The 72089-nt window shown below is 38.7% G+C and overlaps 1 protein-coding gene and 1 long non-coding RNA gene across 2 annotated transcripts; both read left to right on the top strand.

Annotated features, from left to right (window-relative positions):
* The first annotated feature begins 15516 nt into the window (after positions 1-15516).
* Positions 15517-17293, top strand: LOC121807667. The gene is made up of 2 exons (XR_006051981.1): positions 15517-16957; positions 17048-17293. It is a non-coding gene; the product is annotated as an uncharacterized LOC121807667 (long non-coding RNA).
* A 7059-nt stretch (positions 17294-24352) lies between these two features.
* On the top strand, positions 24353-39868 carry LOC121808968. The gene is made up of 7 exons (XM_042209523.1): positions 24353-26010; positions 26055-26134; positions 26374-26454; positions 27406-27675; positions 38112-38338; positions 38912-39134; positions 39239-39868. Exons 1-7 carry the CDS (start codon positions 24357-24359, stop codon positions 39866-39868), a joined length of 3165 nt encoding a protein of 1054 aa, XP_042065457.1. The 5' UTR covers positions 24353-24356.
* The last annotated feature ends 32221 nt before the right edge of the window (positions 39869-72089 follow it).

Here is a 72089-nt window from a genome sequence, read left to right as displayed (position 1 = left end):
TCATTTCCATGTATCTGAATGTCAAGCACAAGGGATTCTAAAATCATAGGGTCTGTCAGATCAACAAAAAAGTTAGGGGAGCAGTTGAAGTATATTGGGCCATTACAAATATTAGTTTGGACCATGGCTAAGATAGAAGTTTGATATTTCTTAAGTCTTTTGTCTCTCAAAGCTAGGTAAATGGGTGTGTCGACTCCTATATGGACTAAAGGTTTGACAGCAATTTGGGCTAGACCAAAATGGGCATACCTATGGCCTTTTTCTATATATTTTTTTATAGAATCTTTATTGAGGAGAGGAAAGCTTTCTGACTTGCGCAAGATACTTCTAGTTTCTTCACGAGTCCTTATAGAAAAGGCAGTCCTAAAATCTATAAGACCTATTTTATAAAAATTTTCAACCTTTTCTTTAGGGATACTCCAATCTGAGTAATTAATGGGTGCATGAATCTCATTGCTTGAAACAATATTTTTATCATATTTCTTTTCAGTTTTGGGTCTTAACAGATTTACCAATTTACTAGCCATGGACAAACAGAGGGATAAGGGTTTAAAAAGGATCTATTTTAGTAGAAAGAAGCTGGTCGAAGGGGAACACTATACGTGGAACACCTAAATTCAAGGCTTACCAACTGATTTATAAGTTTACCAATCCTGAATTCCAACGCTTCTTTTACTAGATTCAGATCTAAAATAGTCCTCATCTATTCTGCTTTGAGTAACATGACAAGTAAACATAGAAAACCGGTTAATATACATTACCGCCATCGAAATGGCTCGAATACCAAATTGAATCAATCCCAGATTAATTATTCCGTTATTTGAATAAGAAATATGAATGAAGAGGTATGATGACAGGTAAATAACGTATTGAAAATCCACCGAGATCATCTTGCAGCTGGGCAAGTATATCAAAATGGTTTCCACAACATTGAAATCCAATGAAAAATCCACCGAGATCATCTTGCAGCTAGGCAAGTATATCAAAATGGTCTCCACTTGGATGGTGAACTGATTAAGCATGATAAACTAGACAATATGAAAGATAGTAAATAAAACAAAGTATGAGTTTTGAAAACTAACTTGTGGCTTAAAAACTTCAAGGGTTACAGAGGGAGGAGGAAGAGAGCAATGGTCTGAAAACTCTAAGACCGGTGTGCCCTTTCTCCTTAATTTACAAGCTATTTATAGAGCTACAAAGTTAACTATTACATAATATTATATTGCAAAAGATTACAATAAATGCTACGAGCTGATCATCTTGGGAAGTGGTGGACACCTTTGATGATAACTCTTGACTTTTAGTATACTCTTGGAAAATTGTGATAAAACTTTTGTCTTTTGTGGCAAATATTCTGACAATCTTTTGATTAGACAGCTAGTATGATTTGGATGATGTGAATCCATGTGTTCCTCTGTCCAATTAGGGAGGTCTTTCCTAAGACTTTGATAAAGAAGTTTACAAGTCTCCCTAAGATTAGGAAAGAAGTCTGAAATGTAATTCAGGCATCCTAAGAATCTTTGTAATTGATTTTTATCTTTTATTTCATCGGGGAATTTGTCTCTAAAAGAAATCGACCTGCTGATAGGTTTGAAAGTTCATTTGCTAATCTCATGTCCTAAAAATCTGATATTGGTTTGAAATAGTTTTAATTTGGGGGTGGATATAGCTAATCCATTTTTTTCTATGATTTTTAAGAGAGTGTCTAAATGTTTGATATGTTGATCAATATCTTGGGAAAAGATTAAAATATCGTCGATATAGACAATACTAAAATGACAAAGAGGATTCATGATATCATTCATGATTTTTTGAAATTCGGAGGGGGCATTTTTTAGCCCAAAAGGCATGACATTCCATTCATAATGTCCGAAAGGAACTGTGAAGGCTGTTTTATATCTATCCATTTCAGAGATCTGGATTTGCCAAAATCCAGACTTGAGGTCGAATTTGGAAAAAATCTTAGCATTAAAGAGTCTTCCTATTAAATCCTTTTTGTTGGGGATCGGATACCTAATCCATTGTAGAAGTTTATTAATAGGTTTATAATTTATGACTAGTCTAGGTGTTCCTCTTTCAAGTTCTGCTTGTTTAACTACATAAAAGGCAGAACAACTCCAAGGAGATTTTGAAGGCCTTATAAGTTTCTTATCTAATAATTCTTTAATCTCATTTTTACAAATTTCTAAGAGTTTTGGTTCATTTGGATTGGTCTTAATTTTGTCGGGATATTTTCTTCATTGAAACCCTTTTCATAAGGTAATTCAATGACGTGGTGCTTTCTATCCCAGAAGGCATTAGAGATTTCATTACAAACTCGTTTGACAAAGTTGTTTTCAATTTCCTTAATCTTTGAAATGATCTTAGGAGTTCTAAGTTGGTCTTCAATTCGTTGAAAAGGTAATTCTTCTTTTAGAAAACCAATTTGTTTTTGTTTTTGGGTAATATTATTAATTTGTCTGAATATGGAGTTATTCTGAAGATTAAGAATTTCTTGCTTCTTAATGGGAGAGAAGAGCTTAAAATTTATTTCTCTTCCCTGAACTTTGGTGGTAATACCACTATCATTGACATAGAAAGGATAAATTTGAGTTTGGAAAGGTGTTCCAAGAATCATATCATATGTGATATCTTCAACAATAGTAAAGATATTCTTGAAACAATACCCATTGTTACAAATATGAGCTTTGGAGAGTTTGTATTTGATTTTTAAAAGGTTATTATTAGCAATATAAAGTTTTTCTTTGGATTTGTCACAATATTTAGTAGGAACGATACCTTCTCTGATAATATTATGGTCTGCTCCTGAATCCACCAAGGCCATAATACTGGTTTTGAAGTCATTAACCGCAAGAGTGATATTAACATGCCATTTTTGGTATTCAATTTCTTGGATAACTTTTATAGAATTATTTCCTGGATCAAGATTCTTCCAATTATCAATTTCTTTATTACTTTCAATAATAGAGAGTCTTGTCTCTATTTCAAAGTCCTTTTCTTTTAATTCATAAAATTCTTTATTAATTTGTTTTTTTAAGGTTATTAATTTCACTTTGGAGGTATTTGGTCGTTATTTGTTTAGATATGCTTTGATAGGGATATTTATCCCAAAGTTTATTTAGACTAAATTGTTCATTGATATTTATCCTCTTAGAAGTAGAAGGTTCTTCAAGAATTAAATCTTTTAACTTATTAAGGTAATCATCCCTTATATCGGTATCTGGGATTTTTTGGATAAGATCAAAGATGACTTCTTTCTTTTCTTTAGAAATGACTTGGATACAATTTTTGCAAATATCTTTTCCATGTTCAATATTACTATGATAATCACTTTCGTCAGAGGTATTTAGCATCTCTTCTATTTCTTGATCTGACTCACTTTCTGAGTTAGAAGAGTTATCCTTTTCTCTTAAAAGATTATTGATTTGTTTACCTATTAGTCTAATGTTCTTCTTCTTTTTCTTCCAACATTAGTCTTCAGTGTGTCCTAATTTTTTACAATACCAACATTTTATATCACTTTTTCCTTTATCATTGGTTGGTTTATAAGTTCTTTTAGGTTTTGTTTTCTAAATTTATTTTTGTAAGGTTTATATTCAGACCTTTGTGATTCTTTTTTAATCTTCCTAGTCTTCCTTTTAATCTTAGAAGAAGGGGCTTCAATCTTTTCAATTCCAAACATTTCACAGAAACATCCTAATTCGCTCTTCTCTTTCTGTTTATCTTTTCTGTATTTGTTTTGTATTTTTATTTCCATGCATAGGGCTAAGCCTTCTTTCTTGATAAAAGCAAATAATTGCCCGAATGTAATATTTTCAAAAGGAATATTCTCAGAATCTATATCATCTTTGATTTTCTGTATTATTTTTTCACTAAAAAGTTTGGGTAATCCTGCAATGAACCTTTCTTTCCAGAAAGCTTGATTACAGTCATTTCTTTTGAGAACCTGGGTTATGAAGACATCCTCATACCACCTATAATCAGATAAGGAGCGGCATCTAAGATTGGTCAGGATCATTTGGTCAAAGATTGTATAATGAAAGTTTGTAGGTCATTTGGATTGAAATGGTTTACTTGTTGGCCAAGTAAACCCAAATTCAAATAGTTATGTTATAAAATAAACTTATTCGATATTACATTTCTACGATGTTGTAATGACCAAATGATCCTATTTTTGTGTCATTTAGTACCTAACAAAGATTGTATAATGAAATTTATAGGTCATTTGGATTGAAATGGTTTACTTGTTGGCCAAGTAAACCCAAATATAAAGACTTGTGTTTCAAAATAAGCTAATACATTATGACATTTCTATGATGTTGTAATGACCAAAAGATCCTATTTTTTATGTCATTTAGTACCTAACAAAGATTGTATAATGAAAGTTTGTAGGTCATTTGGATTGAAATGGTTTACTTGTTGGCCAACTAAACCCAAATTCAAAGAGTTATGTTATAAAATAAACTTATTCGATATTACATTTTTATGATGTTGTAACGACCAAAATGACCCTATTTTTATGTCATTTAGTACCTAACACATATTGTATAATGAAAGTTTGTAGTTCATTTGGATTGAAATGGTTTACTTGTTGGCCAAGTAAATCCAAATATAAAGAGTTATGTTTCAAAATAAGCTTATACGTTATGACATTTCTATGATGTCGTAATGACCAAAAGATCCTATTTTTTATGTCATTTAGTACCTAACAAAGATTGTATAATGAAATTTATAGGTCATTTGGATTGAAATGGTTTACTTGTTGGCCAAGTAAACCCAAATATAAAGACTTGTGTTTCAAAATAAGCTAATACATTATGACATTTCTATGATGTTGTAATGACCAAAAGATCCTATTTTTTATGTCATTTAGTACCTAACAAAGATTGTATAATGAAAGTTTGTAGGTCATTTGGATTGAAATGGTTTACTTGTTGGCCAAGTAAACCCAAATTCAAAGAGTTATGTTATAAAATAAACTTATTCGATATTACATTTTTATGATGTTGTAATGACCTAAATGACCCTATTTTTATGTCATTTAGTACCTAACACATATTGTATAATGAAAGTTTGTAGTTCATTTGGATTGAAATGGTTTACTTGTTGGCCAAGTAAATCCAAATATAAAGAGTTATGTTTCAAAATAAGCTTATACGTTATGACATTTCTATGATGTCGTAATGACCAAAAGATCCTATTTTTTATGTCATTTAGTACCTAACAAAGATTGTATAATGAAAGTTGGTAGATCATTTGGATTGAAATGGTTTACTGGTTTGCCAAGTAAACCCAAATATAAAGAGTTATGTTACAAAATAAACTTATACGATATTACATTTCTATGATGTTGTAATGACCAAATTATCATATTTTTATGTTATTTAGTACCTAACAAAGATTGTATAATGAAAGTTTGTAGTTCATTTGGATTGAAATGGATTACTTGTTGGCCAAGCAAACCCAAATATAAAAAGTTATGTTTCAAAATAAGCTTATAAGTTATGACATTTCGACGATGTTGTACTGATCAAAATGATCCTATTTTTATGTCTTGCAGTAACAAACAATGATTGTATAATGAAAGTTTGTAGGTCATTTGGATTGAAATGGTTTACTTGTTGGGCAAGTAAACAAAAATATAAAGAGTTATGTTATAAAATAAACTTATACGATATTACATTTCTATGATGTTGTAATGACCAAAAGATCCTATTTTTATGTCATTTAGTACCTAACAAAGATTGTATAATGAAATTTGTAGATCATTTGGATTGAAATGGTTTACTTGTTGGCCAAGTAAACCCAAATATAAAGACTTGTGTTACAAAATAAGCTAATACATTATGACATTTCTATGATGTTGTAATGACCAAAAGATCCTATTTTTATGTCATTTAGTACCTAACACATATTGTATAATGAAAGTTTGTAGGTCATTTGGATTGAAATGGATTACTTGTTGGCCAAGTAAACCCAAATTCAAAGAGTTATGTTATAAAATAAACTTATTCGATATTACATTTTTATGATGTTGTAATGACCAAAATGATCCTATTTTTATGTCATTTAGTACCTAACACATATTGTATAATGAAAGTTTGTAGTTCATTTGGATTGAAATGGTTTACTTGTTGGCCAAGTAAATCCAAATATAAAGAGTTATGTTTCAAAATAAGCTTATACGTTATGACATTTCTATGATGTCGTAATGACCAAAAGATCCTATTTTTTATGTCATTTAGTACCTAACAAAGATTGTATAATGAAAGTTGGTAGATCATTTGGATTGAAATGGTTTACTGGTTTGCCAAGTAAACCCAAATATAAAGAGTTATGTTACAAAATAAACTTATACGATATTACATTTCTATGATGTTGTAATGACCAAATTATCATATTTTTATGTTATTTAGTACCTAACACATATTGTATAATGAAAGTTTGTAGTTCATTTGGATTGAAATGGATTACTTGTTGGCCAAGCAAACCCAAATATAAAAAGTTATGTTTCAAAATAAGCTTATAAGTTATGACATTTCGATGATGTTCTACTGATCAAAATGATCCTATTTTTATGTCTTGCAGTAACAAACAATGATTGTATAATGAAAATTTGTAGGTCATTTGGATTGAAATGGTTTACTTAATGGGCAAGTAAACAAAAATATAAAGAGTTATGTTATAAAATAAACTTATACGATATTACATTTCTACGATGTTGTAATGACCAAATGATCCTATTTTTGTGTCATTTAGTACCTAACAAAGATTGTATAATGAAATTTGTAGGTCATTTGGATTGAAATGGTTTACTTGTTGGCCAAGTAAACCCAAATATAAAGACTTGTGTTTCAAAATAAGCTAATACATTATGACATTTCTATGATGTTGTAATCACCAAAAGATCCTATTTTTTTATGTCATTTAGTACCTAACAAAGATTGTATAATGAAAGTTTGTAGGTCATTTGGATTGAAATGGTTTACTTGTTGGCCAAGTAAACCCAAATTCAAAGAGTTATGTTATAAAATAAACTTATTCGATATTACATTTTTATGATGTTGTAATGACCAAAATGATCCTATTTTTATGTCATTTAGTACCTAACACATATTGTATAATGAAAGTTTGTAGTTCATTTGGATTGAAATGGTTTACTTGTTGGCCAAGTAAATCCAAATATAAAGAGTTATGTTTCAAAATAAGCTTATACGTTATGACATTTCTATGATGTCGTAATGACCAAAAGATCCTATTTTTTATGTCATTTAGTACCTAACAAAGATTGTATAATGAAAGTTGGTAGATCATTTGGATTGAAATGGTTTACTGGTTTGCCAAGTAAACCCAAATATAAAGAGTTATGTTACAAAATAAACTTATACGATATTACATTTCTATGATGTTGTAATGACCAAATTATCATATTTTTATGTTATTTAGTACCTAACAAAGATTGTATAATGAAAGTTTGTAGTTCATTTGGATTGAAATGGATTACTTGTTGGCCAAGCAAACCCAAATATAAAAAGTTATGTTTCAAAATAAGCTTATAAGTTATGACATTTCGACGATGTTGTACTGATCAAAATGATCCTATTTTTATGTCTTGCAGTAACAAACAATGATTGTATAATGAAAGTTTGTAGGTCATTTGGATTGAAATGGTTTACTTGTTGGGCAAGTAAACAAAAATATAAAGAGTTATGTTATAAAATAAACTTATACGATATTACATTTCTATGATGTTGTAATGACCAAAAGATCCTATTTTTATGTCATTTAGTACCTAACAAAGATTGTATAATGAAATTTGTAGATCATTTGGATTGAAATGGTTTACTTGTTGGCCAAGTAAACCCAAATATAAAGACTTGTGTTACAAAATAAGCTAATACATTATGACATTTCTATGATGTTGTAATGACCAAAAGATCCTATTTTTATGTCATTTAGTACCTAACACATATTGTATAATGAAAGTTTGTAGGTCATTTGGATTGAAATGGATTACTTGTTGGCCAAGTAAACCCAAATTCAAAGAGTTATGTTATAAAATAAACTTATTCGATATTACATTTTTATGATGTTGTAATGACCAAAATGATCCTATTTTTATGTCATTTAGTACCTAACACATATTGTATAATGAAAGTTTGTAGTTCATTTGGATTGAAATGGTTTACTTGTTGGCCAAGTAAATCCAAATATAAAGAGTTATGTTTCAAAATAAGCTTATACGTTATGACATTTCTATGATGTCGTAATGACCAAAAGATCCTATTTTTTATGTCATTTAGTACCTAACAAAGATTGTATAATGAAAGTTGGTAGATCATTTGGATTGAAATGGTTTACTGGTTTGCCAAGTAAACCCAAATATAAAGAGTTATGTTACAAAATAAACTTATACGATATTACATTTCTATGATGTTGTAATGACCAAATTATCATATTTTTATGTTATTTAGTACCTAACACATATTGTATAATGAAAGTTTGTAGTTCATTTGGATTGAAATGGATTACTTGTTGGCCAAGCAAACCCAAATATAAAAAGTTATGTTTCAAAATAAGCTTATAAGTTATGACATTTCGATGATGTTCTACTGATCAAAATGATCCTATTTTTATGTCTTGCAGTAACAAACAATGATTGTATAATGAAAATTTGTAGGTCATTTGGATTGAAATGGTTTACTTAATGGGCAAGTAAACAAAAATATAAAGAGTTATGTTATAAAATAAACTTATACGATATTACATTTCTACGATGTTGTAATGACCAAATGATCCTATTTTTGTGTCATTTAGTACCTAACAAAGATTGTATAATGAAATTTGTAGGTCATTTGGATTGAAATGGTTTACTTGTTGGCCAAGTAAACCCAAATATAAAGACTTGTGTTTCAAAATAAGCTAATACATTATGACATTTCTATGATGTTGTAATCACCAAAAGATCCTATTTTTTTATGTCATTTAGTACCTAACAAAGATTGTATAATGAAAGTTTGTAGGTCATTTGGATTGAAATGGTTTACTTGTTGGCCAAGTAAACCCAAATTCAAAGAGTTATGTTATAAAATAAACTTATTCGATATTACATTTTTATGATGTTGTAATGACCAAAATGATCCTATTTTTATGTCATTTAGTACCTAACACATATTGTATAATGAAAGTTTGTAGTTCATTTGGATTGAAATGGTTTACTTGTTGGCCAAGTAAATCCAAATATAAAGAGTTATGTTTCAAAATAAGCTTATACGTTATGACATTTCTATGATGTCGTAATGACCAAAAGATCCTATTTTTTATGTCATTTAGTACCTAACAAAGATTGTATAATGAAAGTTGGTAGATCATTTGAATTGAAATGGTTTACTGGTTTGCCAAGTAAACCCAAATATAAAGAGTTATGTTACAAAATAAACTTATACGATATTACATTTCTATGATGTTGTAATGACCAAATTATCATATTTTTATGTTATTTAGTACCTAACACATATTATATAATGAAAGTTTGTAGTTCATTTGGATTGAAATGGATTACTTGTTGGCCAAGCAAACCCAAATATAAAAAGTTATGTTTCAAAATAAGCTTATAAGTTATGACATTTCGATGATGTTCTATTGATCAAAATGATCCTATTTTTATGTCTTGCAGTAACAAACAATGATTGTATAATGAAAATTTGTAGGTCATTTGGATTGAAATGGTTTACTTAATGGGCAAGTAAACAAAAATATAAAGAGTTATGTTATAAAATAAACTTATACGATATTACATTTCTACGATGTTGTAATGACCAAATGATCCTATTTTTGTGTCATTTAGTACCTAACAAAGATTGTATAATGAAATTTGTAGGTCATTTGGATTGAAATGGTTTACTTGTTGGCCAAGTAAACCCAAATATAAAGACTTGTGTTTCAAAATAAGCTAATACATTATGACATTTCTATGATGTTGTAATGACCAAAAGATCCTATTTTTTTATGTCATTTAGTACCTAACAAAGATTGTATAATGAAAGTTTGTAGGTCATTTGGATTGAAATGGTTTACTTGTTGGCCAAGTAAACCCAAATTCAAAGAGTTATGTTATAAAATAAACTTATTCGATATTACATTTTTATGATGTTGTAATGACCAAAATGATCCTATTTTTATGTCATTTAGTACCTAACACATATTGTATAATGAAAGTTTGTAGTTCATTTGGATTGAAATGGTTTACTTGTTGGCCAAGTAAATCCAAATATAAAGAGTTATGTTTCAAAATAAGCTTATACGTTATGACATTTCTATGATGTCGTAATGACCAAAAGATCCTATTTTTTATGTCATTTAGTACCTAACAAAGATTGTATAATGAAAGTTGGTAGATCATTTGGATTTAAATGGTTTACTGGTTTGCCAAGTAAACCCAAATATAAAGAGTTATGTTACAAAATAAACTTATACGATATTACATTTCTATGATGTTGTAATGACCAAATTATCATATTTTTATGTTATTTAGTACCTAACACATATTGTATAATGAAAGTTTGTAGTTCATTTGGATTGAAATGGATTACTTGTTGGCCAAGCAAACCCAAATATAAAAAGTTATGTTTCAAAATAAGCTTATAAGTTATGACATTTCGATGATGTTCTATTGATCAAAATGATCCTATTTTTATGTCTTGCAGTAACAAACAATGATTGTATAATGAAACTTTGTAGGTCATTTGGATTGAAATGGTTTACTTAATGGGCAAGTAAACAAAAATATAAAGAGTTATGTTATAAAATAAACTTATACGATATTACATTTCTACGATGTTGTATTGACCAAATGATCCTATTTTTGTGTCATTTAGTACCTAACAAAGATTGTATAATGAAATTTGTAGGTCATTTGGATTGAAATGGTTTACTTGTTGGCCAAGTAAACCCAAATATAAAGACTTGTGTTTCAAAATAAGCTAATACATTATGACATTTCTATGATGTTGTAATGACCAAAAGATCCTATTTTTTTATGTCATTTAGTACCTAACAAAGATTGTATAATGAAAGTTTGTAGGTCATTTGGATTGAAATGGTTTACTTGTTGGCCAAGTAAACCCAAATTCAAAGAGTTATGTTATAAAATAAACTTATTCGATATTACATTTTTATGATGTTGTAATGACCAAAATGATCCTATTTTTATGTCATTTAGTACCTAACACATATTGTATAATGAAAGTTTGTAGTTCATTTGGATTGAAATGGTTTACTTGTTGGCCAAGTAAATCCAAATATAAAGAGTTATGTTTCAAAATAAGCTTATACGTTATGACATTTCTATGATGTCGTAATGACCAAAAGATCCTATTTTTTATGTCATTTAGTACCTAACAAAGATTGTATAATGAAAGTTGGTAGATCATTTGGATTTAAATGGTTTACTGGTTTGCCAAGTAAACCCAAATATAAAGAGTTATGTTACAAAATAAACTTATACGATATTACATTTCTATGATGTTGTAATGACCAAATTATCATATTTTTATGTTATTTAGTACCTAACACATATTGTATAATGAAAGTTTGTAGTTCATTTGGATTGAAATGGATTACTTGTTGGCCAAGCAAACCCAAATATAAAAAGTTATGTTTCAAAATAAGCTTATAAGTTATGACATTTCGATGATGTTCTATTGATCAAAATGATCCTATTTTTATGTCTTGCAGTAACAAACAATGATTGTATAATGAAAATTTGTAGGTCATTTGGATTGAAATGGTTTACTTAATGGGCAAGTAAACAAAAATATAAAGAGTTATGTTATAAAATAAACTTATACGATATTACATTTCTACGATGTTGTAATGACCAAATGATCCTATTTTTGTGTCATTTAGTACCTAACAAAGATTGTATAATGAAATTTGTAGGTCATTTGGATTGAAATGGTTTACTTGTTGGCCAAGTAAACCCAAATATAAAGACTTGTGTTTCAAAATAAGCTAATACATTATGACATTTCTATGATGTTGTAATGACCAAAAGATCCAATTTTTTTATGTCATTTAGTACCTAACAAAGATTGTATAATGAAAGTTTGTTTGTCATTTGGATTGAAATGGTTTACTTGTTGGCCAAGTAAACCCAAATTCAAAGAGTTATGTTATAAAATAAACTTATTCGATATTACATTTTTATGATGTTGTAATGACCAAAATGATCCTATTTTTATGTCATTTAGTACCTAACACATATTGTATAATGAAAGTTTGTAGTTCATTTGGATTGAAATGGTTTACTTGTTGGCCTAGTAAATCCAAATATAAAGAGTTATGTTTCAAAATAAGCTTATACGTTATGACATTTCTATGATGTTGTAATGACCAAAAGATCCTATTTTTTATGTCATTTAGTACCTAACAAAGATTGTAAAATGAAAGTTGGTAGATCATTTGGATTGAAATGGTTTACTTGTTGGCCAAGTAAACCCAAATATAAAGAGTTATGTTTCAAAATAAGCGCTAATACGTTATGACATTTCTATGATGTTGTAATGACCAAAAGATCCTTTTTTTATGTTATTTAGTACCTAACACATATTGTATAATGAAAGTTTGTAGTTCATTTGGATTGAAATGGATTACTTGTTGGCCAAGCAAACCCAAATATAAAAAGTTATGTTTCAAAATAAGCTTATAAGTTATGACATTTCGATGATGTTCTACTGATCAAAATGATCCTATTTTTATGTCTTGCAGTAACAAACAATGATTGTATAATGAAAATTTGTAGGTCATTTGGATTGAAATGGTTTACTTAATGGGCAAGTAAACAAAAATATAAAGAGTTATGTTATAAAATAAACTTATACGATATTACATTTCTACGATGTTGTAATGACCAAATGATCCTATTTTTGTGTCATTTAGTACCTAACAAAGATTGTATAATGAAATTTGTAGGTCATTTGGATTGAAATGGTTTACTTGTTGGCCAAGTAAACCCAAATATAAAGACTTGTGTTTCAAAATAAGCTAATACATTATGACATTTCTATGATGTTGTAATGACCAAAAGATCCTATTTTTTTATGTCATTTAGTACCTAACAAAGATTGTATAATGAAAGTTTGTAGGTCATTTGGATTGAAATGGTTTACTTGTTGGCCAAGTAAACCCAAATTCAAAGAGTTATGTTATAAAATAAACTTATTCGATATTACATTTTTATGATGTTGTAATGACCAAAATGATCCTATTTTTATGTCATTTAGTACCTAACACATATTGTATAATGAAAGTTTGTAGTTCATTTGGATTGAAATGGTTTACTTGTTGGCCTAGTAAATCCAAATATAAAGAGTTATGTTTCAAAATAAGCTTATACGTTATGACATTTCTATGATGTTGTAATGACCAAAATGATCCTATTTTTTATGTCATTTAGTACCTAACAAAGATTGTATAAATGAAAGTTGGTAGATCATTTGGATTTAAATGGTTTACTTGTTGGCCAAGTAAACCCAAATATAAAGAGTTATGTTTCAAAATAAGCTCTAATACGTATATTACATTTCTATGATGTTGTAATGACCAAATATCCTTTTTTTATGTTATTTAGTACCTAACACATATTGTATAATGAAAGTTTGTAGTTCATTTGGATTGAAATGGATTACTTGTTGGCCAAGCAAACCCAAATATAAAAGTTATGTTTCAAATAAGCTTATAAGTTATGACATTTCGATGATGTTCTACTGATCAAAATGATCCTATTTTTATGTCTTGCAGTAAACAAACAATGATTGTATAATGAAAATTTGTAGGTCATTTGGATTGAAATGGTTTACTTAATGGGCAAGTAAACAAAAATATAAAGAGTTATGTTATAAAATAAACTTATACGATATTACATTTCTACGATGTTGTAATGACCAAATGATCCTATTTTTGTGTCATTTAGTACCTAACAAAGATTGTATAATGAAATTGTAGGTCATTTGGATTGAAATGGTTACTGTTGGCCAAGTAAACCCAAATATAAAGACTGTGTTTCAAAATAAGCTAATACATTATGACATTTCTATGAGTTGTAATGACCAAAGATCCTAATTTTTTTATGTCATTTAGTACCTAACAAAGATTGTATAATGAAAGTTTGTATGTCATTTGGATTGAAATGGTTTACTTGTTGGCCAAGTAAACCCAAATTCAAAGAGTTATGTTATAAAATAAACTTATTCGATATTACATTTTTATGATGTTTGTAATGACCAAAATGATCCTATTTTTATGTCATTTAGTACCTAACACATATTGTATAATGAAAGTTTGTAGTTCATTTGGATTGAAATGGTTACTTGTTGGCCTAAGTAAATCCAAATATAAAGAGTTATGTTTCAAAATAAGCTTATACGGTTATGACATTTCTATGATGTTGTAATGACCAAAGATCCTATTTTTTATGTCCATTTAGTACCTAACAAAGATGTAAAATGAAAGTTGGTAGATCATTTGGATTGAAATGGTTTACTTGTTGGCCAAGTAAACCCAAATATAAAGAGTTATGTTTCAAAATAAGCGCTAATACGTTATGACATTTCTATGATGTTGTAATGACCAAAAGATCCTCTTTTTATGTTAGCTTAGTACCTAACACATATTGGTATAATGAAAGTTTGTAGTTCATTGGATTGAAAGGATTACTTGTTGGCCAAGCAAACCCCCAATTATCAAAGTTATGTTTCAAAATAAGCTTATAAGTTATGACATTTCGATGATGTTCTACTGATCAAAATGATCCTATTTTTATGTCTTGCAAGTAACCAACAATGATTGTATAATGAAAATTTGTAGGTCATTTGGATTGAAATGGTTTACTTAATGGGCAAGTAAACAAAAATATAAAGAGTTATTATAAAATAAACTTATACGATATTACATTTCTACGATGTTGTAATGACCAAATGATCCTATTTTGTGTCATTTAGTACCTAACAAAGATTGTATAATGAAATTTGTAGGTCATTTGGATTGAAATGGTTTACTTGTTGGCCAAGTAAACCCAAATATAAAGACTTGTGTTTCAAAATAAGCTAATACATTATGACATTTCTATGATGTTGTAATGACCAAAAGATCCATTTTTTATGTCATTTAGTACCTAACAAAGATTGTATAATGAAAGTTTGTAGGTCATTTGGATTGAAATGGTTTACTTGTTGGCCAAGTAAACCCAAATTCAAAGAGTTATGTTATAAAATAAACTTATTCGATATTACATTTTTATGATGTTGTAATGACCAAAATGATCCTATTTTTATGTCATTAGTACCTAACACATATTGTATAATGAAAAGTTTGTAGTTCATTGGATTGAAATGGTTTAATTGCTGCCAAGTAGTAAATCCAAATATTTAAAAGAGTATGTTTCAAAAATAAAGCTTTATACGTTATGACATTCTATGATGTGTTAATGACCAAAAAGATCTATTTTTGAGGTTTCTCATTCCTATTCTCCAAATTGAGAAACTGCACACCAGCTTCTTCTCTCTTCCTTCCTCGGCGAAATCGCCACTTCCGACGATCTCACGCCGGTTCTGCCGGCGTCATCCTCCTTTGCCCTTGGTTTTCCCTCTCTTATACTTCTATTTCCCTTTTCAATTTTGGAATCACTGATTTAGAAGTGAGGCAGCGGTGCCTTTCCTCTCCGGAGAAATCGCCGATTACTCTCCGGCGCTCACCGAATCGTCGATGCTCTCAAAGTGTCGAGCTCTCTCTCTGCAGCCGGTACCCTGATGTCGCCGTTGGCTGCTCACGGCGACTGCTCCAGCTCTCGGCATCACGGTCACTATCGCGCTCCCCTCCGTCAATGCCTCAGCTCGGCTGGAGTCCCTACATCGAGCTGGAACTCGGCCGCGGTTCCCTCAGCCGGCGCCTTTCCGTCGTCACCGCCATCTGCCGCCAGCCAATTCCGCCGACGTGCCACGCTGTGGATATCTCACCGACGACCGTTAGCCAGCTCCGATTCTTCGTTCGAGCAGCGGTTCTGCCCGCGGCTACCTCCGCCGGCGTGCTCGCTGTCGATCTAGCCTCGCGGCATCGCTCAGCTTCCATCATCCGTCGTCGGACAACCTTCCCTAAGCTAAGTCACCCTTTTAACCACTTCGCTGTCTAGTTTATCATTTAAGCATTTCTGAATCGATGTTTAGACAGTAGTTGGGTTCAAGTTTCCAACGCTACTAGTTTGTATAACTAAGCATATTGTCGCTTTAGTATTCTGCTGTGAACACTACTTATGTTCTGGAAATCTTTACAAGCTGTGGTTTCTAGCATGTGGTGTGAAAAGGTTAGCTTCCTCTCATCTTAAGCATGTTATGTGTTGGCTAGCGGCCTATTATGCTGTGCTTAAGTTTCTCTACCATGAGCATATGCGTATGTTCTATTGCTATGAGAGGGTGTTGTTTACTTACTGAAAAACCTTGAGATTGTTGTCTCCGACTTGATTTCTTCCTCCCTGCCTCGGTTCTTCCTCCCTCTCCTTAGCTTGCTTTCTTCTTACTCTCAATTTGCTATAAGGCTGAGCAGTTTTGTGGTGGTGGGAGGGAATGGAGCCGAGAGGTGGCATTTATAGAGGTTCTGTAATAGAAAGCCTGTTATGGCTGATGTCCTTGGCTGAGAAAAGGGGAAATCTCAGGCTGAGCAGCTGACTGCTCTCTTGGCCTTTTTCTAACTGATTTTGGTGGAATATGGGGTTTATTAATTGCTTTTGTTAATTTATGGCAGGTGCACTACAATAGGATCTTGCTGTTGATATCCTTGGCAGCAACGGATGGATAATGGGTACAAATCTGAAAATCTCAGCCTTGCAGAGTGTAGTTACTGGGGTGGAATGGTGCTGGCTGGAGTTTACCTCTTTCGGCCCAGCTCAGCCTCCCTTTTTCGAAAGGTAAGGTTTCCCTTTCCCTTTTTTCTAGAACCTGGTATTAGTTCATCTTTTATCCCATGAATCTAAGTCTCATTTATGTGTGTTCGGCAGGCACGCGAGAGGCCTATTTCCGCTGGCTGTACGCCTTCTAATTCGGCACAACGACTATCAAGAATCTGGGCCGAAAGCCCTTGTTAGAAAGGCCAGAAATTTGTAGTTCTCGGCTGTAATAGTGTAGGGAAAGTTTATTTCCAATATTTTTCTTCCGTCAACATTTGTAATTTAAAGCTTAGCTTGAAATTCTCGAAATTGTATTTGTACCCCTTTCAAGAAATAAAATACTCATTCATTCTTAAATAAAATTCTAGCATTTTATTTCATAACTCTCGAGAATCTAAGTCCCCACTATTACACTAGTTTAGCTTAGATAGCGTAGTTAAAAGGGCGACCGAAGGGAGCGCTGCAGAATAACCATTTCTGTCGGTGTAACTTAAGTTTCCCGCTGAGATTCTTCTCAGTTTACCGCTTTCTTTATTTTCGAAGTTTAGCTTAGTTTATTTTCACGATGTAATCGTATCTTAGTTTAATCGAAGTTATTCTCTCTTTTAAATCGCGCATTTACTTTTCTGTTATTACCTGCAATTTATTTAACCCAGTGTTTAAATTTCCGTTGATCAAGCTAGCTAGTTTGAATTCTGCCAAGATAAAAACTGTAGTTAAAACTCCCAAGTTAAAGCGTGGCAGCAGCCAACCCCCCTGTTCACTACTCACACACTCGACACACCAACTTCTCTGTGGGATCGACCCCGAACTTGTCGCTTTACTGTTAAAGTAGTGCGAAATCGGGAGTTATAAATATTATCTTTGGCGCGTTTCGGTTCGAGGATTGATTCGATTAAGTGGCAACGTGTCACGACCGCCCATACTAGGGGTACCACAAACGCGGCGATCGTGACCGACATGCATGGATAACGTTTTTAAAAGAAAATCCTAATTAACTTAAAGGAAGAAAGACATTTTGGTTTAAAGAAGTTTAAGGTTAAAATTTTACTATCAATTAGAAAAGGCTTATAATAAATACTTTTAAAAGAAAAAAAAAAGGAGAAAATAACTTAAAGAAAACCAATTAACTTCTAAAGTAGACCATTTAATTTAATTCACGAGAACACCATTTTCAAAAGATAACGTAATTACTTGGTTAAAACCTAACACAACCATACATGTTCAAACACAGTACGAAAAGATTAAAGTCTTGGGACATAGTTTAAAATATAGCAGCGGAAAATAAGGTTTAAAAAGAGTCAAGGATCACGCCTATGTATGAAGACACAACGCGTCCTAAGGCTAGCTCAACATCCTTCGCAACATCCAGCTCAACCTGCAAAATTTTAAAAGAAATTGCAGGGCTGAGTACTTGTTGTACTCAATGGGCTCATGCCGAAAACATTTTATATAGTTATGTCATCCATACCAGTGATCTCGAGTTTTTATATGAGATTAAGAAATTACCACGAGAACACAAAAACATTTCATAGACTAGCCAGTCAAATAATCTCCCCACTTTCTCAACAATCCATCAATCACAATCATCATTCCATGTGCGACGAAAGTGTGGCCACACTATTCGCCCACGAGACCGGCCGACTAGCAAGGACGGCTCACGATCCCACCAGTGTACACAGTCTGATAGGGTTTGCGGCCCTACTCAGACCCGAATTCGTTTCATAACACAGCCATATAGCCTAACGGAGTAAACTCAGACGAACTAGGCATCAGGCACACAATCTCAATCAAAACAAACCATGGTATGACATAACAAGTTAAACCACCCTTATAACGCCACATAGTATTTTCGGAAAAATAAAGAGATTTGAAAAGGAAGCCCACCTCGTTCGCTTAACAATTCACAATCCAACTTATGGCAACTCTCGTTCCTCAAGTTCACGAATACACAATCACCCTTGTCAACGACAACACAAGTCAGCCTTCCACAAAAATCATACTACTATGCATGTCCTATCGTTTCTCTCTCATCGTTTTTCTCAATTAACCCAACCCAACGTTCGTCACAAAGACGGAAAAACACACCGTAATATATTTCAACTTATCACACGTGATCACATCATTAGGCACGTTCCTTGGACATACATACATCATATAATACTTTTAAACTTGAAAATAAGTGTCAAACTTCAAAAATTTATTAAAAATTCATTTTTCGATAAAACGGGCTGAAATTCACACGAGACACAGAAAACACCTTGAAGTTTACTCAGTAAAAGTTTCGTAGTAAAATTTGTTCGTTTGATGGGTCGAATACAGATCATAAGTCACTGGTCGTGCATCACAGATTTCTGGTTCAAATTCGAAAATAGGGTTTTTAAAACTTCCACAACACAACCACCGATTTTCCATGCTCGAAAACACCAGATCATGCTTACACGTTCCTCATACACATATTTGCATACAACTCATATTATTCACCAATTAATTCAATCCAACAACACATGATTTCAATCAAAACACAATATCATCCAAGTTCTTACGAAAACACACTTTCCCCCCGTTAAATCTTGCGATCTATCAAACCCACAACCACTACATGCATGTAGGACTCAAGAACATGGTTCAAACGGAAAAGGAGGAGGAAAAGTGAGCAAAATATACCTTCTTTGACAAAAATAAATCGGTAGAAGCAAAGAACGAAACGATTCTTCGGAGACTCTTGAAGATAACTTCAACGGATTGCAAGAACAAGGGTTGGATGGAGGATTTTTGGAGATGGGAGAGTGGGAGAGGAGACAAAACCGTGTGGGAGAGGGAGAGAGAGGGTGAGTGGCGAAAATTGTAGGAGGAAATGGGGGCTAGGGTTTGTTTAATTGCTATTTATTTGCTAGGTTTAATTCATGGGTAAATTAAATAAATGAGTGTGGGGAATTAAAATATAGGCTAATGAATAAAAATCCCACAATTATAAGGAGCCAAGTTTTCGAAAATTATGGCTGAAAATTAACAAGGGATCATTTGATATTTACTTGGAGAGAAATAAATCCCCAATTTGGTATATAAAAATAATGAATACAAGGAAACAAATAAATTAAATCTCCAAGTAGGAAATTTATGGTGGGGCCGAAAATTTGAGGACTTTGCACAAGGAATTATTTAAATCCCCAATTAAATAGAATGGGATTTAAATTAGGTAATTTCTTTAGGAAAAAGGCTCCCATAAAATAGGTAGCAAATATTTAAATTCCCTCAAGGAAAAATAAGCATAGGAGGCGTGTGACATGGAGGAAAAGTAGAAGGAAAATATTCACATCCCCAATTAATTAGGCATAGGTATTTTTTGAATAAAAAGGGATTCCACAAGATGGGAAACAAATAAAATATCCTCCAAAATTTATTGGAGGGGCCGAAAATACTAGGCTCAATAGCCAAGGCAAAATCCCAACTCTCTATTTATTTTTGGGTGAAGAAATAAAATATAACATGATTTAATTGGATTAAATTCAAAAGAAGGGGGTCAATAAAGCACCAATTAAATCAAAGGCAATTAATTCATTCTCCTATTGGAGATTTTCGAAACTCCCAAGGAAAATAGAATGGAGTTCGAAGTTCATGTTGTACAATTTTGGGATCATTTGGTTTGGATTTAATTTGAATAAATATCTCAAAACAATCGATTAAATCCAAGAAATGAAATACTACTTCAATAATTAGGAAGGGCCGAATTTATCAATGAATTGACTCGCGAAAGAATAAATGCACGGTCCTATTAATCTTTTCCCCTCACTGGAAAAATATAAAATCTCAAACTCATCATTCCTCAATAACCACGACAATTTATTTCACGCAAGGCACTTTAATCACATAGAAACAAAAGTTTCATAACTTCCAAGATTCAAAAATCAAATAACATATAAAAAGGAGTCACAAAAGTTTGGGATGTTACATCCTTCCCCTCTAAATAGAAATTTCGTCCCGAAATTTGATCGTTTCACATAAACAACTCGGGAAACCTTTCTTTCATTTTATCTTCTAACTCCCACGTAGCTTCCTCGGGGCCATGGTGCTTCCACAACACCTTCACGGACGCTATCACATGTCGGGGGTTAGGATCACTTGTACCTTCCGATCTAGGATTGCTTCGGGCCTTTCCTCGTAGCTCATGTCGGGGGGTTAGGATCACTTCCTCTTGGTGAATCACATGTTTGGGGTCGAACACGTACTTGCGCAACTGCGACACGTGGAACACGTTGTGCACATTCCCAAAACTGGGAGGTAACGCCAAACGGTACGCTATAGGACCTACTTCGTCGATAATCTTGTACGGATGATACGAACGGGAAGTCCAAGGCCCGGGCTGACCCGACCACGACTCCCCTTAAGCTGCCCGGAAGGCCCGTCACGAGATCAATGAGACAAAGGCTTCGGGAAGGCGTTTCAAACTTCATTAGGAGGGGAATGGAGGAGGCAGATGGAATGCCCGGTCGGGCGAATCCACACCTCCAAAACGCCCGACCGGGCGTTTGTGCGCTAAGCATCGTCCACAGTCCAGAAAGTTCGCCCGACCGGGCGATTTCACCATCCCAGAACGCCCGACCGAGCGTTTGAAGAAGCAGCGCCGAATCCAGAAAGTTCGCCCGACCGGGCGATTTCACCTTCCCAAAATGCCCGGCCGGGCGATTCAACTTTTACAGCCGTTTTTTCCTTGTTTTTTAGCCCTTTTCTTGGGTTTCCAACCCTAACTATAAATATCCTCTTTGTAAGACTTTAAGGGCAGACTTTGATGAATGTTATTATGAAGACTCCTTTGAGAGCATCTCCCATGTGAGATTTCTATCCAAATTCCTACATTGTAGGTTGCTTGTTTTATGTTCATTTGGCTAAATCAAGTATAGGTATGCATTTATGGTTGTGTAGTCATGAATGTGGAGCCAATGGAGTATTTGCTTTGGGTGAAAGTAGCCTAGGGTTGCCCACATCTTTTTGTGGGAGGTCATAGGTCCTCAAAGAGGATTCCTTCTTCTTTACACTTTCTTCTCTCCTTCTTTCTCTCCATCCAAAACCATTTTGAGTTTAGTTTTTGGAGGCTAGGCTCTTTATCTTTACTTTATCTTTGAAAACACAAAAAAATTGAGATCAAACACCGCTTTGGGTATTTCTTGGGCACATGGAAGGTTTCCCCTCACAAGGAACTTTATCATTTGGTATCTAGAGCCTAGGTGCCTACCAAGTGTTTGATTTTAAACCTCTATGAAATTTTCTTTTCCTTGTTTTTCCTTATTTCTTTTGTTTTAGCCTTTGCTTGTTTATTGGTCAATTATTGTATGATTGAGCTGATTTTTGGTGTGCATGAACCTTGAGATATGAACTATTTTCCTGAATAATCTCAGCCAAAAATTCCATCATTTGATAGGTCAAATTAATGTGTGAAGTTGCTGCCCTGTTTTGTGCCCTAGTTTGACAGATTTGGGGAAAACGTAAAATCGAGGGTCCTCTTGATAACCTGCTATATTGGGGATATTTTTCCTCATTCTAAACCTTTAATCTTGTTATCTACTAAGTTTCATCAATTTTGGGGTTGGGTAGCCATATCAAAAAAATTCCTAAAGATCAGCCAAGAGTTACATAAATTTTCAGCTCAACTAAGTTTGTTTGTTAGCTTCCTTAGGCATTGAACCTTACTTTCACATGCTTGATTGGCTTTACTTGCTTGGTTATATTGCCTATGTGTATACCTTGATTGATTTGTCTTAGCACTTGCATTTTGGAAGTTGGATATTGAGAGTGAGTGAACCTAGCCCTCACTATATTCTAAGCCTTTTTCCGAGTGACATTGGTGAGTGAATTGGGGGTGGGATTACCAATTGGGAAGTGAGTTCTTACTAAAATCTCCCCTTCTTGTGTGTGTGAGTGTGGATTTTACTAACCCTTAGGACTAGATCCTAGTTTATTTTTATTTCTTATTGTAGGTACCATTGTGAATGCCACCTCGTACTAGATCCACCACGATGGGGGATCCGCAACCGGGTGCGAGCACGAGTCTTAGTGTGGCGGGGGATGAGTTGAAAAACTTGATGGAAAAAATTATGACGGATTTGAGGGATCTAAAAGAAGGCCAAACCACAATGCATGTCACTCAAGATGCTATGTTCGGGGATTTGAAGGAACTCAAGGTGAACCAAGCATCCATCCATGAAAACCAAACTTTTCTCCACGACGAGCTCAACGCTTTGAAGGCCGTGCGACTATCAAGGTCAAACACCCCTAGGAGCAATCACACACATCATGATGCCTCCGAGGGGAGTAATGGAGAGGAAGAGCCATATGGTTGGTACGATCATGGGGGGCGTGGGGGACAAGGAGGAGGACGGAATGGGAATAGGAATGGTAGGTTCGGGAACATGATGGGCGGAAGAGGGAATGGAAACATGGGGCACCATGGGTGGAATGGTAGGCATGGAAGATATAGAAACTATGAGGAGGAGATGGAGCCGCGGTATGATGATCCCACCAAGTCTATCAAGCACACATTTCCCGAGTTCCACGGCAAGTTTGATCCCGAGGCCTACTTGGAATGGGAGTCACAAATGAGCAAAATTTTCTCACTCCATAACTTTTCGGAAGGTGATAAGGTGAAGGTGGCAATAGCCGAGTTTCGTGGCAATGCGGATACATGGTGGAATGATACGATGAGGAGGAGAAGGATGGTTAGGGGAGGGGAAGTGGGTTCGTGGGCGGAGTTGTGTGAGCTCATGAGGACTACCTTTGTACCAAAGTCCTATTTCCTCCGACTTCGAGGGGAGTTTCAAGATTTGAAGCAAGGGACGAAGAGCGTAATGGAGTACTACTATGAACTCCTATCATTGATGAGCAAGGTAGGGGTGGAGGAGCGAGAAGAGGCGACTCAAGATCGATTTATCCATGGCCTTAACATCAACTTGAAGCACAAGGTGCAAGTGGAGGCATTGAGGGGAATTTCCTTGGATGAGGTGATTGGGTTTGCCGACACTTTTGAGAGGCAAAGTAAGGAGTTGGTTTCTAGCCGGGCTAAATGGGCGTCTAGCCAAACCGGAGGGACGGGGACTAGCAAGTGGAGTGCTCCCGGCAAGAAGGTGGAAAACATGGCCAATCCAAACACCCAAGGGAGGCCGATCGCGAAGGCTTTACCGGGTACTCAACCTATTAAAGCTATAGCCCCTATGGAAGACAAGAAGGTTCAATGTTTCAAGTGCAAGGGGTATGGCCATTATGCACGCGAGTGCCCAAACCAACGGGTAATGGTTATCGGGCAAGATGGTAGCGTGTATAGTGAGGAAGATGAAGAAGATGGGGAGGGTGTGGGCACTAAAGAAGTGAGCCCGGACACCGACATAGCTTTTTCTAGTGGCGAAGAAGAAGATACACCTTAAGGGCTATGGTTGTACTCCGAATGCTCAATGTACAACCCAACCTTGAGGAGCATAAGGAGCAAAGGTGCAACATCTTTCATATGAAGTGTAAGGTGAAGTCCAAGACGTGCTTGGTCATCATAGATGGAGGGAGTTGTACAAATGTGGTGTGTGACCGGTTGGTGGCCAAGTTGGGATTGAAGGTACTTAAACACCCAAACCCCTACAAATTGCAATGGTTAGGGGACTCCGGAGAGTTGAGGGTGAAGGCTCAATGCAAAGTTCCATTGAAGATTGGAGAAGTTGAGGAAGAAATCCTATGTGATATCATTCCTATGACGGCATGTCATGTTTTGCTAGGGAGGCCATGGGAGTTTGATAGAAGGGCCTACAAAAATGGCTTCACGAATGAGTATTTCTACATGCTCAACGGGTTGAAGGTTCGTTTGAAGCCATTGCTACCTAGTGCCGTGTTTGAGGCTAGCCAACATCTACAAAAGGAAAGAGAGAGAGATAGGGAAAAAAGGCTAGTAGAAGAATGTGAGCTAAAAAAGCCAAGTGAGAGTGGGGGTGGTGAGAGAAAAATAAAAGCGCCCAAAGGAGAGCACCCACAAACAAGAGGGGGAAAGGAATGTTTGATAGCTAGTAAAACCGACCTTGGGTGGGCACTAAACAATCACCTCTCCGTTCTCCTCGTGGTCCGTAAGGATTTGTGCTTAGCTACTAACCTTGACCCGTATCCTTTGATTGTCCAAAGTGTGTTGCAGGAATTTGAAGATGTATTCCCGAAGGAACTCCCGAGTGAACTCCCTCCCATGAAGGGGATCGAGCATCAAATTGACCTTTTGACGGGATCATCACTCCCAAACCGGGCCGCATACAAGGCGAACCCCAAGGAGACACAAGAGCTACAAAGGCAAGTCGAGGAACTCCTTGCCAAAGGTCTAATTCGTGAATCTCTATCTCATTGTGCCGTACCCGTCATTCTTGTACCTAAGAAGGACGGAAGTTGGAGGATGTGTGTAGATTGTAGGGCAATTAACAAAATCACCATCAAATATAGACACCCTATACCTAGGTTAGACGACATGTTAGAGGATCTTTGTGGCTCTATATGTTTCTCTAAAATTGATTTGGCTAGTGGATATCACCAAATTCGCATGAAAGAGGGAGATGAATGGAAAACCGCTTTCAAAACCAAATTTGGCTTATATGAATGGCTTGTGATGCCTTTTGGTTTAACTAATGCCCCTTCTACATTCATGCGTTTGATGAATCATGTGCTTCGTCCTTTTATTGGGAAATTTGTGGTGGTATATTTTGATGATATCTTGATTTATAGTCGTAGTGTTGAAGAGCATGCTAGTCATCTTAGGAATGTGCTTGAAGTGTTGAGAATGCATACTTTATATGCCAAGTTGCCTAAATGCACTTTTTGTGTTGAGGAAGTTGTGTTTCTTGGTTTTGTTGTGGGAAAGGAAGGAGTGCGGGTAGATGAGGAAAAGGTGAAAGCCATTAGGGAATGGCCAACACCTAGGAATGTGAGTGAGGTTAGGTCCTTTCATGGCCTTGCTAGCTTCTATAGGAGGTTTGTTAGGGATTTTTCCACAAAAGCTTCACCCTTGAACCACCTTGTCAAAAAAAATGTTGAGTTTAAGTGGGGGAGGAGCAAGAGAGAGCGTTTAGTACTTTGAAAAATGACCTCACGCATGCTCCCTTACTAGCACTCCCCAATTTTGATAAAACTTTTGAACTTGAGTGTGATGCAAGTGGTGTGGGGATCGGGGAGTTCTCATGCAAGAGGGTAAGCCCATAGCTTACTTCTCGGAAAAACTAAATCAAGCCCAATTGAACTACCCCACATACGACAAGGAGTTGTATGCTATAGTCCGTTGCCTTGAGAATTGGCAACACTACTTGATGCACAAGGAGTTTGTGATACACACGGATCATGAGTCTATTAAGTTCTTAGGAGGTCAACATAAACTTGATAAAACATGCTAAATGGAGTGTTTTCCTAGAGACTTTTCCCTATGTCATTAGGTACAAGAAGGAAAGGACAATGTGGTTGCCGATGCTCTTTCTAGGAAGCCTTTTGAGACCTTGCATGATGGCACTTTACTTGTGAGTGATACCGTGTGTTTGAGAAAGCGTGTGCTTACTATGTGTGCCTCCAAATATGTTGGATTTGAGTTTATTAAAGACCTTTATGAGCATGATCATGACTTTTCTTCTATTTACGGAGCTTGTGAAAAAGGTGCTTTTGATAAATACTATAAGTTGGATGGCTATCTTTTTAGAGAGAATAGGTTGTGCATACCTTCATGCTCTTTGAGAAATTTGTTGATTAAGGAGGCTCACCTAGGGGGCCTAATGGGTCATTTTGGGTTGCTTAAAACTTTTGACATACTAAGTGAGCATTTCTTTTGGCCTTGCATGAAGAAGCATGTTGAAAAGTTCTTGTAGTAGTTGCTTAGAGTGTAGGCAAGCCAAGTCTAAATCTAACAATTATGGTCTTTACACCCCTTTGCCTACTCCTACACATCCTTGGGTAGACTTGTCCATGGACTTTGTTCTAGGTCTCCCAATGTCTCCTCGGAAAAATGATAGCATCTTTGTGGTGGTGGATAGGTTTTCCAAAATGGCTCACTTCATTCCATGTCGGAAGACAAGTGATGCCAAATTCATTGCTAGTTTATTTTTCAAGGAGGTTGTAAGAATCCATGGGGTCCGAGAACTATTGTAAGTGATAGAGACGTCAAATTTTTGAGTTTCTTTTGGAAAACACTTTGGGGTAGGATGGGCACCAAACTCCTTTTCTCTACCACCGCACATCCCCAAACGGATGGTCAAACGGAAGTTGTAAACCGCTCATTGGGAACTCTTCTCCGTGCCTTGGTTTTTGAAAATAAAACTTCTTGGAAGAATGTTTGCCTATAGCCGAATTTGCTTATAATAGGACCATACATTCCACCACCCAACAATCCCCTTTTGAGGTTGTCTATGGTTTCAATCCACTCACCCCGTTGGACTTGTCCACGGCCGATTTGCCTTTGTCTTATATGGTTGATGTAGGTGGGATGGAGAAGGCCAAGTTTGTACAAGACGTGCACACTCGAGTGCAAGAACGAATCCGCAAGGGGGGAACAAGTAGCTCAAAGGGTGAACAAAGGGCGAAAGAAAATGTTGTTCAACCCCGGAGATTGGGTGTGGGTACACTTTCGGAAAATACGTTTTCCCGACAAAGCAAGATCCAAGCTTGCCCCGCGAGGGGATGGCCCATTTATGGTCCTAGAGCGTGTGAACGACAATGCCTACATCATTGATCTTCCCGGTGAGTATAACGTGAGTTGTACTTTTAATGTGGCTGACTTGAGCCCGTTTGATTTTGTAGGGGACGACCCAGATTTGAGGACAAATCCTTCTCAAGAGGGAGAGGATGATACGAACGGGAAGTCCAAGGCCCGGGCTGACCCGACCACGACTCCCCTTAAGCTGCCCGGAAGGCCCGTCACGAGATCAATGAGACAAAGGCTTCCGGAAGGCGTTTCAAACTTCATTAGGAGGGGAATGGAGGAGGCAGATGGAATGCCCGGTCGGGCGAATCCACACCTCCAAAACGCCCGACCGGGCGTTTGTGCGCTGAGCATCGTCCACAGTCCAGAAAGTTCGCCCGACCGGGCGATTTCACCATCCCAGAACGCCCGACCGGGCGTTTGAAGAAGCAGCGCCGAATCCAGAAAGTTCGCCCGACTGGGCGATTTCACCTTCCCAAAACGCCCGGCCGGGCGATTCAACTTTTACAGCCGTTTTTTCCTTGTTTTTTAGCCCTGTTCTTGGGTTTCCAACCCTAACTATAAATATCCTCTTTGTAAGACTTTAAGGGCAGACTTTGATGAATGTTATTGTGAAGACTCCTTTGAGAGCATCTCCCATGTGAGATTTCTATCCAAATTCCTACATTGTAGGTTGCTTGTTTTATGTTCATTTGGCTAAATCAAGTATAGGTATGCATTTATGGTTGTGTAGTCATGAATGTGGAGCCAATGGAGTATTTGCTTTGAGTGAAAGTAGCCTAGGGTTGCCCACATCTTTTTGTGGGAGGTCATAGGTCCTCAAAGAGGATTCCTCCTTCTTTACACTTTCTTCTCACCTTCTTTCTCTCCATCCAAAACCATTTTGAGTTTAGTTTTTGGAGGCTAGGCTCTTTATCTTTACTTTATCTTTGAAAACACAAAAAAATTGAGATCAAACACCGCTTTGGGTATTTCTTGGGCACATGGAAGATTTCCCCTCACAAGGAACTTTATCAACGGCCCTACAAAACGCGATTTCAGCTTGCCCTTTACTACAAACCTCACAACTCCTTTCGTCGGGGATACTTTCAAGAACACTTTGTCACCAACGTCGAATTTGATTTCCGTTCGACGGACGTCAGCATACGACTACTACCTATCTTGAGCTTCCTTGATCCTTGCGCGGATTTGATGCACAATTTCGGTCATCTCCTTTATAGCGTCGGGTCCTAACATCTTCTCTTGCCAACTTCATCCCAATAAAGTGGAGGTTGACACTTCCTACCATACAAGGCTTCATACGGAGTCATATCGATCGTTGCTTGGTAGCTGTTGTTGTAAGCGAATTCAACCAACGGTAGAACAGTTTCCCAACTTTCCCTTCGATCTAGGACAGCGGCTCGCAACATATCCTCAAGCGTCTGAATCGTCCTCTCTGACTGCCCGTCCGATTGCGGGTGATAAGCAGTGCTGAAGTTCAATTGTGTGCCCAATTCTCGTTGCAAACTCATCCAAAACTTCGATGTGAACTTCGTATCACGGTCGGACACAATAGTCTTTGGCACTCCATGCAAACGCACAATCTCATTCACGTACAGCTTTGCTAACTTGTCCGCTCCATAAGTAATCTTAATCGGTAAGAAGTGCATGCTTTTAGTAAGTCGATCGATAATTACCCATATCGCAGTGTTGCCCTTTTGTGACTTTGGCAAACCCGTCATGAAATCCATAGCTAGATGCTCCCATTTCCATTCGGGAATTTCGAGTGGTTGCAACTTCCCATATGGTCGTAGGCGTAAGGTCTTCACTTGTTGACATGCTAGACATCGCTCCATATACGACGCTACGTCTCCTTTCATTCCATTCCACCAAAAACGTTGCTTCAAATCTCGATACATCTTCGTACTTCTGGGGTGAGCAGTGTAAGGCGTGGCGTGCGCTTTACTCAAAATCCCATCTTTTAGCGCCTCGTCGCTCGGCACACACAATCGTCCATCATACGTCAAAGCATTATCCGCCTCCTCACTGTAATTCTAGGCTCTCACCTTCACACATTCTTCCAACTTCTCATCACGTCGTTGGGCTTCTATGAGCTTGGTTCTCAAATCTGGCTCAATCACTAGCGTCGCGATTCTTCCTCCTACTGTCTCGGGCGCTTTCACTATCTCCAATCTCATTCTGTCGAATTCGCGAATCAACGCTTCCTCTTGTGTTAGGAGATAAGCCAAATGCAGTTGGTTCTTCCTACTCAAAGCATCGGCTACTACGTTTGCCTTGCCCGGGTGGTAGTGAATACCACAATCATAATCCTTCACGATCTTTAACCAACATAGTTGTCGCATGTTTAGCTCCTTCTGTTTGAAGAAATACTTGAGACTCTTGTGATCTGTATATATCTCGCATCTCACTTCATAGAGATGGTGTCTCCAAATTTTCAGTGCATGCACCACCGCTGCTAACTCCAAATCATGAGTCAGAAATTTATATGCTATCACCTGCTCGTCCTGCATCAACACGCATCCTAGTCCTACTTTCGACGCGTCAGTATAGACGGCGAAGTCCTTGTCGGGTTCTGGTACCGCTAGGACTGATGTTGTAGTCAATCTCTCTTTCAACAGTTGGAAACTCGTCTCGCACTCTGGCGTCCAAACCACCTTGATTCCTTTCTTTAACAGTTGCGTCATCGGTCTCGCAATCTTAGAGAATCCCTCGATGAAGCGTTGATAATATCCTGCCAATCCCAAGAAACTGCGGATTTCACTTTGCGTTTTCAGCGATTTCCAATTTTGCACGGCCTCAACCTTGGCTGGGTCTACTTGAATTCCATTTGCCGTCACAATATGACCAAGAAAGTTCACTCGAGTCAACCAAAACTCGCACTTACTGAACTAAGCATAAAGCTTCTCCTTTTCACAACGTTTCCAACACTGTTTGTAGATGCCATCTATGTTCTTCCTCGTTCTTCGAGTATACCAACACGTCGTCGATGAAGACTAACACAAACTTGTCAAGATACTCGTGGAAAACTCGGTTCATCAAGTCCATGAAAACGGCTGGGGCGTTGGTCAGCCCAAATGGCATCACGACGAATTCATAACGGCCATAACGAGTGCGAAAAGCAGTCTTAGGCACATCCTCTCGTCGGACCTTTAGTTGATGATACCCTGATCTCAAATCCATTTTCGAGAATACGCCCTCTCCTCGAAGTTGGTCAAACAAATCATCAATCCTTGGCAGTGGGTACTTATTCTTTAAGGTCATCTTGTTGGGCTCACGATAGTCGATGCACATCCTCATCGTTCCGTCCTTTTTCTTCACGAATAACACAGGCGATCCCCACGGTGATACACTAGGCCGAATAAATCCCAAGTCTAGCAGTTCTTGCAACTGAATCTTCAATTCAGCCAACTCTTTAGGGGTCATTCGGTACGGTGCTTTCGATACTTGCGCAGATCCGGATTCTAAGTCGATGGTAACTCGACTTGTCTGTCGGGCGTCGGTCCAAGTAAGGTTTCAAGGAACACATCGGAAAAGTCTCATACTACTGCCACATTTTCCACTTTCAAATCCGTCTTCTCTTCTCCGTTCAAGTACACGAGATGCGCCGGATGCCCTTTTCTTATCATCGTGGTTGCTTGCAATGCGGAGATTATAGAGGTTCGTCGGTTCATGGAGATTCCATACAAGATGGTCGGCTCGTCACCAGGGGTTTGAAAAGAAATCTGTGTCTCTTTACAGTGAATCATTGCGTGGTTCTCGGTAAGCAAATCCATTCCCAAAATTATGTCAACGTTCTCCAATGGCATGACGTGTAAAAGTCGAGCTACTACTCCTAACTCTCCTAACACAAACTTTAGTCAAACAGTCTTAACTTGGATATGAACCGATTTTGAAATATAACAATTGGTTATGACCATCCCCACAAAGCTTGGAAGAACATAAGATAGGTCATGAATATGGAATGAAATCAAATAAATGTCTATTCTCATAGTTGGCTACCAAAAAGATGACCAAATTTGAAAAGTCCACACGGATAATGACTTAGAGGTTGAGGAAAAGAAATTATCAGTTGCATGAGGATTGAGAAATGCAGACAGTTGTCACAAAGCGGTACTGATCATGGTTCAAGGAAAATCATAATATGGACTAACAGTATCACATCAATGGGTTCATAAGTTTGTGAAAGGCAATCTAAGTCAAAGGGGCTATTGAAAACAAAAATCAAGTGGATTAAGTTTGTTGAGGCAAGGAACAAAATGTAGGCCTTAACTTCATTTTGTAGAAAGAAAGGTTCTATTATGGAAAGGATATATGAACTGAACCAAAAAGAATTTCACTCTGTAAGAAAGAACTTGACACAGACATGGTGACAAAATAAAAGGCTGAACAAAAGTTTGAAGAAGAAGATCCCATAGGAAAATATGTCTGTGAAACATGATTATATTGAAGGACGAAACTGCAAGCGGCCTTAGGAATGAAGCTCAATAGCAAAGGCTCACAGAGTCAAAGTATGGTCCGTATAAATAATAGGTCAAAGAAGACTACAATCAATCCAAGTGTCCAAAGTTATGAAGGCAACACCACTTTCCAAGAACTGAGAGTGGGTTATGACTCAATGGAGGTAAAGAAACAATATGCATCACTTGCAAGGGGTGAATGAAACAAGTTGTTAAATAGACAATGGCTCACGGCTATTTGAAAGGTCCTGAAAGGTAACTTCTTATAATCCAAGTAAGAACTGTTGATTAGAATAGTTTGTTCCAGCTATTAAAGTCGCACCTCCTTGTTCATCTTTCGCACGCCGAAACTGGTAACATCGCTCTAAGAACTGTGGATCCCACGCTGAGATTCTTCGTGTCATTGCCACTAATAACGATAGTTGAAATCCATATCTTCATAAAATTCTTTGCCTGTCATAATGACTATCCTCGTAGGACATGGTTATCATCCCCGTGCTCCTTAGCAGGGTATGGAGATCATCTCCATCGTGCTTCCACTTACACAAGCTTAAGCTATACTAATTTAAATCGCGAGTATGATCGCTTGTCGTTGCATGAAAATATCTCTTAGCATCGGTTCTTCGTGTCTCGCACCTTGACGTAAGCGTTTGCCTCAACTCTCATATTCTCGTACGTTCCATTGCTCGGAAAAGCAATAGTTAAGTTTTCAACTTAGAACTACGATCCACACGGTCAACTAGGCTTATATTTTAGGTACTCTAAGTTCACCATACGATTCATCATCTCCTAGATAATCATCTAACGTAATTCATACCTCAAGATAAACACACCACATTTTCACATCCCATAACAAAACACTTTCGAACTTCACAATTATATTCAAAACTTTTGAAACAAAATTTCTTTACATTTTCACACTTTCCTAAAAATTTTCCACATCTCACTTTTAAAGTAAAAGTTGACTCAAACTAAATCGTAATTTCGCATCAACTTTCATCATTCGTATAAAACATTCCATAGAATAACACATCATACCTCGCACCTCATAACATACATAACATCACACTTCCACAGCTCAATTTTCCAAACGAAGTAAATTTTTTTTTTTTTTGTCGAAACTCAATTTTTTTTTTTGAACAATTCATAAACACAACATTTTCCATTGATCAATTAATTTTCTCAAAAGAAAGAACTAACATATTTTCATTTCAAGTTCAAAGATTTTTTTTTTCTTCAAAAAGTTCCAACAACTTTCCACAACATAAATATTTTTCCCACTAGAACAACTAGTCATTAATATTGCAAAACTCATATCACATTTGCATTCCAAACAAAACACTCATGCACTTCACATATATGTTTGAGACAACATTTTTAGATTACTCATCTTTTCTAAAAAATATTTCAACATTCTCAAAACAACTCATTAATTTCCATCTTTCATGTACAACACGCCATCTTCCCATGATCACATGCTTACGTCATAACACTTTCACACACATAGCACATACTTAGGTCATCAGGCCAATCTTGCTCATGTCTCACATAATCATACCATAACAATATCACATTCAAACATACAACACGTGCTTAAATCATCTTCTCAACTCATGCTCATATTCCACATGTTCACACTATCACAATATTGTTTTCACCCATAATACACGCGTTTAAATCATCATGCTCACATTCAACATATGTATGTCATCATATCATTTATTCTCGAATTTCAACATGAAAATAACATCACATCATCACGTAATTACATGCTCATGCATTCTTTTGCCCAAAACATCCTCATCGTATCGTCAATTTCATACATCGTTCACACATTTCATCAACAACTTAAAACATACCATACTTTCCTTGGTTGAGCTTGATGCTTTGGATGTTGAGCCTTCGTGACACTTCTAGTCAAAAAGGGTTCACTAACTTAGACTCAAAGTGAAAGAAGACTCTCGGACCAGAGCGAAAGAACAATGCTCTGATACCACTCTGTCACGACCGCCCATACTAGGGGTACCACAAACGCGGCGATCGTGACCGACATGCATGGATAACGTTTTTAAAAGAAAATCCTAATTAACTTAAAGGAAGAAAGACATTTTGGTTTAAAGAAGTTTAAGGTTAAAATTTTACTATCAATAAGAAAAGGCTTATAATAAATACTTTTAAAAGAAAAAAAAACGGAGAAAATAACTTAAAGAAAACCAATTAACTTCTAAAGTAGACCATTTAATTTAATTCACGAGAACACCATTTTCAAAAGATAACGTAATTACTTGGTTAAAACCTAACACAACCATACATGTTCAAACACAATACGAAAAGATTAAAGTCTTGGGACATAGTTTAAAATATAGCAGCGGAAAATAAGGTTTAAAGAGAGTCAAGGATAACGCCTATGTATGAAGACACAACGCGTCCTAAGGCTAGCTCAACATCCTTCGCAACATCCAGCTCAACCTGCAAAATTTAAAAAGAAATTGCAGGGCTGAGTACTTGCTGTACTCAATGGGCTCATGCCGAAAACATTTTATATATTTATGTCATTCATACCAGTGATCTCGAGTTTTTATATGAGATTAAGAAATTACCACGAGAACACAAAAACATTTCATAGATTGGCCAGTCAAATAATCTCCCCACTTTCTCAACAATCCATCAATCACAATCATCATTCCATGTGCGACGAAAGTGTGGCCACACTATTCGCCCACGAGACCGGCCGACTAGCAAGGACGGCTCACGATCCCACCAGTGTACACAGCCTGATAGGGTTTGCGGCCCTACTCAGACCCGAATTCGTTTCACAACACAGTCATATAGCCTAACGGAGTAAACTCGGACGAACTAGGCATCAGGCACACAATCTCAATCAAAACAAACCATGGTATGATATAACAAGTTAAACCACCCTTATAACGCCACATAGTATTTTCGGAAAAATAAAGAGATTTGAAAAGGAAGCCCACCTCGTTCGCTTAACAATTCACAATCCAACTTATGGTAACTCTCGTTCCTCGAGTTCACGAATACACAATCACCCTTGTCAACGACAACATAAGTCAGCCTTCCACAAAAATCATACTACTATGCATGTCCTATCGTTTCTCTCTCATCGTTTTTCTCAATTAACCCAACCGAACGTTCGTCACAAAGACGGAAAAACACACCGTAATATATTTCAACTTATCACACGTGATCACATCATTAGGCACGTTCCTTGGACATACATACATCATATAATACTTTTAAACTTGAAAATAAGTGTCATTTTATCAAGGCAGAAAATTGGCAGAAGTGCGCGACCGTTTTGTAAAAATCACCATAAATTCACCCGACCTCAAAAGATGCTAAATTTTGGTCACAATACAGAGGACACATTCAAGTTCATCCATGAAAATTTTCACACTGAAATCACGTCATTTAGTCAGTCATATCATATATTGAACTCTCTGGTCGGAACATACAATTTCTGACAGTATTGCGCAGTTCATTTGAAAAATTCACCATAAATTCATACAATGCCCAAAAAGGCTGAAAATTTAACACAACACAGAAGACACTTCAAATTTTATATAGTTCAAGAATCACATCGATCGGAGGTCATTTGGTTAGTCAAACAGAAAACGAAACATTCATGGCGAGAACTCACGTTTCTGGCAGATTTGGCAGTCAACTTCAAAAATTTATTAAAAATTCATTTTTCGATAAAATGGGCTGAAATTCACACGAGACATAGAAAACACCTTGAAGTTTACTCAGTAAAAGTTTCGTAGTAAAATCCATTCGTTTGATGGGTCTAATACAGATCATAAGTCACTGGTCGTGCATCACAGATTTCTGGTTCAAATTCGAAAATAGGGTTTTTAAAACTTTCACAACACAACCACCGATTTTCCATGCTCGAAAACACCAGATCATGCTTACACGTTCCTCATACACATATTTGCATACAACTCATATTATTCACCAATTAATTCAATCCAACAACACATGATTTCAATCAAAACACAATATCATCCAAGTTCTTACGAAAACACACTTTCCCCCGTTAAATCTTGCGATCTATCAAACCCACAACCACTACATGCATGTAGGACTCAAGAACATGGTTCAAACGGAAAAGGAGGAGGAAAAGTGAGCAAAATATACCTTCTTTGACAAAAATAAATCGGTAGAAGCAAAGAACGAAACAATTCTTCGGAGACTCTTGAAGATAACTTCAACGAATTGCAAGAACAAGGGTTGGATGGAGGATTTTTGGAGATGGGAGAGTGGGAGATGAGACAAAACCGTGTGGGAGAGGGAGAGAGAGGGTGAGTGGCGAAAATTGTAGGAGGAAATGGGGGCTAGGGTTTGTTTAATTGCTATTTATTTGCTAGGTTTAATGCATGGGTAAATTAAATAAATGAGTGTGGGGAATTAAAATATAGGCTAATGAATAAAAATCCCACAATTATAAGGAGCCAAGTTTTCGAAAATTATGGCTGAAAATTAACAAGGGATCATTTGATATTTACTTGGAGAGAAATAAATCCCCAATTTGGTATATAAAAATAATGAATACAAGGAAACAAATAAATTAAATCTCCAAGTAGGAAATTTATGGTGGGGGCCGAAAATTTGAGGACTTTGCACAAGGAATTATTTAAATCCCCAATTAAATAGAATAGGATTTAAATTAGGTAATTTCTTTAGGAAAAAGGCTCCCATAAAATAGGTAGCAAATATTTAAATTCCCTCAAGGAAAAATAAGCATAGGAGGCGTGTGACATGGAGGAAAAGTAGAAGGAAAATATTCACATCCCCAATTAATTAGGCATAGGTATTTATTTGAATAAAAAGGGATTCCACAAGATGGGAAACAAATAAAATATCCTCCAAACTTTATTGGAGGGGCCGAAAATACTAGGCTCAAATAGCCAAGGCAAAATCCCAACTCTCTATTTGTTTTTGGGTGAAGAAATAAAATATAACATGATTTGATAGGATTAAATTCAAAAGAAAGGGGTCAATAAAGCACCAATTAAATCAAAGGCAATTAATTCATTCTCCTATTGGAGATTTTCGAAACTCCCAAGGAAAATAGAATGGAGTTCGAAGTTCATGTTGTACAATTTTGGGATCATTTGGTTTGGATTTAATTTGAATAAATATCTCAAAACAATCGATTAAATCCAACAAAATGAAATACTACTTCAATAATTAGGAAGGACCGAATTTATCAATGAATTGACTCGCGAAAGAATAAATGCACGATCCTATTAATCTTTTCCCCTCACTGGAAAAATATAAAATCTCAAACTCATCATTCCTCAATAACCACAACAATTTATTTCACGCAAGGCACTTTAATCACATAGAAACAAAAGTTTCATAACTTCCAAGATTCAAAAATCAAATAACATATAAAAAGGAGTCACAAAAGTTTGGGATGTTACACAACGACAATTTGCTAACTGGTCCAACCGATTCAGTTATCCTCCATATAACTTAATCCAATCTTAATCCGCGCGTTTCCGAGACCGCCAAAATGGCACCGTTGCCGGGGAAGCATGGCGTTACTTTATGTTTGTGTGTAGTGCATATGAGTAAATAGTTTATTTCTTTCTTTTCTTATTTGTTTTTCCTGCTATTGATGAGAAGGTACCACCAAGGCGATTACTGGAATCATCCTTTGATATATAGAAGAACTAACAATCGTTGGAGAGTCCAGGAAGCCGGCGTAGTTACCACTCGTTACAGAGCAGCTTTAGCGGCAGCAGCAGCAGCTGAGCAAAACCCATTACCACCAAAGCAAACAGAAGCAGAGATGGTCGTTGTCATCGATGACTCGGGAATTGGCTCTTTGCACGCTCATGATGAGAAGGAGCCCACACATGCCATTGCCGCCACTCCTGGGATGCGGACCATCGCTATAAAATCAGGAGTGCTGGCCGTCTTGACCCACTTCTACGGTCTCTCGAAGGAATGTCCGTAAGCCTTTCTGGAGGTGTTCTGCCGATACTGCGATATTCAGCCCGTCCCGGCTGGATCCACGTCTGAAGATTACAGGCTCAAGGCTATCCCCTTCGTTTTGAAAGGGGACGCAGGAGTATGGCTGTCAAGGCTACCAGAGGGATCCATCAGGACTTGGGCGGAATTCCGCATGATATTCCTCGACCGTTTCTTCCCAGCATCAAAGACAAGTGCCCTGAAAAGGGAGATTACAGAGGCCAGACAAGAGTACGACGAGCCCCTCGGCCAGTACTGGGACAGATTTCAAGGGCTGCTTCAAGCATGCCCCAACCACAAGCTGGGAGAAAAGGAGATCTACTCGATCTTCTACGGCGGACTCACGGTGGACAGCAAGAACGACATCAACCTCGCAGCTCAAGGGGATTTCTCAAAAACCCCTTTTAGCCAAGCTAAGAATATTCTGGAGAGGTTGATCGAGGCCAAACGGTCGTATGAGACAACCCGAGGGCAGTACAGACGAGGGGCAGTGCACGCAGCAGAGGCGCGCAATGATGAAAAGCTAGAAGCTCGATTTGAGCAAATGGAGAAAAGGCTGCTGGAGGCAGTGGAGAAAGTCAGACCACCACCACCAACTGCACCCAAATAAATGCAGTATGTGCCGCAACCACCGCGGCAGAGGAACGTCATTACTACTATTGCGAGTTTCCCCCTGAGGTTGAGCAAGTGAATGCCGCAGGCCACTGGAATGCAAATGGCAACTGGATCCAGGGGAAGTAGAGAGATGCTCAATGGAGGGATCACCCAAACTTCAGATGGACCGATCAAAATCAGAACCAACCACAACTACCCCCTACATAGCAGACGCACTCCTCTGACTGGCAGTCCAACTGGCCGTCCCGAATCATGGATAGACCAAACACTGGAGGAAACAGAGTGCAAGGGGGTCAGGCAGGTTGGTCAAGTGCCCCTCAAGGGAACTGGTGAAACGGAGGACAATCCAATTGGTCAAGCCGACAAAAGGAAGGAGACTGGGGAGGATACCAACACCAAATCCCCCAGTATAGCAACCAGGGAAGGCAGTCAAGTAACCAAATGGTGAGTTATGTTCCACAGTACTTCCAAGGGAACCAACAAAACCACCAGTTCCAGAGCCAACCAGAGCAGTATGGATCGTCCGGTTTCTATCAGCAAGGTTATGGAGGAGGCCGATTTAATCAGAGAAATAACAGGCAGCAAAATGAAAATCCAGGGGATATGACGATTCCACATCAGCCCAATGATGCGGTGCGTGAAATACAGGAAACCCAGAGGGAACAGAGGGCTGCATTAGAGATGCTTACCAAGCAGTTATCTCAAGTCGCCATATCGCTGGGCGAGCTGAGAGGTAATGAAGGAAAGATTCCGGCTACAGTGCAACCACCAGCAGGGCGGAAAAACGTCAACACAGTGTCCCTGAAATCAGAAGGAGTTTATCAAAGCTCAACTACAAGTTTTCCGACACCCAGGATCAGTCATAATGCAAACTCTAAATCCGTCACCTCTGATCAAGTCACAGCGGAGGAAGAATCTGACATCCGAAAACAGGTTGTTGAAAAGGGAAGGAGGATCGAAGCAGAAGAAGTGACCAATATGGTCCGACCTGGTGATCTCCCCCCCAAGAGAACTGACCCAGGGGTATTTACGCTCCCAATATCCATCAGAAACATCCAAATAGAGCACGCAATGTGCGACCTAGGGGCCTCCATCAATATTATGCCATACTCTATATTCAAGAAGCTGGGGAATGCCAAGCTCGTCGAAACTAATATGGAAATATAGTTAGCAGACGGATCTTGCATTTACCCCGAGGGAGTTCTGGAAGATGAGGTCGTCAAGGTAAACAGATTCATGTATCCCGCGGATTTCTTTGTTATAAAGATGACGGAACCAGGAGCGGAGGAGTCTATTGGAATCCTCTTGGGGAGACCTTTCTTATCCACCGCCAACACGATCATTGACGTTCGCCAGGGAACAATTAATTTGGAGTTTAAAGGAGAGCGGCTTACAGTCGAAATTAATAAAGCTGCAAAACGGTTGCAGGACAGAGAAAGCATACAAACTGTAGACGCCATTGGCCCTCGGAGACAGAAGCATCCGATGGAGGAGTCCTTCCAGGAGCCACCATCTGTCTCCACTAAGAGTAAACTGATCAGGAAAGAGGCAGAAGATTGACTTGAAGCGACAATGACTGGAGCAAGGGATGATGATCAAGTCGTTGGGGTCGCAATTATGGAATTTTGCCAGCCATCGCGACCCACCGAGGCAGGAGAGGGTACCCAACCGAGAAGGGTCGAAAAATCTACAGACCGAACCGCCCCACTAAAAGAATGCTGAAAAGGGATCTCTCGCTTACAAGGCAACTACTCCCCCAACATCACTCCCAGCTAATGCCTAAGAAGCGAAGTTCAACTTGGTCGGGCCTTCGAGCAGTCATGGCAAAACTTCCATACCCTATTGACCAGGAGGATGTCAGAGCATCGTTAAGACGCGCTGCAGCCCATAGAAGACTCATAAAGGATTTCGCCGAAAGAGCACAGGTCCTGACGAAGTCACCCCGGAGCAATGTTAAATATCCTGATGTCTGCGAGACCGCGTTCCCGTTTCTAAGAGATCGATTCAGGAGTTATTCTATGATACGCGGTCCTGACTGGAATCACTCTTTTGAAGTGATGTGTGAAGCTGGTGACCATGCAATCAGAGCAGTACTGAGTCAGAGAATCCGAGGGAAGAGTCATGTGGTCCTCTACGCGTCAAAAACATTGGGTCAGGTGCAAAGAAACTATGATGCGACCAAAAAAGAAATGCTGGCAGTAGTTTTTGCATTTGAGAAGTTCAGACAGCACCTTCTTGGTTTGAAGGTGCTGGTGTATACTAACCGTGCGGCCATCAAGTACCTACCGTCAAGGGAGAAGTCAAACCCGCAATTGATCAGATGGTTACTCTTCCTACAGGAATTTGAGTGGGAGGTAGTTGATAGGAACAAATGTGAAAATACAGAGGCGAATCACCAGCGCCGAGCTCTGTAGGAAGAAAGAAAGGGGGGCCTTTCAGACAGAATCCCTGAAAAGCATTTGTATTTGATCAAGTCCAAGTCTGAGAAACAGCGGGTCTACCAAAAAGGAAGGACTGATCAAGGAAGAAAGAATAGCTGGGAACAACTTGAATCCAAGAAGGCAAGGCTCGCAAGTAGCAACGGATTGAAGGAAGAAGGGTTACCCGGAAAGGACAAAAGGGAGGCGTTTGTAGTGGACTACATGTCACTACCAACGCCTAGCTCGCGGCAGTAAACAGGTAAAAGGAGTGATCGAGTATTCATGGATAGTCTGCTTGATCAATCGATAATGTCTAAAATTCTTAATCTGATCAAGTGACATTCCAAGAAAACTCGGTCAGCCCCTTGTTAGTGTAAATAGTCTTTAGTAGGTTTAGTTTTATTTAAATCAAAAGTCGAAAGTAAAAGCAAGAAACTGATCAAGTAGGATTATGTGAGATGTCATGGCCCACGTGATCAGTGCAAGTTGAGTTCAATTAGTGGTTCAGAGATTGAGTTGATTAAAAACAGGAGATGATAAGAAGTGTGCAGTAATTAGAGGAGTGTCAGGCGGCGCCGACTGTTGAAATGAAAGGACACCCTGAAGAGAGAGGAACAAAGCGTGTTGGGGAAGCTTTGCCACCTGGCATTCTAAAAAGGCGCATCGGTATGCAAAAGGTCACAGAGACTTCGATAGGAAGGAATCTCAACAGTCGGAGCTCAAGCATAAAAGGGATCTTTCGGATCTCACTTTCCATCAGCTACCTCTTTACTATCCTTATCTAATTCTCTCCAATGCAAATCACCTGCAAACATAATCAGAAATGATGAAGCACAATCAACTCGAAGTTTCCAGTACCTCCTCGTTTTCTTCATGAGCCGGCATCAACAGTGATAATCAGAGATCCTTGTTACCGCCCAACCCACCAACAACCAGAACCCCTTCATTACCTCCTAGGGTCATCGGCCCACTCCCAGTTATGAGCCTGACTGACATAAGGCGTGTGGGTTTCTTACTCAGAAGTTTCCCGCCGGCGCTGACCCCATGGAAATATACATCGCCGTCAAGGTTCGCCAAACAATTTCTCGACCAAAGGACTTCTCTACGCCGCCACCCACGGAGGGTATGCTTGCTCAGAACGCCAAGTCACTACCCAGTGGCAAGGACCTTATGCACCTTCACGAAGGGGTGCCTCTTCCTAGTAATCCCCTATGGCAACGGAAGGAGACATAATGTAACCTTTCTTTGACTATAGAGGTTTACTCCATCCCGAAAAGGACGCGTCGCCAGACTCCGAACCAACTCCTTCTTGAAGCTGAGGGTTCAAGGCAGCAGGTGGATGAGAAGAGACAAGTAGACCGAGGGACCATGCCAGCCGCAAAAGCAAGCAAGACTGTGGGAGGCAACCAAATTAGAGCAGAGGAAGGAAGTGTTCTTCCTCCTCCGAAGAAGGACCACCATACCAATCAAATGTGAAAGTCCACTAACGCCGCCAGCATAAGTCTTCCCCTCCCAAGGAGAAAAAGAATAAAAATTCCAAAGAGGAGGAGCTCCAATAAACGTAAGAACCATGGAGGCAATAAGGAAGGCCTGTGAAATGGAGGCTATAAGGAAGGCGTGCAACATCCCCTGATCCAACCATCCAGAAGGCAACAGTATCACCCTCAACTATGTTTCTTTGTGCAAATTGCGTTTTGACTCCACTCTCACACTTAGTTCTAAGTCGAGACTAAGTGTGAGAAGTTTATGGAAAATTGTTTTTAGTTTTGCTTAAGTGTTTTGTGTTTCTTAGCATGTTTTGATTATTGGCACCGCCTCACACTTAGCCCAATGCTTGGTCTAAGTGTGAGAAGTTTCCCTTGTTTGTTTTTGTGCAAATTGCCTGTACCTAACCCTTCTTTCCACTGCATCCAGTCCCTCGAGGACGAGCTCATATGCAGTGGGGAGGGGGGACGGGTTAGTTACAGAAAATTCATACATGCTAAAATTTTTCAAAAATAACAAATTATAGATAGCAATAAGATAGGAAATATGCATGAAACCGGATAAATGAAAGACTTGATTACTTCGTGGAAGAGTTAGAGAAAGGATTCGGTACGCTCACATGTAAAACTTGATTGCAAAAACTTGATCAATTTGAATGACGCAAGTATGATGGAATCGCTTAATTTCTAAACCAACTGTGAAGCCTCTCTATATGTACGTTACAAGCCAAAATTAGAACACTTTCTACTACTCTTTACAAAAGAAAAATTACGAGAGGCTAACTTTTAATATTGAGATGAAAATTGCACAAGTAGTGAGGACTAAAGGCATTAGGATTTAACCAGTTGAGCCGTTTTTTTTTCTTCGTTCCACGAACCCGCCTCATTACTAAAGGCACCCCTTAGTTAGCCACTTTGAGCCCACACACTCTTACCCATTCTTTGAAACCTTAAAATTTCGTATCACATGAGGGAAGAGGGTCAAGGAGATGAAATTTATCAAGGGAAACAAAAGGGGATAGCAATAGAATAAAAACAATAATAATTAAAGGTAGTCGGGTTGATCAAGTTAGACAATCAGGTTGATCATACAAAAAAAATTGAGAAAAGGTTTAAGAAAAGAAAGGGGCGGGAAATAGTTGCAACCTGACCCATGAAAAAAATAAAATAAAGCCGAAAGTTATAAGGCTTAGGGTCAACATTGACCGAGAAGGAGCATCAAGTGGAAGAAGAAATAAACACCCCAAATTTGATCCAGCAAGTTTAGTCAAATCTTTGGTTTTTTGACTCATGTGATTTTCTCTTTTAAACTTAGAACCCCTAGGACCCTACCCTAACAAGTTACTACCCCTGAGCCATGTTACAACCTAAAACAAAGACCTTAAGGAACTATCTTGTGCAGTCCGATACAAAGTATTAAATATGTAGCAACACCGAGTGAACAGTCCTAACATCTTTGGTGAGAAATGAGTGACTGAGTGAATCCAACAGTGGTTTTTAAATTGAGCAATCTTGACAAGCTGACTCCTTGATCAAGCAGAAGCGAAAAAGCAAAAACATAAGCTACTGGTTAATGGTATGACCTCGACCTCGGGTATGATTGTTGGAAAATTATTCGGTCCAATGCATACATGTGAATACGTGTTTTTAGTTCTTGTTCTTCTTTCTTTTGCTTGTGAAATAAGTAAACCATGCCTGAAATTTGCCTTATCTTTTTCTCTTTCTTTTTCTTTCTCTTTATACTTGAGGACAAGTATGTTTTAAGTGTGAGCAGTTTGATAAGGCTCATTTCATGCATCGGTTTTGGGGGTAAAACATATACTACTTGATCGGTTTATCGCGCAAACAAGTGTTAAAATGTGCAGAAATGCTACTTGTCCAAGGCAGCGAGGCCGAACTGATCAAGCACGTACAAAAGGCGAAAAAGGCCAAAAATCGGGAGAGTTGATCAAGGGGCGAGGTCAAGCAGTTAAAGTGGAAATGAGCTGGATGTGGCGCACCATTCTGTTATCCAGGACGACGTTCTAGAAGGGGACACGTGCCAGCTTGTGAAGACGCCAGGACGAACCAATCAGAAATTTGTTATCCAAAAGCGTCGTTATTCTAGAAGAAAGAACACGTAGCAATCAATGAGTCGCTCATCCTCTGCATGAGTGAATATTCCCTGTCAAGATCGTTATCCAGCTGGAGGCCGAATCGAGCTTATAAATAGAGGCTGCGCCACCACAAGAAAGGATCTGAGACTTTACTTTCCGCCTAGTTTAGCTTAGTTCAGCTCTCTAGCTTAGTTTAGCTTAGTTCTGCTCTCTTAGCTTAGTTTAGTTCAGATCTCTAGTTTAGCTTATATAGCGTAGTTAAAAGGCCGACCAAATGGAGCGCTGCAGAATAACCATATCTGTCGGCGTAACTTAAGTTTCCCGCTGAGATTCTTCTCAGTTTACCGCTTTCTTTATTTTCGAAGTGTTAGCTTAGTTTATTTTCACGCTGTAATTGTATCTTAGTTTAATCGAAGTTATTCTCTCTTTTAAATCGCGCATTTACTTTTCTGTTATTACCTGCAATTTACTTGACTCAGTGTTTAAATTTCTGTTGATCAAGCTAGCTAGTTTGAATTCTGCCTAGATAAAAACCGTAGTTAAAACTCCCAAGTTAAAGCGTGGCAGCAGCCAACCCCCCTGTTCACTACTCACACACTCGACACACCAACTTCTCTGTGGGATCGACCCCGAACTTGCCACTTTACTGTTAAAGTAGTGCGAAATCGGGAGTTATAAATATTATCTTTGGCGTGTTTCGGTTCGAGGATTGATTCGATTAAGTGGCAACGACAATTTGCTAACTGGTCCAACCGATTCAGTTATCCTCCATATACCTTGATCCAATCTTAATCCGCACGTTTCCGAGCCCGCCAGAGCCCATTGAGTACAACAAGTACTCAGCCCTGCATATTATTTTTCTTATGTGCAGGTTGAGCGGGATGTTGCGGAGGATGTTGAGTTGGCCTTAAGATGCGTTGTGTCTTCATACATAGGCGTTATCATTGACTCTCTTTAAACCTTATTTCCGCTGCTATGTTTTTTTTAACTATGTTTCACTACTTTAATCTTTTCCGTACTATGTTTGAGTATGTTTTGGTTGTGTCAGGCTTGAAACGAGTATTTGCAATGTTACTTGAAAATGATGTCTCCCGCTCTTTAAACTAAATGTTTTCTTAGGAGTTGATTGAGTTTTAATATTTATTGTTTCTCCGCTGCTTCTTTTAAAAGTGTTTATCATAAGTCATTTTTATTTAATAGTAAAATTATAAATTTAAGCTTCTTTAAAACAAAAAAAAAAGTTTTTCATCCTTTAAGTTAATTAAGTTTTCATAAAAGGCTATCCTTGCATGTTGTATCACGATATCCGCATTTGTAGTACCCCTAGTATGGGCGGTCGTGACAGAGTGGTATCAGAGCTTAGTGTTTCGCTCTGGTCCGAGAGTCTTCTTTTGTCTTAAGTCTAGATTAGTGAATCCTTATTGACTAGAAGTGTAACGAAGGCTCAACATCCAAAGCATCGCGCTCAACCAAAGAAAGTGAGGTATGTTTTAAGTTATTGAAAGCATGTGAGATCGATGCATGTAATTGATGATGATATGATGAGGGTGTTTGGCAAGTGTATGCATGTGAATGAACGTTATGCTTGAAGATGAATTGTAATGACATGATTATATGGAATATGAGCATGATTGCCATGATAATCTAAGCGCGTGATATATATATGAGTACGATGTTGTGATAGTATGATTTTATTGAGTATGAGCATGATTGTCAAGATGATCTAAACACGTGTTGTATGTAAGAATGTGATATTGTTCTGGTATGCTTATGTGAAACATGAGCATGAGTGACATAATGTCGTAAATATGTGTTATGTGTGAAAGTTCTACGATGTAAGCATGCGAACATAGGAAGATGGAGTGTTTTACATCAAAAATGGAAATTGATGAGTTGTTTTGAGAATGTTGAAATTTATGAGAAAAGATGAGTAACTAAAAATGTTGTTTCAAACATATATGCGAAGTGCATGAGTGTTTTGTCTGGAATACAAATGCATTATGAGTTTTGAAAGATTTGCATGGTGTTTGACATGTAGAAAAAAAAATGGGAAAATGATTTTGAGGTTGATTGTTTTGCAATATTAATGACTAGTTGTTCTAGTGGAGTATGATTGAGGAAAAATATTTATGTTGTGGAAAGTTGTTGAAATTTTTGAAAAAAAATATCTTTGAACTTTAAATGGAAACATGTTAGTTCTTTCTTTCAGGAAAATTAATTGATCAATGGAAAATGTTGTGAGTATCAATTGTCCAAAAGAAAAAAAATTTGAGTTTCGACAAAAAAAAAAGTTTTAAAAAAAAGAGAAATGACTTTTTCGTTTGGAAAATTGAGCTATGGATGTGTGATGTTATGTATGTTATGAGGTGCAAAGTATGATACGTTATTCTATGGAGTGTTTTATACGAATGATGAAAGTTGATGCGAAAGTACGTTTTAGTTGAGTCAAAACTTTTATTTTAAAAGTGAGATGTGAAATTTTTTTTGGAAAGTGTGAAAGTGTAAAGAAATTTTGTTTCAAAAGTTTTGAATATAGTTGTAAAGTTCGAAAGTGTTTTGCTATGAGATGTGAAAATGTGGTGTGTTTATCTTGAGGTATGAATTACGTAAATTGTGGTAGATGATGATCTATGAGATGATGAATTGTGTTGTGAACTTAGAGTACCTAAAATATAAGCCTAGTTGACCGCGTGAATCGTAGTTCTAAGTTGAAAACTTAACTATTGCTTCTCTGAGCAATGAAACGTACGAGAATATGAAAGTTGAGGCAAACCCTTAAGTCAAGGTGCGAGACAAGAAGAGCTGAAGCTAAGTGATATTTTCATGCAACGGCGAGCGATCATACTCGCGATTAAATTAGTATAGTGTAATCTTGCGTAAGTGACAACAAGATGGAGATGATCTTCATACCCTGCTAAGGAGCACGAGGATGATAACAATGTCCTACAAGGATAGTCATTATGACATGCAAAGAATTTTATGAAGATGTGGATTCCGACTATCATTATTAGTGGCGATGACACGAAGAATCCCAGCGTGGAATCCACGGTTCTTAGAGCGATGTTACCAGTCTTGGCTTGCGAAAGATGAACGAGGGAGTGCAACTTTAATAGCTAGAACAAACTATTCTAATCAACAGCTCTTACTTGAATTCTAAGAAGTTATTTTTCAGGACCTTTCAAATAACCGTGGACCCTTGTCTACTTGACAACTTGTTTCGTTCACCCCTTGCAAGTGATGCATATTATTTCTTTTCCTCCATTGAGTCTTAACTTACTTTCAGTTCTTGGAAAGTGGTATTGCCTTCATAACTTTGGACACTTGGATTGATTGTAGTCTTCTATGACTTATTATTTATACGCACAATATTTTGACTTTGTGAGCCTTTGCTATTGAACTTCATTCCTAAAGCTGCTTGCAGTTATGTCCTTCAATATAATCACGTTTCGTAGACATTTTTTTCTATGGGATATTCTTCCTTGAACTTTTGTTCAGCTTTTTATTTTGTAACCATGTCTGCTTCAAGTTCTTTCTTACAGAGTGAAATTCTTTTTGGTTCAGTTCCACTATATGTATCATTTTCATAATAGAACCTTCCTTTCTACAAAATGAAGTTAAGGCCTACATTTTATACATTGCCTTAACAAACTTAATCCACTTGATTTTTTTTCAAAAAACCCCTTTGACTTTGGTTGCCTTCACAAACTTATGAACCCATTGATGTTATTCTATTAATCCATATTATGATTTTCGTTGAACCATGATCAGTACCGCCTTGTGACAAATGCCTACATTTCTCAATCCTCATGCAACTGATCATTTCTTTTCCCTCAACCCTTTAAGTCATTATCCATTGATGTGTGGACTTTTCGAATTTGGTCGGACAACTGAATGTATCTTTTGGTAGCCAACTATGAGAATTGACATTTATTTGATTTCATCCCATATTCATGACCTATCTTATATTCTTTCATGCTCTGTGGGGATGATCACAAACCAATTGTTATATTTCGAAAATTGGTTCATATCCAAGTTAAGACCCGTTGATTAAAGTTCGCATTCTTGATACATATTCTGAGTTTTTGAATGCAACATTGCAAGAAGAGGCAAATTTCTTTTCGAGCCTCTAGCAAAGAGCCGACTATCTTGTATGGAATTTCCATGAACCGACGAAACCCCCCCATAATCTCTGCTTTACAAGCAACCACGATGATAACAAAAGGGACGTCCGACGTATCTTGTGTACTTGAACGGAGAGGAAAAGAAGGATTTGAGAGTGGAAGACGTGGCAGTAAGTACCGAGATTTTCCCGATGTGTTTCCCGAAGCTTTATCTGGACCGCCACCCAACAGACAATTAGAGTTCACTATTGTTTTGGAACAAGGGTCTGCGCCAGTATCGAAGGCGCCATACCGAATGGCCCCTAAGGAATTGGCCGAGTTGAAGATACAGTTGCAAGAACTGTTAGACTTGGGTTTTATTAGACCCAGTGTGTCACCGTGGGGAGCGCCAGTGTTGTTCGTTAAAGAAAAAGGATGGAACGATGAGGATGTGCATCGACTATCGTGAGCTCAACAAGATGACCTTGAAGAACAAGTACCCACTGCCGAGGTTTGATGATTTGTTTGACCAACTTCGAGGAGCGGGCGTATTTTCAAAAATGGAATTGAGGTCGGGATATCATCAACTAAAGGTCCGACGAGAAGATGTGCCTAAGACTGCTTTTTGCACTCGTTATGGCCATTATGAATTCGTCGTGATGCCATTTGGGCTGACCAACTCCCCGGCTGTCTTCATGGACTTGATGAACCGAGTTTTCCACGAGTATCTCGACAAGTTCATGTTAGTCTTCATCGACGATGTTTTAGTGTACTCGAAGAACGAGGAGGAACATGGATGGCATCTACAAACAGTGTTAGAAACGTTGCGAAAGGAGAAGCTTTATGCCAAGTTTAGTAAGTGCGAGTTTTGGTTGACTCGAGTGAACTTTCTTGGTCATATTGTGACGGCAAATGGAATCCAAGTAGACCCAACAAAGGTCGAGGCCGTGCAGAATTGGAAATCGCTGAAAATGCCGAGTGAAATCCATAGTTTCTTGGGATTGGCGGGATACTATCGACGTTTCATTGAAGGATTCTCTAAAATCGCAAGACCCATGACACAACTGTTGAAGAAAGGAATCAAAGTGGTTTGGACGCCGGAGTGCGAGGCGAGTTTCCAACTGTTGAAAGAGAAATTGACTATCCTAGCGGTACCCGAAGCCAACAAGGAATTCACCGTCTATACAGATGCGTCGAAAGTAGGACTAGGATGTGTGTTAATGCAAGATGGAAAAGTGATAGCATACGCTTCCCGATAGTTGAGACCGAATGAATTGAATTTTTCGACTCATGATTTGGAGTTAGCAGCAGTGGTGCATGCACTGAAAATTTGGAGACACCATCTCTATGGAGTGAGATGCGAGATCTATACGGATCACAAGAGTCTCAAGTACTTCTTCGAGCAGAAGGAGCTGAACATGCGACAGCGACGTTGGTTGGAGATCGTGAAAGATTATGACTGTGGTATTCACTATCATCCGGGTACGGCAAACGTAGTTGCCGATGCTTTGAGTAGGAAGAACCAACCTCAATTGGCTTATTTCCTAACGCTAGAGGAAGCGTTGATTCGCGAATTTGACAGAATGAGATTGGAAATAGTAAAAGTGCCCGAGCCAGTAGAAGGACGAATAGCGACGCTAGTGATTGAGCCAGATTTGAGAACCAAGCTCATAGAAGCCCAACGACGTGATGAGAAGTTGGAAGAATTACGTGTGAAGGTGAGAGCTGAGAAGCTTGATCATTACCGTGAGGAGGCAGATAATGCTTTGACGTACGATGGGCGATTGTGTGTGTCGAGCAATGAGACGCTAAAAGATGAGATTTTGAGTGAAGCGCACGACACGCCTTACACTGCACACCCCGGAAGCACGAAGATGTATCGAGATTTGAAGCAACGTTTTTGGTGGAATGGAATGAAAGGAGACGTAGAGTCATATGTGGAACGATGTCTAACATGGCAACAAGTGAAGGCCTTACACCAACGGCCATATGGGAAGTTGCAACCCCTCAAAATCCCCGAATGGAAGTGGGAGCATCTAGCTATGGATTTCGTGACGGGTTTGCCAAAGTCACAGAAGGGCAACACTGCGATTTGGGTGATCATCGATCGACTAACTAAAAGCGCGCACTTTTTACCAATTCGAATTACTTATGGCGTGGACAAATTAGCAAAACTCTACGTGAATGAGATTGTGCGTTTGCATGGAGTGCCAAAGACCATTGTATTTGACCGCGATACGAAGTTCACATCAAAGTTTTAGATGAGTTTGCAACGTGAATTGGGCACACAACTGAACTTCAGCACTCCTTATCACCCGCAATCGGACGGACAATCAGAGAGGACGATTCAAACGCTTGAGGATATGCTACGAGCCGTTGTCTTAGATCGAGGGGAAAGTTATGAAACTGTTCTACCGTTGGTTGAATTCGCCTACAACAATAGCTACCAAGCGACGATCGATATGGCTCCGTATGAAGTCTTGTATGGCAGGAAGTGTCAATCCCCACTCTATTGGGATGAAGTTGGCGAGAGAAGATGTTAGGACCCGACGCTATAAAGGAGATGACCGAAATTGTGCATCAAATCCGCGCAAGGGTCAAGGAAGCTCAAGATAGGCAGAAGTCATATGCTGGCGTGCATCGAACGAAAATCAAATTCGACGTTGGTGACAAAGTGTTCTTCAAAGTATCCCCGACGAGAGGAGTTGTGAGGTTTGGAGTGAAAGGCAAGCTGGAACCGCGGTTTGTAGGACCGTACGAGATTATCGATGAAGTAGGTCCTGTAGCTTACCGCTTGGCATTACCTCCCAGCTTTGGGAACGTGCACAACGTGTTCCATGTGTCACAGTTACGCAAGTACGTGTTCGACCCCCGACATGAGCTACGAGGAAAGGCCCGAGGCAATCCTAGATCGGAAGGTACAAGAGTTGTGAAACAAGTCAATAGTGTCCGTGAAGGTGTTGTGGAAACACCATGGTCCCGAGGAACCCACGTGGGAGTTAGAAGATAAATTGAAAGTAAAGTTCCCCGAGTTGTTTATGTGAGACGATCTAATTTCGGGACAAAATTTCTGTAAAGAGGGGAAGGATGTAACATCCAAAAAATTTGTGATGTTTATTTAATAAGTTGATTTGAAATTTCAATTGTGAAACTTTTGTTTCTATGCGATTAAGTGAATTATGTGAAATAATTGCCGTGGGTGATGTGGAATGAAGTGGTTGATATTTTTATATTTTCTAAAGTGGGGAAATAATTTAATAGGATCATGCATATATTTTTCCGAGCCAATTCATTGGAATTTTCGGCCCTTCCTAATTTTTGGAAATAGTATTACATTTCTTGGATTTAATTAATTGTTTTGGGATATTTATCCAAATTAAATCCAAACCAAAGTATCCCTAATTTGTACAACATGGAATCCGAACTCTAACCTATTCTTTTGGAGTTTTCGAAAAATCCCCTATTTAATAGGAGGATGAATTATTTTTCCTTGATTTAATTGGTGCCTTATTTATTCCCTTCTTTTTAGTTAAATCTAATTAAATCATGTCACATTTTATTTCTTCACCCAAATTAAATTAAGAGTTGAATTATTCCTTGTGGCTAATTAAGCCAATTTTCGCCCCCCTCTATTTTGTAGAGGAGATTATAATTGTTACCCAATTTATGGGAGTCTTTTCCTATAAAGAAACTACCGAATTTAAATCCTATTCTATTTAATTGAGGATTTAAATAATTTTCTTGTGCACACTCCTTGAATTTTCGGCCCCCTCATTATTTTTCCTATTTGGAGATTTAATTTATTTTGTTCCCATGTTAATGGAATATTCATTGTTTTATTTCCTAAATTGTGGAACTATTACTCTCCAAGTAAATACCAAATAATTCCTTGTTAATTCCCAGCCATAAATTTCAAAAGTTATGCCTTCTTTTTAATTGTTGGATTTTAATTATTGGCCTCTATTTTATTCCTCCACAATTAATTAATTTTGTGGGATTAAACCTAGGACTATATAATCACCTAAACTAAACCCTAGCCCCCATTCCCTCAAAATTTTCGCCACTCTCCTCTCTCCCTCTCTCTCTCACACGCCTCTCCTCTCCCACACACATTCACTCCAAAAATCATCCATTCAATCCTTGTTCTTGCATCCGTTGAAGTTAATTTTCAAGAGTCTCCGACGAATCGCATCAATTCTTGTTTCTACCGATTCGTTTTCATCAAGAAAGGTATATTTGATTCACTTTCCCTCAATCTTTTCATATAATCCTTGTTCTTGAACCCTACATGCATATAGTGAGTGTAGGAATGATAGATCGCAAAATTAATCGGTGGGAAAGTGTGTTTGCATGAGAACTTTGATAATTATGCGATTTTGATTGAGTTTATGTGAAGTTTGATTTGAATCTTCGGTGAATGATGTGAGTTTATGTGCAAACATGATTATGAGAACCTTTTTGAGCATGATTTTGTGTTATAAGCATGAAAAATTGTATTTGGATGATTGAGGAAGAAACCCCAATTTCGAATTTGTGAGCCTGAAAATCTGTGACGTTCGAACAGCAGTTTCTGATGTGTAATTTACCTAACAAACGATCGAATTTTGATGTGAAAATTTTACTGAGTAAATTTTAAGATGTTTTCTGAGTCTCGTGTGAATTTCAGCCCTTTTTGTCGAAAACTGGAATTTTAATAAATATTTGAAGTTGACTACGCAATTCTGCCAGAAACTTGTGTTCTCGCCCAGAAAGTTTCGTATTCTGTTTGACCGACCAAATGACCTCCATTTGATGTGATTCTTGAACTAAATGAACATTTGAAGTGTCTTCTGAGTCGTGTAAAAATTTTCAGCCTCATTGGACATTGGATGAATTTATGGTTAATTTTTCAAATGAACTGCGCAATGCTGCCAGAATTTTTATGTTCCGACCAGAGAGTTGTATAAATGTTTTGACTGAACAAATGCCATGATTTGAGTGTGAAACTTTAACTGAATGAACTTGAATGTATCTACTATGTTGTGACCTAATTTTAGCTTCATATGAGGTCGGATGAATGTTTGGTGATTTTTACAACCCAACCGCGCAGTTCTACCAGTTTTGTTGTTATGTGAAAATATCACTTGTTGCTAAGTTTGATGAACTATATGATGCATGTATGATTTGGGAAAGTATCATATGACGTGATTATGTGTGACACGTTGAGAAATATTATGGCATGTTTTTCCTTATGTCGATGAATGATGAGATGGGTAATTTAAGGGAAACGATAAAAAGGAACAATAGGATATGCATGATAACATAAGTTTATGGAAAGCTGATTGTGTTGTCGTTGGCAAGGGTGATTGAGTATACGTGAGCTCGAGGAACGAGAGTTGCATAAGTTGGAATTGTGTTGTTAAGCAATCGAGGTGGGCTTTCTTTTCAAACCTTTTTATTTTCTGAAAATACGATGTGGTGTTATAAGGGTGGTTTAACTTGTTATGTCATGCCATGTTATTTTGTTTGTGAGATTGTTGCATGATGCCTAGTTCGTCTGAGCTTGCTCCATTAGGCTATATGGTTGTGTTGTGAAACGAATTCGGGTCTAAGTAGGTCCGTAAACCCTATCAGGCTATGTACACTGGTGGGATCGTGAGCCGTCCTTGCTAGTCGGTCGGTCTCGTGGGCGAATAGTGTGGCCACACTTTCGTCGCACTGTGATATGATGATTGTGATTGATGGAATGATGTGAAAAGTGGGGAGATAAATTGTCTGGCCAGACTTGAAATGTTTTTGTGTTCTCGTGATATTTCTTACTACATATAAAACTCGAGATCACTGGTATGGATAACATAACTAATATAAAATGTTTTTAGCATGAGCCCATTGAGTACAACAAGTACTCAGCCCTTCATATTATTTTTCTTATGTGCAGGTTGAGCGGGATGTTGCGGAGGATGTTGAGTTGGCCTTAGAATGCGTTGTGTCTTCATACATAGGCGTTATCCTTGACTCTCTTTAAACCTTATTTCCGCTGCTATGTTTTTTTTAACTATGTTTCACTACTTTAATCTTTTCCGTACTATGTTTGAGTATGTTTTGGTTGTGTCAGGCTTGAAACGAGTATTTACAATGTTACTTGAAAATGATGTCTCCCGCTCTTTAAACTAAATGTTTTCTTAGGAGTTGAATGATTTTTAATATTTATTGTTTCTCCGCTGCTTCTTTTAAAAGTGTTTATCATAAGTCGTTTTTATTTAATAGTAAAATTATAACTTTAAGCTTCTTTATAACAAAAAAAAAGTTTTTCATCCTTTAAGTTAATTAAGTTTTCATAAAAGGCTATCCTTGCATGTTGTATCACGATCGCCGCGTTTGTAGTACCCCTAGTATGGGCGGTCGTGACATCTATGCACATCCTCCACCCAGTGACAAGTCGGGTGGGCACTAATTCATTCTTGTCATTCTTAACTACCTGAATTCCTGACTTTTTGGGCACCATATGAACTGGACTGGCCCATTCACTTATCTGGAATGGAGTTGATGATACCTAGGGAAAGCAGCTTTAAAACTTCCTTCAGAACTTCCTCCCTCATATTTGGATTTAGCTTACGTTGCGGGTCCTTATAGGCCTTTGCACCTTCTTCCAACCTGATGTGGTGCATGCAAAGATCAGGACTGATCCCTACTAGGTCTGAGAGAGTCCATCCTATTGCCTTTTTGTTCCTTCTGATTACCTCCAGTAATTCTCTTTCCTGTTCCTCGGTCAAGTTGCTGTTGACGATTACTGGGAAAGTCTCATTTTCTTCCAGATAGGCATACTTGAGGCCTGTTGGAAGCGTTTTCAGTTCCTTATCATTCCCTTTTCAGACCCAGAAGAATTTTCCACACTAGCCACATGGGCTAATCCCCTTGACCTGGCTGACTCTGGATTCTTACAAAACTCCGAAATAGCTTCGACTAGCTCCTTATCCGTTAATTCCCTTGTGTGCATTGCCTCACACTAACCAACTACCTCTCTGTCAATAGAGTGACTTAACTCTGAATTATCAATCTGCTCCTGTATTAACTCGGTCTCAAGATATTCCTGGACCAGGGGGTTAATAACATTGACAGCATGCAAATTTTCAACATCTAATGGTTTTTTCATTGCTTCATCTATGCTAAATGTATATTTTTCCCCATTATAGTCCAGGCATATGGTTCCATCAAAGACATCGATAATGGTCTTAGCGGTACACAGAAAAGGTCTACGGAGCATGCCGCTATACTCAGAAGATTCATTATCACTCATTTTAATAACATGGAAATCGGCCGAATACAGAAAATCATGCACTTTGACTATAAAGTTTTCTAAAACTCCCTCTGGACAAATGCATGACCTATCCGCCAATTGGATTACCACTTTCGTATCCACCATTCCTACTCCTACCAACTTTTTGTATATGGAAAGCGGTAAAACATTTATTGACGCCCCTATCTCACGCATAGCATGCTCAATTCTGACATCACCGATGGAAATGGGTAGGGTGAACATACCTGGGTCAGTGCGTTTCGAGGGCATCCTTCGTTTCTGAATCACTGTTGACACGTTTTCTCCAATCAGGATCTTCCCACTAGGTCTTGTCTTTCCAACTATGAACTCCTTGATGAATTTGCTGAAGACAGGCAGTTTCAAAGTCTGTAAGAACGGTAGGTTGATTTATAACTTTCCAAAGATATCCATAAAATCCACCGGTTCATCCTTCTTCTTCTTAGTCTCTTCTCGGTGCTGAAATGGTTTCAATTGTTTCCCTGCACTTGTAGAATCTCCATCTGAAAGCTCGCCCGTCTCTTTCCTCACTATTTCATTCTCCACTTCTGGCTCTGGGTCTAGGAAAAACGGTTCAGCCACACTAGGTAGCGGTCTCCCCAGATCACCTTCTCGAAGGTCATCTCCTCTTACGGTACTCCCTATCTTCGAATTTCCAGGTTCAGGAACTGAGTTCTTCCCTTCCCTGCCTTCCGCGGGAGGTGTTTCTTCATTCTTCCTCATCACTGGACCTTCATAACCACGCCCAGATCTTAAAGTGATTTGACTGATGTTAGCTCTGTCTGGTGGCTTGACTGAGGCAGGAATCTTTCCTTCGTTCCCTCGCATCTCGTTCAAGGAAGTTGCGATCTGAGACAATTTCCTTGCCATCATGTCCATTGCTGCCTTCTGCTCCATCTGAGTGTCCTGAAGCTTATGCACCACGTCATTGTTGGATTGCATGTTGTTCTGCATATGCTATTGAGAACTGACTAGATCATGCACCATATCGTCAAGATTCCTTGGTGGCTTAGAGTTGGGTTGGCCGGAATTTAGTCCTAAACCCAAGTTTGGTCCACTCCCTTGGTTCTGGCGGAAGTTTCCCTGACCTCCTGAACTGTTGTTGTACTGATTTCCTGGCCCTTGGTTCCCCTGGTAATTGGGTTGGGAATTCTGATAATTTCCTAGGTAGTTCCTCTGGTGTGGCGGCACATAAGAGTTCCCTTGGTGGTTTTGATTCTTGTTCCCCCAATTAGAATGATCGCCCTGGTTCCGGTTGCTCCAGTTGTCCTGCCCCTCCTGATATCTCCTAGACCAGTTAGTCTGCCTTTCAGGTTGGTGTGTAAACAGGGTGTTTTGTTGTGGAGGTGTGTAACATACCAAACTTTTGTGACTCTTTTATTTATGCTTTTGAAATGTTGATTATGAAACTTTTGTTTCTATGTGATTAAAGTGATTTGCGTGAAATAATTATCGTGAGTGATGTGGAATGAAGTGCTTAATAGTTTATATTTTCCAATGTGGGGAAATAATTAATAGGATCTTGCATTTATATTTTTTTCGAGTCAATTCATTTGAAATTTTCGGCCCTTGCTAATTATTGAAATAGTATTTCATTTCTTGGATTTAATAAATTGCTTTGGGACTTCTATCCAAATTAAATCCAAACCAATTGGTTCCTAAATGGTATTACATGAATTTCGAACTCTATTCTATTACCCTTGGGAGTTTCGAAAATCCCCTATTTAAAATAGGAGAATGATTTAATTTTCCGTTGATTTAATTGGTGCTTTATTGACCCCCCTTCTTTTGAATTAAATCCAATTAAATCATGTCACATTTTATTTCTTCACCCAAAATAAAGAGAGAGTTGGAATATTTCCTTGGCTATTTAAGCCTAATAATTTTCGGCCCCTTCACTAATTTTTGGAGGATAATTTATTTGTTTCCTAAATTGTGGAATCCTTTTTTATTCAATTAAATACCATCCTAATACCTAGGTCTAATTAATTGGGGATGCGAATATTTCCTTTATTCCCCATCTATGCCACACGCCCCTATGCCTTATTTTTCCTTGTGGGAATATAATTATTTGTTACCTATTTGATGGGACCCTTTTTCCTGTAAAAGGAATTACCAAGTTTAAATCCTATTCTATTTAATTGAGGAATTAAATAAATTCCTTGTGCACACCCCCTTAAATTTTCGGCCCCCTCACCATATTTACTACTTGGAGATTTAATTTATTTTGTTCCCTTGTTTATGGAATATTCATCTTTATTTCCTAAATTATGAATATATTCTCTCCAAGTAAATATTGCTATATTTCCTTGTAATTAAATCAGCAAATTTTGACTTCCTCACCTTCAAAACCACACGCCTACTTTGCTCCATGATTGTGGGATTTTTATTTATTTTATTCCTCCCACAATTTAATTATTAATTGGGTGTGAATTAAGCTTAGTACATAAAATAGACTAAACCCTAACCCTAGCCACTATTTTCACACGCCTCCCTCTCCCTCATTCTCTCCTCACACGTTTTCTCCTCCTCTCCCACTCTTTCTCTCCAAAAATCTTCCATTCAAGCTTTATTCTTGCAACCATTGAAATTATTTTCAAGAGTCTCCGACGGATCGCATCGTTCTTTGCTCCTACCGTTTTATTTTTGTTAAAGAAGGTATATTTGCTCACTTTTCCTCATCCTTTGCGTTTGAACCATGTTCTTGAGTCCTACATGCATGTAGTGGGTGTAGGATTGATAGATCGCAAGATTTAACGGGGGGAAGTGTGTTTTCGTAAGAACTTGGATGGTTATGTGTTTTTGTTTGAAATCATGTGATGTTGGATTGGAATATTTGGTGATTGATGTGAGTTTATGTGCAAATATGTGTATGAGAAACTTTAAAGCATGATTATGTGTTTTCAAGCATGAAAAATTGGTGTTTGTTTGATGGAAGATGAGAACCATATTTTCGAACTATGAACCTGAAATCTGTGGTGCACGACCAGTAACTTATGATCTGTAATTGACCCATCAAACGAACGAATTTTGACATGAAATTTTACTGAGTAAACTTCAAGGTGTTTCCTGTGTCTCGTGTGAATTTCAGCCCTTTTTATCAAAAAATGAATTTTTAATAAATGTTTGAAGTTGACTGCGCAAATCTGCCAGAAACTCGTGTTCTCGCCAGGAATGTTTCATTTTCTGTTCGACTGACCAAATGATCTCCGATTGATGTGATTCTTGAACTATATGAAATTTTGAAGTGTCTTCTGAGTCGTGTTAAATTTTCAGCCTTTTTGGGCATTGGATGAATTTATGGTGAAATTTTCAAATGAACTGCGCAGTGCTGTCAGAAATTGTATGTTCTAACCAGGGAGTTTAATATGTGATATGACTGACTAAATGACGTGATTTCGGTGTGAAAATTTTTATGGATGAACTTGAATGTGTCCTCTGTATTGTGACAAAAATTTAGCTTCTTTTGAGGTCGGGTGAATTTATAGGGACTTTTTTTCAAAACGGTCGCGAAGTTCTGCCAGTTTTCTGCCTTGTTAAAATGACGCCTAGTTTCAAGTTTAAAAGTATTATATGATGCATGTATGTCTAAGGAACGTGTTTAAATGGTGTAATCACTTGGGATAAGTTGGAATGTGTTCCGTGTGTCTTTACACCTTTGTGTATTCGTGAACTCGAGGATCGAGAGTTGCTAGGCGAACGAGGTGGGCTTTCTTTTCAAACCTCTTTATTTTTCCGAAAATACTATGTGAAGTTATAAGGGTGGTTTAACTTGTTATGTCATGCCATGTTGTTTTTGTTAAGAGATTGTGTGCCTGATGCCTAGTTCGTTTGAGTTTACTCCGTTAGGCTATATGGTTGTGTTGTGAAACGAATTCGGGTCTGAGTAGGGCCGCTAACCCTATCAGGCTGTGTACACTGGTGGGATCGTGAGCTGTCCTTGCTAGTCGGCCGGTCTCATGGGCGAATAGTGTGGCCACACTTTCGTCGCACTGTGATTGTGATTGATGGATTGATGTGAAAAGTGGGGAGATAAATTTTCTGGCCAGACTTGAATTTTTGTGTTTCTCGTGATATTTCTTATTATATAAAACTCGAGATTACTGGTATGGATGACATAACTTATTAAAATGTTTTCGGCATGAGCCCATTGAGTACAACAAGTACTCAGCCCTGCATATTATTTTTCTTATGTGCAGGTTGAGCGGGATGTTGCGATGGATGTTGAGCTGGCTTAAGTACCTAGGATGCGTTGTGTCTTCATACATAGGCGTTATCCTTGACTCTCTTTAAACCTTATTTTTCCGCTGCTATAATTTGAACTATGTCTCATGACTTTAACCTTCTCTCTATATTTTGTGTTTGAACATGTATGGTGGTGTTAGGTTTCAAACAGGTATTTACGTTGTCTTTTGAAAATGGTGTTCTCCGAGAATTAAGTTAAATATTTGTTTGACCTTAGTTATTAATTGTTTTATTTCATAAGTCTAATTTTTCCCGTTGCTCTTTTAAAAGCATTTTACCTTAAGTCTTCTCAAAAATTTTTATAACCTTAAACTTCTTAAAACTAGGTTGTTTTCCTTTCTTAAGTTAATTAAGTCTTCTTTTAAACTGTTATCCATGCATGTCGGTCACGATCGCCGCGGTTGTGGTACCCCTTTGTATGGGCGGTCGTGACAGAGTGGTATCAGAACTTTGTTCTTTCGCTCTGGTCCGAGAGTCTCCTTTTACTTTGAGTCTAAGTTAGTGAACCCTTATTGACCAGAAGTGTCACGAAGGCTCAACATCCAAAGCATCACGCTCAACCAATGAAAGTGAGGTATGTTTAAATCGTTGGAAGTACGCGAGATTGATGTATGAAATGTATGATGATATGATATGACGTTTGACAAGTTTATGCATGTGAATGAATGATATGCATAAGGATGAGTTGTTATGGAATGAATATATGAGCATGATTGGCTAGATAACTTAAGCATGTACTATGTGCGTAAATATGATGTTATAATAGCATGATTGCATGGAATACGAGAATGATTGACATGATAAATAAAACATGCCTTGTATGTACAAACGTGATATTGATATGGTATTAATATGTGTGAGCATGAAGTTAGTGATGTTTCTAGATGTGTGTTATGCGCGAGATTACCACGACGTTAGCATAAAAAGATATGAGACCGTAAGATAAAATTTAACATCAAACTACGTGACAAACTTAAGACGCATCACAAACATACAACGATAAAATGTGTTTTGAAAAAGAAACTTTTCGTCTTCGCGTAGATGACACGAACGAAACAAACCGCGCTTAAGAGCAGTCAATACAGTGCCAAACAATGACAAGCAATATACGATTACGATCACTTTGAGAGAGAAGAAGGAAAAGCCTTGAGAGAGGTTGTCGCCCATTTTGAAACCTTATGGCGAGACGCCAGCAGGTACCATGTATCGGCCTATGGAGGCATAAGAAGACTAATCGAGTTGATGCCCGAAAATTGGGAGTCTTGGATGGAAGCAACAGCCAGTCGGTTCACGTGGTACGAACCAAGAAACCAGAGGATGGCTGGCGACATAAATGGTTTTCTAAAGGCCTTAACGTGTGCCTTGATTGACTCCCGTTCTGAGCGACCACCGTCGACAGAGGAGGTGGAAGATAAAACAATATGGGAAGACAAAGATGTGATCGAGGTTAAACCCACGGCAGTAGGAGAAACCGTACCACAAGAAGGCATGGCCCCGGGTTTCGAGGGTGACTATGTGGATGATAGTATGGATGTCGAAGAAGCTCTCCGTATGGTTGACGAGTACCACGTAGCAGAGGACCCCGAAGAAGAAGAAGACCCGGAAGAGGAAGAAGACCCGGAATAGGAAGAGGACCCGGAAGAGGAAGAATTTTATCGCTAGATAGGTGAGTGTTGTTTTTTCTTTTTCTTAAGTTGTTAAGATGACGGAAGTAGTACCTTTTTGTTTTTTTGAACGAATGCTATGTTTTCCCTTTCCACGTTATCTATGGAAGTTCCACTTTTCGCATAACTTTACGTGCTTGTGTTTTATCGTATCGCACGCGTGCATGAAAGTGGTGATGTTTTAATAACGATGTTCTCACAACGATGCTAACCTGTGTTTTAGATCAACATGCCCCCAAGACGAAGACGTGGTCCGCGTGTGGAGAACAACGTGGGGGAACAGACAGAGGGAAGGGTCGGGAATCCACCCCCGCCTCCACCACCACCTCTACCCCAACCAAACGAAAGGGAGTACATCAAAGCCTTCCGGAAAGAGAACCCACCCAAGTTCGATGGATTGGGAGAGCCCCCTAAGGCGGAGGCATGGGTACGCGACCTTGAGCGTATCTTTGAGTTTATGGGATGCACGGATAGGGAACGCCTGGCCTGCGTGACTTATCAGCTGACAGGACCCGCTGATTTTTGGTGGGAAACCAAGAAGAGAACCATGGACCCCGCTCGCCGTGAGGCACTTATTTGGGAAGAGTTTAAGGAAGAAGTCTACAACAAATATGTTCCCATGAGTTATCGGCGGGCGAAAGTAGTGGAGTTTCACACTCTAAAAACAAGGAAACATGACGGTCACGGAGTACGACCTCGCCTTATGTGAGATGACTCGTTATGCGCCAGAATTGGTGGACACCGACTAGAAGATGGCTGCGAAGTTCCGTTCCGGCCTTAAGCCCGAGATAAGGGTAGCTGTGGCTAGTCGCAGGGGAATTCCTTATTCTGAGGTACTGGGTTGCGCGCTAGACGTGGAAGAAGCGCTGCCCAAGAATGAGAGGATAACAAATCCTGCACCATCTGCACTCGCACTCCCATCGAACTTTAGAGACAAGAGGAAGTGGGAGGGGAACCGAGCTCCTTTTGAGAACAAGAGGCGTTTTCCCACTTTTCGGCAACCGCAGAATCATGGGTACCAAATTGTGCCACAGCAGAGGGGAAACCCGCAGAGGACACCCTATTGTAGTCGGTGCTCCAAGCATCATGTTGGGGAGTGCCGAGTTGGAGGCATTCGGTGTTATGTCTGCGGCGGGAATGGGCACATGTCTCGAGAGTGCCTAAATAACAACAAAGGTGGAGTGAAGAATGGGCAAGGACAGAGGCCACCCCAACAGCCACAACCAATCCGACAAGTGGCCCCACAGCAAGCGAGGGCATATGCGCTAAGGGGAAATCCAGGCAGGAACCCCAAGCCATCAAGGGCAAGGAGAATTTGGCAGGTATGGGAAAGTTCCAACAACTGCCTATTATTGTGCTGTTTGATACGGGTGCTTCGCATTCTTTTGTTTCCATGTCATGTGTGAATGCCTTAGAACTCCCTACTGCTAAGCTTGAATCGAATTTGAATGTATTTTCACCGGTTGGAGGATTGATTGACATTGTGAGAACTTGCTCGAACATAGAGTTTGTGTTAGGAGAACTAGGAGTAGTGGCCTAACTTTTGCACGTTATGCCTTTGGAGAATGTAGACATAATCTTGGGAATGGATTGGCTTACCGAGAACCACGCAACGATTCACTGTAAAGAGAGACAGATTTCTTTTCAAGCCTCAGGCGAAGAACCGACTATCTTGTACAGGATCTCCATGAATCGACGAACCTCCATAATCTCCGCTTTGCAAGCAACTAAGATGATAAGAAAAGGACGTCCAGCGTATCTAGTGTACTTGAATGGGGAAGAAAAGAAGGACTTGAAAGTGGAAGACGTGGCAGTAGTGCGAGATTTCTGCGATGTGTTTCCCGAAGCTTTGCCAGGACCGCCACCCGGCAGACAGGTGGAGTTCACAATTGATTTAGAACCAGGGTCTACGCCAGTATCAAAGGAGCCATACCGAATGGCCCCTAAGGAGTTGGCCGAGTTAAAGGTTCAGTTGCAAGAACTCTTAGACTTGGGTTTTATTCGACCCAGTGTGTCACCATGAGGAGCGCCAGTTTTGTTCGTTAAGAAGAAGGATGGAACGATGAGAATGTGCATCGACTATCGTGAGCTCAACAAGATGACCTTAAAGAATAAGTACCCACTGCCAAGGATTGATGATTTGTTTGACCAACTTCGAGGAGCGGGCGTATTCTCAAAAATGGACTTGAGATAAGGGTATCATCAACTAAAGGTCCGATGAGAGGATGTGCCTAAGATTGCTTTTCGCACTCGTTATGGCCATTATGAATTTTTCGTGATGCCTTTTGGGCTGACCAACGCCCCAGCCGTTTTCATGGACTTGATGAACCGAGTTTTCCACGAGTATCTTAACAAGTTTGTGTTGGTCTTCATCGACGACGTGTTGGTATACTCGAAGAACGAGGAAGAACATAGATGGCATCTACAAACAATGTTGGAAACGTTGCGAAAGGAGAAGCTTTATGCCAAGTTCAGTAAGTGTGAGTTCTGGTTGACTCGAGTGAACTTTCTTGGTCATATTGTGACGGCAAATGGAATTCAAGTAGACCCAGCAAAGGTCGAGGCCGTGCAGAATTGGAAATCGCCGAAAACGCCAAGTGAAATCCATAGTTTCTTGGGATTGGCAGGATATTATCGACGATTCATTGAAGGATTCTCTAAGATTGCGAGACCGATGACGCAACTACTAAAGAAAGGAATTAAGGTGGTTTGGACGCCAGAGTGCGAGGTGAGTTTCCAACTATTGAAGGAGAAGTTGACTACAACACCAGTCCTAGCAGTACCCGAACCCGACAAGGACTTCGCCGTCTATACGGATGCGTTGAAAGTAGGACTAGGATGTGTGTTAATGCAAGATGGGAAGGTGATAGCGTATGCTTCCCGACAGTTGAGACCGAATGAATTGAATTTTCCGACCCATGATTTGGAGTTAGCAGCAGTGGTGCATGCATTGAAAATTTGGAGACACCATCTCTATGGAGTGAGATGCGAAATCTATACGGACCATAAGAGTCTCAAGTATTTCTTCGAGCAGAGGGAGCTAAACATGCGACAACGACGTTGGTTAGAGGTCGTGAAGGACTATGATTGTGGTATTAACTATCATCCGGGCAAGGCGAACGTGGTCGCCGATGCCTTGAGTAGGAAGAACCAACCTCAACTGGCTTATTTCCTAACGCAAGAGGAAGCGTTGATTCACGAGTTCGGCAAGATGAGTTTGGAAATAGTGAAAGCGCCCGAGACAGTAGGTGCAAGATTGGCGACGATAGTGATTGAGCCAGATTTGAGAACCAAGCTCATAGAATCCCAGCGACGTGATGCAAAGTTGGAGGAATTACGTGCAAAGGTGAGAGCCGAGGAGCTGGATCATTACCGCGAGGAGGCGGATAATGCCTTGACGTACGATGGGCGTTTGTGTGTGCCGAGCGATAAGACGCTAAAGGATGAGATTTTAAGTGAAGCGCACGACACACCTTACACCGCACACCCCGGAAGCACGAAGATGTATCGAGATTTGAAGCAACAGTTTTGGTGGAATGGAATGAAAGGAGACGTAGCGTCATATGTGGAACGATGTCTAGCATGCCAACAAGTGAAGGCCTTACACCAACGGCCATATGGGAAGTTACAACCGCTTGAAATTCCAGAATGGAAGTGGGAGCATCTAGCTATGGATTTCGTGACGGGTTTGCCAAAGTCACAGAAGGGTAACACCGCGATTTGGGTGATCATTGATCGACTTACTAAAAGCGCGCACTTCTTACCGATGAAAATTACTTATGGCGCGGACAAGTTAGCTAAACTCTACGTGAACGAGATTGTGCGATTGCATGGAGTGCCAAAGACCATTGTGTCTGACCGCGATATGAAGTTCACATCGAAGTTTTAGATGAGTTTGCAACGAGAATTGGGCACACAACTAAACTTCAGCACTGCTTATCACCCGCAATCGGATGGGCAGTCAGAGAGGACGATTCAGATGCTTGAGGATATGTTGCGAGCCGTTGTCCTAGATCGAGGGGAAAATTGGAAAACTGTCCTACCATTGGTTGAATTCGCCTACAACAACAGTTATCAAGCGACGATCGATATGGCTCCGTACGAAGCCTTATATGGTAGGAAGTGTCAATCTCCACTTTATTGGGATGAAGTCGGCGAGAGGAAGATGTTAGGACCCGACGCTATAAAGGAGATGACCGAAATTGTGCATCAAATCCGCGCAAGGATCAAGGAAGCTCAAGACAGACAGAAGTCGTATGCTGACGTGCGTCGAACGGAAATCAAATTCGACGTTGGTGACAAAGTGTTCTTGAAAGTATCCCTGACGAGAGGAGTTGTGAGGGTTGGAGTGAAAGGCAAGCTGAAACCGCGTTTTGTAGGACAGTACGAGATTATCAAAGAAGTAGGTCCTGTGGCGTATCGTTTGGCGTTACCTCCCAGCTTTGGGAACGTGCACAACGTGTTCCACGTGTCCCAGCTGAGCAAGTACGTGTTTGACCCCAAGCATGTGATTCATCAAGAGGAAGTGATCCTAACCCCCGACATGAGCTACGAGGAAAGACCCGAAGCAATCCTAGATCGGAAGGTGCAAGAGTTACGAAACAAAACGATAGCTTCCGTGAAGGTGTTGTGGAATCACCATGGTCCCGAGGAAGCCACGTGGGAGTTAGAAGACAAAATGAAAGAAAAGTTTCCCGAGTGGTTTTTGTGAGATGATCAAATTTCAGGACGAAATTTCTGTTTAGAGGGGAAGGATGTAACATCCCAAACTTTTGTGACTCTTTTGTTTATGCTTTTGAAATGTTGATTATGAAACTTTTGTTTCTATGTGATTAAAGTGATTTGCGTGAAATAATTGTCGTGAGTGATGTGGAATGAAGTGCTTAATAGTTTATAATTTCCAATGTGGGGAAATAATTAATAGGATCATGCATTTATATTTTTTTCGAGTCAATTCATTTGAAATTTTCGGCCCTTGCTAATTATCGAAATAGTATTTCATTTCTTGGATTTAATAAATTGCTTTGGGACTTCTATCCAAATTAAATCCAAACCAATTGGTTCCTAAATGGTATTACATGAATTTCGAACTATATTCTATTACCCTTGGGAGTTTCAAAAATCCCATATTTAAAATAGGAGAATGATTTAATTTTCCGTTGATTTAATTGGTGCTTTATTGACCCCCCTTCTTTTGAATTAAATCCAATTAAATCATGTCACATTTTATTTCTTCACCCAAAATAAAGAGAGAGTTGGAATATTTCCTTGGCTATTTAAGCCTAATAATTTTCGGCCCCTTCACTAATTTTTGGAGGATAATTTATTTGTTTCCTAAATTGTGGAATCCCTTTTTATTCAATTAAATACCCTCCTAATACCTAGGTCTAATTAATTGGGGATGCGAATACTTCCTTTATTCCCCATCTATGCCACACGCCCCTATGCCTTATTTTTTCTTGTGGGAATATAATTATTTGTTACCTATTTGATGGGAGCCTTTTTCCTGTAAAAGAAATTACCAAGTTTAAATCCTATTCTATTTAATTGAGGATTTAAATAAATTCCTTGTGCATACCCCCTTAAATTTTTGGCCCCCTCACCATATTTACTACTTGGAGATTTAATTTATTTTGTTCCCTTGTTTATGGAATATTCACCTTTATTTCCTAAATTATGAATATATTCTCTCCAAGTAAATATTGCTATATTTCATTGTAATTAAATCAGCAAATTTTTACTTCCTCACCTTCAAAACCACGTGCCTACTTTGCTCCATGATTGTGGGATTTTTATTTATTTTATTCCTCCCACAATTAAATTATTAATTGGGTGTGAATTAAGCTTAGTACATAAAATAGACTAAACCCTAACCCTAGCCACTATTTTCACACGCCTCCCTCTCCCTCATTCTCTCCTCACACGTTTTCTCCTCCTTTCCCACTCTTTCTCTCCAAAAATCTTCCATTCAAGCTTTATTCTTGCAACCATTGAAATTATTTTCAAGAGTCTCCGACGGATCGCATCGTTCTTTGCTCCTACCATTTTATTTTTGTCAAAGAAGGTATATTTGCTCACTTTTCCTCATCCTTTGCGTTTGAACCATGTTCTTGAGTCCTACATGCATGTAGTGGGTGTAGGATTGATAGATCGCAAGATTTAACGGGGGAAAGTGTGTTTTCGTAAGAACTTGGATGGTTATGTGTTTTTGTTTGAAATCATGTGATGTTGGATTGGAATATTTGGTGATTGATGTGAGTTTATGTGCAAATATGTGTATGAGAAACTTTAAAGCATGATTATGTGTTTTCAAGCATGAAAAATTGGTTTTGTTTGATGGAAGATGAGAACCCTATTTTCGAACCTGAAATCTGTGGTGCACCACCAGTAACTTATGATCTATAATTGACCCATCAAACGAACGAATTTTTACACGAAATGTTTATTGAGTAAACTTCAAGGTGTTTCCTGTGTCTCGTGTGAATTTCAGCCCTTTTTATCGAAAAATGAAATTTTAATAAATGTTTGAAGTTGACTGCGCAAATCTGCCAGAAACTCGTGTTCTCGCCAGGAATGTTTCGTTTTCTGTTCGACTGAACAAATGACTTTCGATTGATGTGATTCTTGAACTATATGAAATTTTGAAGTGTCTTCTTAGTCGTGTTAAATTTTCAGCCTTTTTGGACATTGGATGAATTTATGGTGAATTTGTCAAATGAACTGCACAGTGCTGTCAGAAATTGTATGTTCCGACCAGGGAGTTTAATATGTGATATGACTGACTAAATGACGTGATTTCGGTGTGAAGATATTCATGGATGAACTTGAATGTGTCCTCTGTATAGTGACCAAAATTTAGCTTCTTTTGAGGTCGGGTGAATTTATAGGGATTTTTTTTCAAAACGGTCGCGCAGTTCTGCCAGTTTTCTGCCTTGTTAAAATGACGCCTAGTTTCAAGTTTAAAAGTATTATATGATGCATGTATGTCCAAGGAACGTGTTTAGATGGTGTAATCACTTGGGATAAGTTGGAATGTGTTACGTGTGTCTTTACACCTTTGTGACGTATGTTGGGTTGGGGAATTTGAGAAAAACGACGAGAGAGAAGCGATAGGACATGCATAGTAAAATGTTGTTGTGGAAGGCTGACTTGTATTGTCGTTGACAAGGGTGTTGTGTATTCGTGAACTCGAGGATCGAGAGTTGCTATAAGTTGGGTTGTGAATTGCTAGGCGAACGAGGTGGGCTTTCTTTTCAAACCTCTTTATTTTTTCGAAAATACTATGTGAAGTTATAAGGGTGGTTTAACTTGTTATGTCATGCCATGTTCTTTTTGTTATGAGATTGTGTGCCTGATGCCTAGTTCGTTTGAGTTTACTCTGTTAGGCTATATGGTTGTGTTTTGAAACGAATTCGGGTCTGAGTAGGGCCGCTAACCCTAGCAGGCTGTGTACACTGGTGGGATCGTGAGCCGTCCTTGCTAGTCGGCCGGTAACGTGGGCGAATAGTGTGGCCACACTTTCGTCGCACTGTGATTGTGATTGATGGATTGATGTGAAAAGTAGGGAGATAAATTGTCTGGCCAAACTTGAATTTTTGTGTTTCTCGTGATATTTCTTACTATATAAAACTCGAGATCATTGGTATGGATGACATAACTTATTAAAATGTTTTCGGCATGAGCCCATTGAGTACAACAAGTACTCAGCTCTGCATATTATTTTTCTTATGTGCAGGTTGAGCGGGATGTTGCGGTGGATGTTGAGCTGGCTTAAGTACCTAGGATGCGTTGTGTCTTCATACATAGGCGTTATCCTTGACTCTCCTTAAACCTTATTTTTCCGCTGCTATAATTTGAACTATGTCTCAAGACTTTAACCTTCTCTTTATATTTTGTGTTTGAACATGTATGGTGGTGTTAGGTTTCAAACAAGTATTTACGTTGTCTTTTGAAAATGGTGTTCTCCGAGAATTAAGTTAAATGTTTGTTTGACCTTAGTTATTAATTGTTTTATTTCATAAGTCTAATTTTTCCCGTTCCTCTTTTAAAAGCAATTTACCTTAAGTCTTCTAAGAAAATTTTATAACCTTAAACTTCTTAAAACTAGGTTGTTTTCCTTTCTTAAGTTAATTAAGTCTTCTTTTAAACTGTTATCCATGCATGTCGGTCACGATCTCCGCGGTTGTGGTACCCCTTTGTATGGGCGGTCGTGACAAGGTGGCTGGGTCGGGTCATTTTCAGACCATCTAAAATTGGGATGGGTTCTCCATGGTGCCTCCTTTTGTTTCCCCTGATTCCAAATCCCATCTGGATTCCAACTCCCCATCGAATTCACCTGGGCCTGGTAATCTCCCTCTTGAGGGCCATAGTATAGCTGGGGTGGAGCTTCTCCCAAGCCTAGAGTTCTCTCTTTCTCTTGTGAGGCTGGCGGGTTGGTCTTCTCGATTGCACTCAAGAGTGTTTTCTCAAGCCTATCTTTTCTTGCCTCGACCCTTTCGTCACCTTGCTCCTTCAGTGCATTTGCTGACCCTCTCCTCATAATGTTCCTCGGGTTGTCGTACGCCTTCTTGGCTTCTATCAACCCCCCCAAAGTCTCTCTCGCTTCACTTCCCTTGTTCTTTGTAAAATTTCCCCCGCTCGAGGAATTCATCAGATCCTTTGATTCAGGGGTTGCTCCTTCATAAAACAGATAGTAAATTTCTTCCTCGATCATTCTATGATTCGGGCAAGCATCTAACAATCCCTTGAATCGCTACCAATATTGACTCAGAGATTCATCGTACTCCTGCTTACACTCCACGATTTCCTTCTTGAGGGCGTTTATCTTGTTTGATGGGAAAAAATAATCCAGAAACTCCAACTTAAAATCTCTCCAGGTACGGATGGAATCCTGAGGCAGCCTCAGCAACCATGTGTTGGCCTCTCCCTTCAAGGAGAATGGAATTGCACGTAGGCGATGATCTTCCTCCGTTGCATCGTTGGGCCTTTTCTGAATACTGCACAGCTTGCTAAACTCATTTAGGAACTCGTATGGACACTCATTCCTACGCCCGGAGAACGTCGGTAGAATGCCTAGCACATTAGTCTTAATTTCGATGGCCCTCTGACGCTGATTCATGACTATAGCCTGGGCTGGCTCACCATCTAGATGGGCAGTGAGCGAACTGATCTCAGGATCTGGATCGTCTACCCGGGCCATGTCTCTGATCTCTTTCTCCTCTGTATCTGTTTCCGAAGACGACTCGGGATCCTCCCTTCCTGACGAACTCCACTCCTTGTCACTTCCTGAACCAAACGGAAATGGATCTCCCGTGGTTAACCCCGATCTGGTGGTGGCCGTAAATGCTGTCTCCTTGACCTACCAAATAAACTGAGCGTTCCTCCACCCAAAGAAGTTACTCCAGTGTCCAAACCGTGAGTCTCTGCTCATAAACTAAAAATAAAGAAAAAGGATAAATCAAAACTATATACGCCAAAATCTCTAAACACAATCGTAAACTACGCCATCCATCCCCGGCACAGGCGCCATTTGAAACTGTTTGATCAGGAACTGTGTGTGCTTTTGTGCTTGGTCAAGCTTCTCAACTCCAGAGAATCCGCTAGATCACAAGGTCTAGGAACTCAGAGGATCCTGGAAGTCTCGGTCGTCGGACACACAAATTCCGCGTTCAAAACCCTCAACCTCTATACTATGAATTAGTACAGGGAAGTAGGGATCGATCCCACGAAGACAGATGCGTAAGAATGAATTTAAGAGACTCTGCAAATGGGGTTGGCTGCTGCCACGCAATTTTGCGGTTGAGAAAATTGGCTGACACTAGACCTAGGAAACAGAGAACATCATGCAAGCATGGAACATCATCTTAACTTCAATATCTCAACAAACTTCCTTGACCTAGAAAACCGCTACCTAATCTAGCTAAGCAGGAATCAAACATGCAGTGGGGACCATTTCCCGAAATCAGTAAAGTACAGATGAAAAGCTGCAAATAACTAACAACGTTCTGCATCTCGTCACCTGATTCAAGCTCGAACAAGGAGAAAACAGAGTGATAACCCAGATTCAAACAGAACATAATAATTCA

The sequence above is a fragment of the Salvia splendens genome, chromosome 6 (genome assembly GCF_004379255.2).
Source record: "Salvia splendens isolate huo1 chromosome 6, SspV2, whole genome shotgun sequence".
Classification (NCBI taxonomy): domain Eukaryota; kingdom Viridiplantae; phylum Streptophyta; class Magnoliopsida; order Lamiales; family Lamiaceae; genus Salvia; species Salvia splendens.
This window is presented reverse-complemented; position numbering and strand designations above follow the sequence as displayed.

Excerpts from the sequence above, each read along its gene's own strand:
- LOC121808968 (XM_042209523.1), top strand. The coding sequence starts at position 24,357 with ATGGTTGTACTCCGAATGCTCAATGTACAACCCAACCTTGAGGAGCAT. Across the intron at positions 26,011-26,054 it reads GGGGAGGAGCAAGAGAGAGC|CACTCCCCAATTTTGATAAA; the intron begins GTTTAGTACTTT and ends CTCCCTTACTAG. Across the intron at positions 26,455-27,405 it reads TGCATGATGGCACTTTACTT|GTGGGATGGAGAAGGCCAAG; the intron begins GTGAGTGATACC and ends TGGTTGATGTAG.